Below are 72,089 nucleotides of genomic sequence, written 5' to 3'. Positions count from 1 at the left end.
GTAGAGCATGGATACAATGTAGGCCTACATGAACTACACGCACACACACCCACACACCCACAATACAATAGTAGCATTCACATACATGAATGGCGATACTATCTGGTTTCTACGCGTAATGAATGGAGGTCAACACAAACGCGCGCTTTTACGACCAGAAGGCAAAATTCAACTGGCATTATGTTTGTGCAAAAGTTTGAGCAGGATAACTGATCTTCAAACTGATATTCAAATTTTGCGAATATGATATATAGTTCTTGAGATATGAACTTTTGAAATTTTGAACTTCCTGTTTCAACCGGAAGTAAAAGTCACATGAGGTCACGTTGTGCACGACTTTTGTAGCTAATTACAAGACCTTTTATATGCACCAAATATCTTGTGTGTGGCATTTGTAGTTCTCAAGATATGAACTCTCCAATTTTTAGCGTTTTTTTGAACGTAATGACGTCATCAATGACGTCATCATTCCAAAAATGTTGCTGTTTCGTCTACTCATTAAGATCAATATATATGGTAAGTTTCAGGTTCATACAAGCTTTAGTTTTTGCGAAAATTGCGCGAGAACGTTCGAGGAGAAGAACACGCAGAAAAAAAAAAAAAAAAAAAAACAGAACAATAACAATAGTTGTTCGGCTTGTGGCCGAACACCTAAAAAAACAGAACAATAACAATAGTTGTTCGGCTTGTGGCCGAACACCTAAAAAAAAAAAAAACAGAACAATAACACTAGAAATTGAGAGTTTGTGTTCAAACTCAGGGTGTTCGGGTGAATGGTCAAATGAGGTCACGTTGTGTACAACATTTGTAGAACATTACAAGAGGTTTCATGTAGTGAAAGAATCTTGTATGTAGCGTTTGTGGTTCTCAAGATATGAATTTTTCAATTATTTACCGTTTATTTAACTTAATGACGTCATCGATGATGTCATCATTCCAAAAAAAGTTTTGGTTTCGTCTGCACACTAAGGTTTATGTTCATGGTAAGTTTCAAAGTCATACAAGCGTTAGTTTTGTTCAACAAGTTCATAGTAGTTTAACATTTTGTTCAAAATCGCACGAAGAAAGATGAGGCGAATCCCAGCGTAGTGGAATTTGAATTACGCGCGCCTTCAACGGAGTCTGCATGTGTATACACAACCCGTAATGCCCACAGCCACGCAGTGCTGTTTTGTCGTAGAGCATGGATACAATGTAGGCCTACATGAACTACACGCACACACACCCACACACCCACAATACAATAGTAGCATTCACATACATGAATGGCGATACTATCTGGTTTCTACGCGTAATGAATGGAGGTCAACACAAACGCGCGCTTTTACGACCAGAAGGCAAAATTCAACTGGCATTATGTTTGTGCAAAAGTTTGAGCAGGATAACTGATCTTCAAACTGATATTCAAATTTTGCGAATATGATATATAGTTCTTGAGATATGAACTTTTGAAATTTTGAACTTCCTGTTTCAACCGGAAGTAAAAGTCACATGAGGTCACGTTGTGCACGACTTTTGTAGCTAATTACAAGACCTTTTATATGCACCAAATATCTTGTGTGTGGCATTTGTAGTTCTCAAGATATGAACTCTCCAATTTTTAGCGTTTTTTTGAACGTAATGACGTCATCAATGACGTCATCATTCCAAAAATGTTGCTGTTTCGTCTACTCATTAAGATCAATATATATGGTAAGTTTCAGGTTCATACAAGCTTTAGTTTTTGCGAAAATCGCGCGAGAACGTTCGAGGAGAAGAACACGCAGAACTAGAAATTGAGAGTTTGTGTACAAACTCAGGGTGTTCGGGTGAATGATCAAATGAGGTCACGTTGTGTACAACATTTGTAGAACATTACAAGAGGTTTCATGTAGTGAAAGAATCTTGTACGTAGCGTTTGTGGTTCTCAAGATATGAATTTTTCAATTATTTACCGTTTATTTAACGTAATGACGTCATCAATGACGTCATCATTCCAAAAAAGTTGCGGGTTCATCTACTCATGAAGGTTCATGTTTATGATAAGTTTCAAGTTCATAGTAGTTTAACATTTTGTTCAAAATCGCACGAAGAAAGATGAGGCGAATCCCAGCGTAGTGGAATTTGAATTACGCGCGCCTTCAACGGAGTCTGCATGTGTATACACAACCCGTAATGCCCACAGCCACGCAGTGCTGTTTTGTCGTAGAGCATGGATACAATGTAGGCCTACATGAACTACACGCACACACACCCACACACCCACAATACAATAGTAGCATTCACATACATGAATGGCGATACTATCTGGTTTCTACGCGTAATGAATGGAGGTCAACACAAACGCGCGCTTTTACGACCAGAAGGCAAAATTCAACTGGCATTATGTTTGTGCAAAAGTTTGAGCAGGATAACTGATCTTCAAACTGATATTCAAATTTTGCGAATATGATATATAGTTCTTGAGATATGAACTTTTGAAATTTTGAACTTCCGGTTTCAACCGGAAGTAAAAGTCACATGAGGTCACGTTGTGCACGACTTTTGTAGCTAATTACAAGACCTTTTATACGCACCAAATATCTTGTGTGTGGCATTTGTAGTTCTCAAGATATGAACTCTCAAATTTTTAGCGTCTTTTTGAACGTAATGACGTCATCAATGACGTCATCATTCCAAAAATGTTGCTGTTTCGTCTACTCATTAAGATCAATATATATGGTAAGTTTCAGGTTCATACAAGCTTTAGTTTTTGCGAAAATCGCGCGAGAACGTTCGAGGAGAAGAACACGCAGAAAAAAAAAAAAAACTAGAAATTGAGAGTTTGTGTACAAACTCAGGGTGTTCGGGTGAATGGTCAAATGAGGTCACGTTGTGTACAACATTTGTAGAACATTACAAGAGGTTTCATGTAGTGAAAGAATCTTGTACGTAGCGTTTGTGGTTCTCAAGATATGAATTTTTCAATTATTTACCGTTTATTTAACGTAATGACGTCATCAATGACGTCATCATTCCAAAAAAGTTGCGGGTTCATCTACTCATGAAGGTTCATGTTTATGATAAGTTTCAAGTTCATAGTAGTTTAACATTTTGTTCAAAATCGCACGAAGAAAGATGAGGCGAATCCCAGCGTAGTGGAATTTGAATTACGCGCGCCTTCAACGGAGTCTGCATGTGTATACACAACCCGTAATGCCCACAGCCACGCAGTGCTGTTTTGTCGTAGAGCATGGATACAATGTAGGCCTACATGAACTACACGCACACACACCCACACACCCACAATACAATAGTAGCATTCACATACATGAATGGCGATACTATCTGGTTTCTACGCGTAATGAATGGAGGTCAACACAAACGCGCGCTTTTACGACCAGAAGGCAAAATTCAACTGGCATTATGTTTGTGCAAAAGTTTGAGCAGGATAACTGATCTTCAAACTGATATTCAAATTTTGCGAATATGATATATAGTTCTTGAGATATGAACTTTTGAAATTTTGTACTTCCGGTTTCAACCGGAAGTAAAAGTCACATGAGGTCACGTTGTGCACGACTTTTGTAGCTAATTACAAGACCTTTTATATGCACCAAATATCTTGTGTGTGGCATTTGTAGTTCTCAAGATATGAACTCTCCAATTTTTAGCGTTTTTTTTAACGTAATGACGTCATCAATGACGTCATCATTCCAAAAATGTTGCTGTTTCGTCTACTCATTAAGATCAATATATATGGTAAGTTTCAGGTTCATACAAGCTTTAGTTTTTGCGAAAATCGCGCGAGAACGTTCGAGGAGAAGAACACGCAGAAAAAAAAAAAAAAACTAGAAATTGAGAGTTTGTGTACAAACTCAGGGTGTTTGGGTGAATGGTCAAATGAGGTCACGTTGTGTACAACATTTGTAGAACATTACAAGAGGTTTCATGTAGTGAAAGAATCTTGTACGTAGCGTTTGTGGTTCTCAAGATATGAATTTTTCAATTATTTACCGTTTATTTAACTTAATGACGTCATCGATGATGTCATCATTCCAAAAAAAGTTTTGGTTTCGTCTGCACACTAAGGTTTATGTTCATGGTAAGTTTCAAGTTCATACAAGCGTTAGTTTTGTTCAACAAGTTCATAGTAGTTTAACATTTTGTTCAAAATCGCACGAAGAAAGATGAGGCGAATCCCAGCGTAGTGGAATTTGAATTACGCGCGCCTTCAACGGAGTCTGCATGTGTATACACAACCCGTAATGCCCACAGCCACGCAGTGCTGTTTTGTCGTAGAGCATGGATACAATGTAGGCATACATGAACTACACGCACACACACCCACACACCCACAATACAATAGTAGCATTCACATACATGAATGGCGATACTATCTGGTTTCTACGCGTAATGAATGGAGGTCAACACAAACGCGCGCTTTTACGACCAGAAGGCAAAATTCAACTGGCATTATGTTTGTGCAAAAGTTTGAGCAGGATAACTGATCTTCAAACTGATATTCAAATTTTGCGAATATGATATATAGTTCTTGAGATATGAACTTTTGAAATTTTGAACTTCCTGTTTCAACCGGAAGTAAAAGTCACATGAGGTCACGTTGTGCACGACTTTTGTAGCTAATTACAAGACCTTTTATATGCACCAAATATCTTGTGTGTGGCATTTGTAGTTCTCAAGATATGAACTCTCCAATTTTTAGCGTTTTTTTGAACGTAATGACGTCATCAATGACGTCATCATTCCAAAAATGTTGCTGTTTCGTCTACTCATTAAGATCAATATATATGGTAAGTTTCAGGTTCATACAAGCTTTAGTTTTTGCGAAAATCGCGCGAGAACGTTCGAGGAGAAGAACACGCAGAAAAACTAGAAATTGAGAGTTTGTGTACAAACTCAGGGTGTTCGGGTGAATGGTCAAATGAGGTCACGTTGTGTACAACATTTGTAGAACATTACAAGAGGTTTCATGTAGTGAAAGAATCTTGTACGTAGCGTTTGTGGTTCTCAAGATATGAATTTTTCAATTTTTTACCGTTTATTTAACGTAATGACGTCATCAATGACGTCATCATTCCAAAAAAGTCGCGGGTTCATCTACTCATGAAGGTTCATGTTTATGATCAGTTTCAAGTTCATAGTAGTTTAACATTTTGTTCAAAATCGCACGAAGAAAGATGAGGCGAATCCAAGCGTAGTGGAATTTGAATTACGCGCGCCTTCAACGGGGTCTGCATGTGTATACACAACCCGTAATGCCCACAGCCACGCAGTGCTGTTTTGTCGTAGAGCATGGATACAATGTAGGCCTACATGAACTACACGCACACACACCCACACACCCACAATACAATAGTAGCATTCACATACATGAATGGCGATACTATCTGGTTTCTACGCGTAATGAATGGAGGTCAACACAAACGCGCGCTTTTACGACCAGAAGGCAAAATTCAACTGGCATTATGTTTGTGCAAAAGTTTGAGCAGGATAACTGATCTTCAAACTGATATTCAAATTTTGCGAATATGATATATAGTTCTTGAGATATGAACTTTTGAAATTTTGAACTTCCGGTTTCAACCGGAAGTAAAAGTCACATGAGGTCACGTTGTGCACGACTTTTGTAGCTAATTACAAGACCTTTTATATGCACCAAATATCTTGTGTGTGGCATTTGTAGTTCTCAAGATATGAACTCTCCAATTTTTAGCGTTTTTTTGAACGTAATGACGTCATCAATGACGTCATCATTCCAAAAATGTTGCTGTTTCGTCTACTCATTAAGATCAATATATATGGTAAGTTTCAGGTTCATACAAGCTTTAGTTTTTGCGAAAATCGCGCGAGAACGTTCGAGGAGAAGAACACGCAGAAAAAAAAAAAAAAAAAAAAAAAAAAAAAAAAAAACAGAACAATAACAATAGTTGTTCGGCTGGTGGCCGAACACCTAAAAAAAAAAAAAAAAAAAAAAAAACAGAACAATAACAATAGTTGTTCGGCTGGTGGCCGAACACCTTAAAAAAAAAAAAAAAAAAAAAAAACAGAACAATAACTAGAAATTGAGAGTTTGTGTACAAACTCAGGGTGTTCGGGTGAATGGTCAAATGAGGTCACGTTGTGTACAACATTTATAGAACATTACAAGAGGTTTCATGTAGTGAAAGAATCTTGTATGTAGCATTTGAGGTTCTCAAGATATGAATTTTCTAGTGTTTAACGTGTTTCTGAGCATAATGACGTCATCAATGACGTCATCATTCCAAAAAAGTTGCGGGTTCATCTGCTCATGAAGGTTCATGTTTATGATAAGTTTCAAGTTCATAGTAGTTTAACATTTTGTTCAAAATCGCACGAAGAAAGATGAAGCGAATCCCAGCGTAGTGGAATTTGAATTACGCGCGCCTTCAACGGAGTCTGCATGTGTATACACAACCCGTAATGCCCACAGCCAAGCAGTGCTGTTTTGTCGTAGAGCATGGATACAATGTAGGCCTACATGAACTACACGCACACACACCCACACACCCACAATACAATAGTAGCATTCACATACATGAATGGCGATACTATCTGGTTTCTACGCGTAATGAATGGAGGTCAACACAAACGCGCGCTTTTACGACCAGAAGGCAAAATTCAACTGGCAATATGTTTGTGCAAAAGTTTGAGCAGGATAACTGATCTTCAAACTGATATTCAAATTTTGCGAATATGATATATAGTTCTTGAGATATGAACTTTTGAAATTTTGAACTTCCGGTTTCAACCGGAAGTAAAAGTCACATGAGGTCACGTTGTGCACGACTTTTGTAGCTAATTACAAGACCTTTTATATGCACTAAATATCTTGTGTGTGGCATTTGTAGTTCTCAAGATATGAACTCTCCAATTTTTAGCGTTTTTTTGAACGTAATGACGTCATCAATAACGTCATCATTCCAAAAATGTTGCTGTTTCGTCTACTCATTAAGATCAATATATATGGTAAGTTTCAGGTTCATACAAGCTTTAGTTTTTGCGAAAATCGCGCGAGAACGTTCGAGGAGAAGAACACGCAGAACTAGAAATTGAGAGTTTGTGTACAAACTCAGGGTGTTCGGGTGAATGGTCCAATGAGGTCACGTTGTGTACAACATTTGTAGAACATTACAAGAGGTTTCATGTAGTGAAAGAATCTTGTATGTAGCATTTGAGGTTCTCAAGATATGAATTTTCTAGTGTTTAACGTGTTTCTGAGCATAATGACGTCATCAATGACGTCATCATTCCAAAAAAGTTGCGGGTTCATCTACTCATGAAGGTTCATGTTTATGATAAGTTTCAAGTTCATAGTAGTTTAACATTTTGTTCAAAATCGCACGAAGAAAGATGAGGCGAATCCCAGCGTAGTGGAATTTGAATTACGCGCGCCTTCAACGGAGTCTGCATGTGTATACACAACCCGTAATGCCCACAGCCACGCAGTGCTGTTTTGTCGTAGAGCATGGATACAATGTAGGCCTACATGAACTACACGCACACACACCCACACACCCACAATACAATAGTAGCATTCACATACATGAATGGCGATACTATCTGGTTTCTACGCGTAATGAATGGAGGTCAACACAAACGCGCGCTTTTACGACCAGAAGGCAAAATTCAACTGGCATTATGTTTGTGCAAAAGTTTGAGCAGGATAACTGATCTTCAAACTGATATTCAAATTTTGCGAATATGATATATAGTTCTTGAGATATGAACTTTTGAAATTTTGTACTTCCGGTTTCAACCGGAAGTAAAAGTCACATGAGGTCACGTTGTGCACGACTTTTGTAGCTAATTACAAGACCTTTTATATGCACCAAATATCTTGTGTGTGGCATTTGTAGTTCTCAAGATATGAACTCTCCAATTTTTAGCGTTTTTTTGAACGTAATGACGTCATCAATGACGTCATCATTCCAAAAATGTTGCTGTTTCGTCTACTCATTAAGATCAATATATATGGTAAGTTTCAGGTTCATACAAGCTTTAGTTTTTGCGAAAATCGCGCGAGAACGTTCGAGGAGAAGAACACGCAGAAAAAAAAAAAAAAAAAAAAAAACAGAACAATAACAATAGTTGTTCGGCTTGTGGCCGAACACCTAAAAACTAGAAATTGAGAGTTTGTGTACAAACTCAGGGTGTTCGGGTGAATGGTCAAATGAGGTCACGTTGTGTACAACATTTGTAGAACATTACAAGAGGTTTCATGTAGTGAAAGAATCTTGTACGTAGCGTTTGTGGTTCTCAAGATATGAATTTTTCAATTATTTACCGTTTATTTAACTTAATGACGTCATCGATGATGTCATCATTCCAAAAAAAGTTTTGGTTTCGTCTGCACACTAAGGTTTATGTTCATGGTAAGTTTCAAGTTCATACAAGCGTTAGTTTTGTTCAACAAATTCATACTAGTTTAACATTTTGTTCAAAATCGCACGAAGAAAGATGAGGCGAATCCCAGCGTAGTGGAATTTGAATTACGCGCGCCTTCAACGGAGTCTGCATGTGTATACACAACCCGTAATGCCCACAGCCACGCAGTGCTGTTTTGTCGTAGAGCATGGATACAATGTAGGCCTACATGAACTACACGCACACACACCCACACACCCACAATACAATAGTAGCATTCACATACATGAATGGCGATACTATCTGGTTTCTACGCGTAATGAATGGAGGTCAACACAAACGCGCGCTTTTACGACCAGAAGGCAAAATTCAACTGGCATTATGTTTGTGCAAAAGTTTGAGCAGGATAACTGATCTTCAAACTGATATTCAAATTTTGCGAATATGATATATAGTTCTTGAGATATGAACTTTTGAAATTTTGAACTTCCTGTTTCAACCGGAAGTAAAAGTCACATGAGGTCACGTTGTGCACGACTTTTGTAGCTAATTACAAGACCTTTTATATGCACCAAATATCTTGTGTGTGGCATTTGTAGTTCTCAAGATATGAACTCTCCAATTTTTAGCGTTTTTTTGAACGTAATGACGTCATCAATGACGTCATCATTCCAAAAATGTTGCTGTTTCGTCTACTCATTAAGATCAATATATATGGTAAGTTTCAGGTTCATACAAGCTTTAGTTTTTGCGAAAATCGCGCGAGAACGTTCGAGGAGAAGAACACGCAGAAAAAAAAAAAAAACTAGAAATTGAGAGTTTGTGTACAAACTCAGGGTGTTCGGGTGAATGGTCAAATGAGGTCACGTTGTGTACAACATTTGTAGAACATTACAAGAGGTTTCATGTAGTGAAAGAATCTTGTACGTAGCGTTTGTGGTTCTCAAGATATGAATTTTTCAATTATTTACCGTTTATTTAACGTAATGACGTCATCAATGACGTCATCATTCCAAAAAAGTTGCGGGTTCATCTACTCATGAAGGTTCATTATTATGATAAGTTTCAAGTTCATAGTAGTTTAACATTTTGTTCAAAATCGCACGAAGAAAGATGAGGCGAATCCCAGCGTAGTGGAATTTGAATTACGCGCGCCTTCAACGGAGTCTGCATGTGTATACACAACCCGTAATGCCCACAGCCACGCAGTGCTGTTTTGTCGTAGAGCATGGATACAATGTAGGCCTACATGAACTACACGCACACACACCCACACACCCACAATACAATAGTAGCATTCACATACATGAATGGCGATACTATCTGGTTTCTACGCGTAATGAATGGAGGTCAACACAAACGCGCGCTTTTACGACCAGAAGGCAAAATTCAACTGGCATTATGTTTGTGCAAAAGTTTGAGCAGGATAACTGATCTTCAAACTGATATTCAAATTTTGGGAATATGATGTATAGTTCTTGAGATATAAACTTTTGAAATTTTGAACTTCCGGTTTCAACCGGAAGTAAAAGTCACATGAGGTCACGTTGTGCACGACTTTTGTAGCTAATTACAAGACCTTTTATATGCACCAAATATCTTGTGTGTGGCATTTGTAGTTCTCAAGATATGAACTCTCCAATTTTTAGCGTTTTTTTGAACGTAATGACGTCATCAATGACGTCATCATTCCAAAAATGTTGCTGTTTCGTCTACTCATTAAGATCAATATATATGGTAAGTTTCAGGTTCATACAAGCTTTAGTTTTTGCGAAAATCGCGCGAGAACGTTCGAGGAGAAGAACACGCAGAAAAAAAAAAAAAAAAAAAAAAAAAACAGAACAATAACAATAGTTGTTCGGCTGGTGGCCGAACACCTAAAAAAAAAAAAAAAAAAACAGAACAATAACAATAGTTGTTCGGCTGGTGGCCGAACACCTAAAAAAAAAAAAAAAAACAGAACAATAACAATAGTTGTTCGGCTTGTGGCCGAACACCTAAAAAAACAGAACAATAACAATAGTTGTTCGGCTTGTGGCCGAACACCTAAAAAAAAAAAAAACAGAACAATAACACTAGAAATTGAGAGTTTGTGTACAAACTCAGGGTGTTCGGGTGAATGGTCAAATGAGGTCACGTTGTGTACAACATTTGTAGAACATTACAAGAGGTTTCATGTAGTGAAAGAATCTTGTATGTAGCGTTTGTGGTTCTCAAGATATGAATTTTTCAATTATTTACCGTTTATTTAACTTAATGACGTCATCGATGATGTCATCATTCCAAAAAAAGTTTTGGTTTCGTCTGCACACTAAGGTTTATGTTCATGGTAAGTTTCAAGTTCATACAAGCGTTAGTTTTGTTCAACAAATTCATACTAGTTTAACATTTTGTTCAAAATCGCACGAAGAAAGATGAGGCGAATCCCAGCGTAGTGGAATTTGAATTACGCGCGCCTTCAACGGAGTCTGCATGTGTATACACAACCCGTAATGCCCACAGCCACGCAGTGCTGTTTTGTCGTAGAGCATGGATACAATGTAGGCCTACATGAACTACACGCACACACACCCACACACCCACAATACAATAGTAGCATTCACATACATGAATGGCGATACTATCTGGTTTCTACGCGTAATGAATGGAGGTCAACACAAACGCGCGCTTTTACGACCAGAAGGCAAAATTCAACTGGCATTATGTTTGTGCAAAAGTTTGAGCAGGATAACTGATCTTCAAACTGATATTCAAATTTTGCGAATATGATATATAGTTCTTGAGATATGAACTTTTGAAATTTTGAACTTCCTGTTTCAACCGGAAGTAAAAGTCACATGAGGTCACGTTGTGCACGACTTTTGTAGCTAATTACAAGACCTTTTATATGCACCAAATATCTTGTGTGTGGCATTTGTAGTTCTCAAGATATGAACTCTCCAATTTTTAGCGTTTTTTTGAACGTAATGACGTCATCAATGACGTCATCATTCCAAAAATGTTGCTGTTTCGTCTACTCATTAAGATCAATATATATGGTAAGTTTCAGGTTCATACAAGCTTTAGTTTTTGCGAAAATCGCGCGAGAACGTTCGAGGAGAAGAACACGCAGAAAAAAAAAAAAAAAAAAAAAAAAAAAAAAAAAAAAAAACAGAACAATAACAATAGTTGTTCGGCTTGTGGCCGAACACCTAAAAAAAAAAAAAAAAAAAAAAAAAAAAAAAAAAAAAACAGAACAATAACAATAGTTGTTCGGCTTGTGGCCGAACACCTAACAATAACAATAGTTGTTCGGCTGGTGGCCGAACACCTAAACAAAAAAAAACAGAACAATAACAATAGTTGTTCGGCTGGTGGCCGAACACCATCATAAAGCTTGTATGAACCTGAAACTTACCATATATATTGATCTTAATATATTGATCTTAATTGTCCAAGGCTCTTTACGCAAGCACTGGCCCGCTCTGACTTCACTTAATTGCATAGATACTATACCGCACGGCACATAACAGTACTTGATACCGCGGGGTCGAAGCATGGCTTTCGAGGTATCAACGAGGTTACAAAACGATCCGGCCTCGTTTTGTAACCTCGTTGATACCTCGAAAGCCATGCTTCGACCCCGCACTATCAAGTACTGTTATGTGCCGTGCGGTATAGTATCTATGCATTTCGTCAAGTCAGAGCGGGCCGCCGGTGCTTGCGTAAAGAGCCTTGGACAAGGCTACAGCAAACCTAGCATGCAGCAAACCTAGCCTGAACATCTGACGTCACACTTTGAGGTGCGTGTTCTATGGCGGACGTGATAGAGTCTACAAATTGGGCATCTATGGAATGCCGCGCTTTCATACCTTGCGTTCGTTCATCCTCTTTCGGACAAAAGACGTGAAAATTATCGAAATTCCCGATCTGTACAGGCACCTGGAAGTTTTTCTAACACCAGACATTGCATTAGTAAAGTTGAGCGGAAACAGAGGAGATGTCATTGAGGCATAAACAAGTATCACAATAAACAAATCCATTTATACCAATTAGAGGATGTATTATTTTACAAACAATCTGGTGGCTAAGAACCAATCAGTGTAAAGGATGGACAAGGATGGTCAAAAAGGTGGTAACTGCATCGTATGTATTACAATGCGGAAAGCATCAAGATGCACTAGGATAATGCAACTAACAATTAGTATGATAAAATAAGTGAAGAGAGAAAACAACAAGATTAGAATGTACTCATAGAAGAACCAAATACACAAAGCTTGGACTCCCTTGGGTGTATTTGTATTCCATTGGGTGTACTTTTACTACAAAACAATAATAATTTGTATAAATAATATGCATCGTTGCAGGTCCTTAAATACACAACTCACAAGTGTTGTGTACAGTATCGTAATGTTGTTTCCCAAGTACGACCAAATCGAGGGGGGGGGGGGGGGGTCCACACAATGTTAACTTGTATCGAAATTTAATCAGGTGGATTTAAGTTTTGATTAATTGAATGGTATGGTAAACTTATTTGTCATAAGTATGCACTGAATAACAGACCTGAAATTTGTGTAGTATATGTTTGCTTAACTTTGCAGAAGTGTTACAAAGTATAAGTGTTGCGATGGATGGGATGGGTCCATTGGTTCCGGTTGTCCTACTGGTAAGATACAAGTCCATGTTTGCTAGTCGTTGCACAGAAGAAGTTTGTTGATTTCTGAACAAAAATGAAGAAAAAATACATTCCTACATGTATTCTTGATTTATAAATAGCGCCTAAAGTGCGAAACCGATTTGTATTTAAACTCAAATACATTCATTAAGAAATGTTATGTAGCTGGGATTTGGAGTAAAGTGTTATGAATACTAGTTTTATTTGTCTAAAAAACAAACAAACATACTAAGAAAACAATAAAATCATAACCAAACACCTTGGATGACTGCAACACTCAGAACAATTAAGTTTATAAAATAATGTCATCTTTTTGTTTTACTTTTATCTTTCGTTTGTATCAGGCGCATTTGGGTTTGTCTTTGTTTTGCTTTATTTATTGTGTTGATTGTAGCTTTGCCAATCCACTTCTAAGCTATGTTGATTTTAATTATTTTAACTTTTTTTTATTTCACTGACCTACGTATGTTCTTGTCCATGCCCTCAGTATTAATCACACGTCTGCTTGGAATTGGGGGGAAAAACGTTTAATGAGATGGTCCCCCTCCACTGAGTTATGAGGGTTACTGCCATTTGCAAACGCTTGATACCAACTGTCACATCGCTAAAGGTGGATGGATTTGTAGTTCATGTAAAAATACCTACAAAGTTGTTTATGTTTTCTTAGCAATATAGCCACTTATCTTTCATTATAGCATATAACAGCAATCTATGACCCTACCTTAAAGCAAACTATCAAAATGAGTCTCCGACTTTACTAGCTGGTAAAAATTGTAAGGTTTTTCTACAATGTACACGTGTGTAATCGTTTATTTTTAGCAATATGTTTTGGAAGTACCAACTGTCCTAACGGAGGCTCATGCACCAGACCTGATTTGTGCAGTAACTGTGATCGTGGTTACTACTCACCGGGCTGTGATAGTAAGTAAACACGACTTTTACTGGAATCCTTTTTGCTTCAGTATTATCGGTTCTAACATTATAAGAACTAAAGTGGTAATTTTTGGAAATCCCTCATTTTGGTTTTGTAAAAAAAAAGCGCAGTAGCACATAACGTTATTCATTTTCAATGGAAAGTCTGAGATAGTCAATAGAGGCAGGAAAGATCCGCCAAGTGGCCTACTCAACACAACCAATGGAACCGGAACATTTTTAGTATAACCTTACCACAAAAAAGTATGTTTATGTATTTTATAAAATTAGCAAGTAGCCCGCATGCACTAATAGTAATCATTTTAAAATAAAGTAAGCGTTTGGTGAGGAGCTACAATTGTTCCTTTTATCAATTATTATTATTTTCTTTTAATTACTGTGGTAAAATCCGTATGAAATTTGATACCCGTTTAAAATCATAAAATTTATTGGACTTAAATTAGAACTGTATTTGAAGCTGAAAAAAACGAAAATTGAGTTTCCCTTTTTAAAGATAAAAGTTATTTGAACCGTAGAATTTGTCCACGTGAAAGAGAATAATAATATATTATACTAATTATCTCAGATTGTCCAATGAAAATTATATTTTGCATGAGCTACTGCGTTTTTATCTAAACAACATTTTAAACTGATTTCAAATAATACCATTTTTGCTCTTATTGTGTTTTATTGCTATTTTTTTTTATGCTGTACTAATTTTGTTCCTTAAACTCATTTTGAAAGATTGAGATATTATAAGATTCACATTGCGGATTTTCCCCATTATCAAATTTGTAATTAATGACCTGGTGACTTGGCCTAGGTAAACTGAAATCTACCAACAGGCAGTGTATTAACTTGTGACGAATAGGATTGTAATATTATATTTTAAAAATACTTTTGAATAAATGACTCATTCAATTTGTGAAGGCTGCACACAGATTGCCAACTGTCAGGCAGTGTTCTGCAGTAATAGCTATGATCAGCAATGCGACACGTGCGACGGTTATAATGAGCCATCTCTTGGTTCTGCCTACAAGAAGACGGATGACCAGACACGATGCATCAGTAAGTAACGATTTCCACCAATTAATACGTGTTTCGTAGCCATTACAAAAAGAGGCCAAGAAGTGATGTATTCAAACGAGATAAAATTTCGAGGAGCTGCCAAGCAAAATACAACATGTATTTGTTTACAATTAAAACAGGTGGATATCCGCATTTGTGTACTCTACAGATCTATAACACTATGCCAAACTGCATCAAAATACAAAGATGCGGCGTAACCATGCAAGTGAGATTTTAAAAATGAACTAACTTGTCTTTTTAGCCACTGTAGTCTAACGCCTTCCAGGTCATAATCGATCATAATCCTGGTCCCGTGGTGCCTAATCCATTTATTGTCATGTCACACATCTGTTCCTTGCTCTATGGTCACAGCAAGGGCTCAAGCTGACACAGAATCCTAGCTTAAAACTCATGTTGAACTACTTTCCGGGTCAGGCCGACCTGGAAACGGGTCATGCACCGGGGTCACCGAATCCGGTTTATTTTTTTAACCTGTTTTTGTTTTGTTTCTAAGTGTGCACATATTTGAGTCATCGGATATGTCAATTTGGCCACTTAATTTACTTGAATGCTGACCTACTTAATTCAATACCATAATCCCTTTTCAATTGTATTTCCTTATAGAGCAATGTTCATGGAGGGCAGACAGCAACGCCTGCTACCCAGGGTCCTGCACGAATGGAGTTTGTTTTTGTACCGCTGGGTTCTATGGAACTGACTGCAGATCAAGTGAGTTTATGATTGATCCCGATGAAAAGTGTATTGCGTTTTGAAAGTGTTGCTGTAGGATTCTAATGAAGCAGACCGCTGTTCTTACACAGTAATCTCCTCTGCTCTTTAAAGTCACCTGGAAGTGGTATTTTTTCAAAAAAAAGCTTTTGTCATTAAAGGCAGTGGACACTATTGGTAATTACTCAAAATAATTATTAGCATAAAACCTTTCTTGGTGACAAGTAATTGGGAGAGGTTGAAAGTATAAAACCCTGTGAGAAACGGCTCCCTCTGAAGTGCCCTAGTTTTCGAGAAAGAAGTAATTTTTCACGAATTTAAATTCAAGACTTTAGAACTTGAGGTCTCGAAACCAACCATCTAAACGCACACAACTTCGTGTGACAAGGGTGTTTTTTTCTTTCATTGTTATCCCGCAAGTTCGATGACCGATTGAGCTCAAATTTTCACAGGTTTGTTATTTTATGCATATGTTGAGATACACCAACTGTGAAGGCTAGTCTTTGAAAATTAACAATAGTGTCCACTGCCTTTAAGATGTTTTGATGAGTGGAATGTGAATAAACAGTTGTGCGTAGACTGAGGAGGGCGAGGTTGGGGATCATCTCCAGATTCGCGGCATTTCTTGAGGATGCGTTTCACTGTCTGGGTTTGACGTTCGATGAAACCATGACCTCGCGGGTAGTACGGAGATGAGGTCGTGATCTGGAAACCATATTGCTCAGCCAGTGATCGGAATGTGAGGAAGTGAACTGGGTACCATTATCACAAATGATTACTTCTGGAATTCCTTGCTCAGCGAAAAGCACTCGGTTGAGTTTGGTGACTGTATTTGCTGTGAGGTCATCGAGTTTGCGAGTGAACAGAAACTTTGAATAGTAATCTGAGAAAATCAAATACCAAGTTTTGTCGTGGTGAAAAAAGTCCGCTCCCAATGTGTGCCATGGACGGGGTGGCACTTCCATGTTGATCATGGGCTCACGTGGTTGGGAACGTTGATACTTTTGGCATGGTTGGCATTCCTGGACAATGTTCTCGATATCGCGATAAATTCCCGGCCAGTAAACGCGTAGTTTGCATTTCTCCATGCCTTGTTGACCGTTATGTATTTGCCGAAGAATGTCTTGTAGTAGCGTTGTTGGGATCAGGATTCGACTGCCCACGAGGAGTACTCCATCATCAATGGCTATGTCATGTCGAACTGACCAGTAGGGCCGGATAGAGCGATTTGTCTGTTTGATACTGTCAGGCTAGCCCTGGCGGCCTTATTCGTTTTGTACTACAGTGACGTCCTGGACATCAGGGTAAATTTCTGGGGCGGAAAATTTTCACAGCTTCATAACTCAAATCTTACCTGCAAGAAAGCACCAATTTCAACAGATTCACATTCCATGGCAGCATATGTTTTTCTGCGGTGGGTTTTGATCGTCATATATTCTTCACAAATCCGTCATTTTCATGAAATAATGCAGCTCCCAACGTTAAAGATTCCCATTTTTGTCCGTACTCTCACAGTCTGCCGTGTGTACGCAAGACGCGCGACGCGCACATTTTGAATTGTGTTGTTAACGCTGTGTGCATTCAAGATACGGTGACCAAGAATTCATGCGTCTACGCTTGCATCATGCGTCTTGCACGCGAATGTATACGCGTACGCACGACAACAGACAACACTGTGAGAAAACGATCGAAACGGGAATTTTTTAACGTTGGAAGCTGCATTATTTCACGAGAATGACGGATTTGTGAGGAAAATATGAGGACCAAAACCTACCGCAGAAAAATGTATGCCGTCATGGAATGTGAATCTGTTGAAATTAGTGGCTTGTTGCAGGTAAGATTTAAGTTATGAAGCTGTGAAATTTTTCCGCCCCAGAAACGGGCCTCAATACTTAGGACTCTGTTCCTGTGTACAGAGAAAGAGTCCTATATAGGGCTACTGTCATGCCAACCTTCGGTGATTTGCTGTGTCGGGAGTTGCAGATTTGCGTCATTCTTGGTTTCTTGTCTGATTTTGTCCAGTTTGGTTGGCATGACACTGACGATGTGGTGTATCCGAATTTTCATGTGCGGAATAGGTTGACTCTCGCATGGGGAATGTCAGGAGAGGGCATCAGCGACAGTAGCATATCTCACAATCATAAGCCTGTATGCGTAGTAGAATGCTTTTGGAGCCGCGGTGGGGCTTTCATCAAGTTCTTCTTATGAATGTGCTGAAGGGGGGCGGTGGTCACTTTTCACCTTGAATCTCCTACCATAGAGGTATGTATGGAATTTCTCACAGCCATACATTATTTCGAGCAGTTTTCTCTCGATGTTCGCGTATCGCGTTTCTGCTGGGGTTAGGGCTTTGGATGCGAAAGCGATTGGGCGGCCATTCTGTACGAGCGTTGCGCCTAGCCCTTTGGTCGAAGCGACGACTTGAACTATCACTGGTTGCTTTTGGTCATAGTAGGCCAGTGTAGTCTGAGCTGCAAATAGCGATATCGTAGTGTTGAAGACTTTCCTGTGCGACGGGGACCAGCTGTATACAACGTCTTCTCGAAGAAGTTCTCTCAGCGACTCTGTTTGGTCGGCCAGGTTGGGGACGAAGGGACCCATTTAATTTACCAGACCAAGGAAAATGCCAGACCAGACCAATGGGCACTGGATAATGATCCTTTGGATCGAGGCATAATAATGCGTAATCTGCCATTGTCTTTCTCTCGTATGACTAGGGAGTTGACCCAGTTTGTAGGCTTCGTGACTTTCGCTATGATGGATCTCTTTTCCATTTCTTTCAGTTCCACCTCAAGTCGTGCTTTTAGCTCTAAAGGGGCCTCGTCTCGGTGCATGTATAACATGTTTCGCATTTGGATCAACGTTGATATGATATTTGAACTGTTCGAAGCACCCAACGGTCTCGTCAAAGCAATCTGGATACATTTACAGTAGATCAGCCTTGCTTTTGATTGCTGGTCGTTTATCGAGTGGCGTAGCACTGTTTACATAGGTTGACGATCGTTGTATCGGGTTGGGTGTGGTAGGCTGTTGTGTTTGGTCTGCAAAATGAACTTGTCTGTCACTGCTGGATTGTTGATTGTTCTGCGCAGTTTGCTTTGGTGGGTTAGGTGTATTCTCAGTCCCATTTACCGGTTTCGTTTCCACCGAGCAGTGCAGTGTGAGCAGATTCAACGCTTGACAAGTTTGCAAACCGAGAATTGCTGGGCCTGCTGCATCTGTGACATAGAAAATGCAGTTGTATTTTGAGTCTTTGTATGCACATGGAATCTTAACTGTGCCCAGCTGTGTAATCTTGGATCCACCGTATGCGGAGAGGGCCATGTTGTTTTGCTGTAGATATTCCGGTTTCGGATTACCCTCGCTGTCTAACTTCTCTGGGAAGATAATGCGATAAAGGTGGACCGGTAGTATGTTTGTCGTGCTCCTGTGTCAACCTTACAACGGAGCTTGATTGGCCGTCTGCCCTTCTGCTTTATGTTCAGCGATGCGAAGACTTATCATTAGTCGAACCTATACTGTTAATGTTAAAGTCACCTGGAAGTGGTATTTTTTCAAAATAAAGCTTTTGTCACTAATATATGTGTTTTGATGAGTGGAATGTGAATAAACAGTTAACTAAGGTTTTAAAAAATCAGTTCTTATGTTAATTACAAATTTAAGAGTAGACCCCGACCCGAGAGGGCGCTGTTCGTGACGTCAATCGAGGCAGACTTTGCCTGTAATGCGTAGAGTAAACAGATTTGCAAAGTACATGTACGGACCAAGTCGTGAGTTTGAACGTTTTTTTTTTTTCCGGCAATGCCGACCAGGTGTATTGCTGCTGAATGCAGAAAAACACTTTTTGAAATGTACCAACTCACGACTTGGACGTACATGTACTTTGCACGTGTGTTTACTATACGCATTGCAGGCAAAGTCTGCCTCGATTGACGTCACAAAACGGGTAGGCGGAGTCAGCCCCCAAACAACTTTATATATTTTTTAAACATATAAATCGAGACAAACAATTACTAAAAAAATTGTTTTATTGTTCGTAAGCATATACTCTTACGTTTGAAAGAAATAAATTCTATTTCCAGGTGACTTTAATTGTGCCGATAGTGAGAAATTCATCATGGCTTTCCTCATTCTCTTAGACATAGTGCACACGTCTGCGAGGAGATTTGGAACGAGGGTTACGTTGCTGCTGTTTCCCCGATCTGCAAACGGATTTCCAGTGGTTGAACCACCAAAATCCTGTGAGCTGGATCCAGTGTCAACATCCATGATAAAGCATAATATTGATATATTTGTACCCTACATCACTAAGCTTGTAAACGAATCTCTTAGTTCCGGTTGTTTCCCCGATAGCCTCAAAGTTTCCTACATCAGGCCGCTCATCTGATCACATTCATACCTTCAACTTGTCCGACGTGTTCCAGTCAGCATACAAGCCTTTCCATGGGACCGAGGCTGCACTAGTCCGTGTGAGCAACGATATTCTCTCTTCAATGGACAATGGTAACCTTACAGCACTAGTCCTGCTAGACTTGAGTGCTGCTTTTGACACTGTTGATCACAACATCCTTCTCTCTCGGCTCCAGAATCACCTTGGCATAGAGGACACAGCCCTTGCATGGTGCAAATCGTATCTCTGCAATAGAACTCAGCATGTATGTATTGGTACCGCGATATCCGACCCTGTTGTTTTGAACTACTCTGTGCCACAGGGGTCGGTACTCGGCCCGCAGTGGTTTACGCTATACACTTTACCGATTCGTGACATCATCCTGAAATTTTATCTGAACTACCATGTGTACGCAGACGACACTCAGCTATACATCACGTTTAAATCTTCTCAAGAAAACGCCAATGCATCTATTGCAAGACTTGAGAAATGCATCCAAGAGATTCGACTTTGGACTCAACAAAACTTCCTGAAGTTAAATGATGATAAGACAGAGTTCCTTCTATTTGGGTCACGTCAACAGTTAACTAAGGTTTCAGTGCCATACATCTCCATCGGTGATGCTCGGATAGCTCCCTCGCTGAAAGCTCGGAACTTAGGGGTTATTTTTGATTCATCGATGACACTTCAGCCACACATTAGGAATATAGGTAAGATTCGCAAGTACTTAAAAGGTCATTCACGCATTTGCTACTTCTCGTCTTGACAACGGCAATGCTCTTCTCTACAGTCTTCCTAACAACCAGATTTCCCGACTTCAACGGCTCCAAAATACTGCTGCCCGCATTGTGACACTGTCTAGAAAATCCTGTTCTATCACCCCCATTTTGAAACAACTACACTGGCTCCCTATCTCTCAACGAATCATCTTCAAGCTGATGCTCATTGTCCACAAAGCTCTTAATGGCAAGGCTCCCCACATATTTCTGAACTGCTCAAGTTTACACTCCATCAAGGAATCTTCGATCAAGTTCTATGCTTCTCCTTATTGAACCCAAGTCTCGACACTCATGGGGTGACAGGTCTTTTGCTTCAGCCGCGCCACGCATCTGGAATTCTCTGCCACTTAATCTTCGATCTTGTCTTTGTACCGCAAAATTCAAGTCTCTTCTCAAAACTTATCTTATGTCACAGGTTTTCACTGACTAATTTTGTTGTGTCTGTTTTTTTCTTTGTGTTGTGTTTTGTTTGTATTTTGTTTTTGGTTTTACTGTGCCTTGAAAACCCAACAGGGTGGATATTTGCGCATTACAATTCTTCTTCTTATTATTATTATTAAATCATGCCCTCAAAGGTTCAAAATTACCCGAATTTTTCACGTTTGGAATGCGCTCCTCTAGGTTCGTCACGTCTTCTTTGACTTCCTACTCTGGAAAAGTTGTTGAGATGGCGTCATGTTTTAGATTAGTATTTCTCCTCGTGTCAAATGTGTGGTGTATTCCTGATTCGAAGCGCTGAAAAAGACGTCGGACCGGACCACTATTGCACTTACGAGTCTGACTTTCGCGGCCCACAACCGCCCATACTTTGGATATGCAGGAAACAGATGCAACCTGACACCATCTTTAGTTGTTTTGTTGAATCCAGCAGCAATACACCTGGTCAGCATTGCCGGAAAATGCAAAAGAAAACACTCACGAATTGAACCGTACATGTACTTTGCACCTGTGTTTACTCTATACGCATTGCAGGCAATGTCTGCCTCGATTGACGTCACAAAATGGGTAGGCGGAGACAGCCCCCAAACAACTTGATCTATTTTTTAATCGCGACAAACAATTACTAAAAAAATTGTTTTATTGTTCATAAGCATATACTCTTATGTTTGAAAGAAGAAAAAAAATATTTCCTGGTGACTTTAATGTGTCTATCGTTGAAATACGAGCAAACAAATTGTTTAAATGCGATTCATGTTATCTTATGTAATTACTTTAACAACAGTGACAACAAGTGAAAGACCTGTACTGTCAGAGTATCGTGCAACCCTAAGGAAGGGCTCAACTACCTTAGAAACACCGACCATCCAGGGCAGTACGGATACCGTCTATACGAACGTCAGAAACTTCATTGAAATTCAGATCGTATGGAAAAGCTCATACCAACCCACCCATCTCCCAGATCTAGGCAGTGGGCATCCGTACATTCAAAATGTAACACTAGGTGTTGTGTCAGCAAACGTTACTGCAGTCGTAAACCGTAAGTTCACTACGTTTCGTTACGTTTGTTACTTGTATTTAAATTGTTAAAATCCTGACCCTTGCTGCATATGCATGCATTGAGGATTAATTGTTGTAGTGCTCAGAGGTTGAACTCCAAGTAACATAAATAAACCAAAAAACGACAAGGATTCAATGGCATTACCGTAGAGTTGTAAACATTAGTTTACTGTGCTGCACAACCGTAAACACAGGAAGCACACAACCTGACAGTTTTTCCATATGGACAACTATAACAAACGAGGAAAGTATCGACAAACCATTGTCCCTGTATGGCTTCTTTCATTGGTAATCTTTAACAAAGGTAAAATGAACGCATTATATGATTATTTCCATCTGATGTATGCCTCTTTTAACATGGCCCTAGGAGATGGAACCAACACATATTCAATCATGACATCTGAACCATGCCCATCTGCCGGCTCTCGTGACGATCCTGTGACTACCTTGGTTTTATGTGACCTTAATTTCTCAATCAACTACAATTCATGGACGCCGACCACTGGAGATATGTAAGTTATAATACAAATGTTCGTATGCCTCATTATATAGCTTTACAAAGGGACAAGTACCTTTCTAGCTCCTCTAAAAACAGTCTGGGCACTCAAAGCAACTTGAGGTTATCACGTCGAATGCCCGGTCGTATAATTGACGATAAACTGTAACTATGATGGTGTGGGTTGTTATCTTTTGAACACAATTTCAGACTGAGGTATGACGTAACATCAGTCAGTGGCGGATACATGAAACTGTACGATAGGGACAATCCAGACACAATCATGACCCGGTACTACACGGGCAGCCGGACGTCAAGGTATTCAACTTTCACCTTTGACTTCGATGACCCCTACCAATGTGTGGATGTCGTCAGCGGGTGTCGAAATACTATGTTGCATGCTGGTGATGACGTCACTTCACAGGTAAGATTGTGTCTGTATACGTTTCTGTTACGTTTTAAATATAAAGAAAGTCGAAGTTTCCGAGCAATTAAAACTTGTTGGCATGTGTTCAGAGTAAATAAAGTAATATATAATCTTAATTTGCCCTACTTAATGTAAAAGACAACGATTACTGTGACGTGGGAAGGCTGGGTCGACGACCTTTCCGGTATCAAGGAGTTTGATCTACAAGTGAGACAACTGTCTGGAAGCAACGGTGAAGAGATGAAGGAAATCTTTGACAGTCCGGCTGTATATTTCAGTATCACTGAATCAGGACAGGACATCACCCTTCCTTATGACGGTACGTTGAACAACATATTGCAGTGTTTAGACTGGAACTTGAAGCTCGATGAAAACCCAAATTAATCAAGGATGTGCTTTTGGCATGTACTAAATATCATTATGCACTGTGATGGTTTTGAGACGAGACAGTGGTTTAAAAGTTCTATACTTGTCGATCAGTGTGCTCTGATTGTGGACTCTGTCGCTTAATCAAAAAGCCAGCTTCTTTATGCCACATTGTAATTATTAGCGTAAAACCTTTCTTGGTGACGAGTAATGGGGAGAGGTTGCTGGTATAAAACATTGTGAGAAACAGCTCCCTCTGAAGTGCCATAGTTTTCGAGAAAGAAGTCATTTTCCACGAATTTGATTTCGAGACCTCAAGTTTAGAACTTGAGGTCTCGAAATCAACTATCTAAACGCACACAACTTCGTGTGACAAGGGTATTTTTCTTTCATTATTATCTCGCAAGTTCGATAACAGATTGAGCTCAAATTTTCACAGGTTTATTATTATTTACTATTGGTAATTACTCAAAATAATTATTAGCATAAAACCTTTCTTGGTGACAAGTAATTGGGAGAGGTTGAAAGTATAAAACCCTGTGAGAAACGGCTCCCTCTGAAGTGCCCTAGTTTTCGAGAAAGAAGTAATTTTTCACGAATTTAAATTCAAGACTTTAGAACTTGAGGTCTCGAAACCAACCATCTAAACGCACACAACTTCGTGTGACAAGGGTATTTTTCTTTCATTATTATCTCGCAAGTTCGATAACAGATTGAGCTCAAATTTTCACAGGTTTATTATTTTATGCATATGTTGAGATACACCAACTGTTAAGACTAGTCTTTGACAATTACCAATAGTGTCCACTGCTTTTAAGTGAAAGAATTGAGTTTTTGGATAGAACAAATACACGGGGCATACCTGACTTAAACATGTTCGAAAACAAAAAAAAGTGTCATTTTCATGACATAGGGCGGGCAGAATGTTATCTCTAGCATTTCAGAATATAAACAGCAAGGGATGTGTGAGCATAATTTGTACTACCCACATTGATTATACGTTTTGAGTATTTAAGTTTTTAATGTTTTGTGAGAACCGCTCAAAACTAATCCTAAAACAAGCCAGGAATGACTGTTCTTCTGAACTTGAACTGAAGGTGTGTACTCCATCGTTTTGACTGCGGTTGACAACGCTGGTAACAGTCGCCTAGCTCGACGTTTCGTCTTCCTTGATAATGACCCGAATGACGTCACCATACAGGATCACGATACAAACCCACTGCGTGTTCTGTCTGCGACCACAGAAACCAACTTTGAGTGGATTACTGCACTAGACACGACTGGGGGAACTACCTCGGTGCATCTGGACTGGGCGAGCCATTTCATTAACTCAAAACACCATAACCAGGGGTTGTTGAAACCAATAGGTGAATGGGGTAATGGTAGTATTGACGATGGTGAGTATACCTACTTGTAAAGTTGTTTAAAATAAATAATGTTAAATTCCACTCTCTTTTCCAAATTCCTTTATAAAGTAACTGCTTTTAGTAGGACTGGAATTTGTTTTTCCTATTTTAATGATGTGTTGTCATTGAAGTTGAATGGCCCGTTTTTTGCTTATTTTCTCTGTACGCTCTGCGGTAAGATTTTACGTACAGGCCACGAGCACACTACAAAGTACTCGTGGTACTCGTAGTAACTTGCAACAAATAAACGCGAGATAATGTCGGAAGTATATTGTACATCTCGTAATAAACATGCATGTCTGAGCTTATGTCGTTTAATTTCCACTGAGCAGATTATGACCAGTATTTTGGAAAGCGAGGCCGTGCAGCAATCCAAAACGCATTCGGCATTACACAGTTCCGAGTTTTTCACGATGTTGACCATCAGGGTGGAAGGTCAATAGACGATGCGTCAGACGACAATACGGATCACTGGAGTAATGAAGCGTTGAACACACAAGCAACTTCCGACCTGACCTTGGTAGATGGTGATTCCATTCGCTTTTGGGTAGAGGCTCGAGATATCGCCGGTCACTTCGTGAGGGACAGTGTATTAGTTCATGCTGATTCTTCACCACCAATTATTGAAGATTTCTGGCTTGTTCGGGGCAATGATGTGGATATAGCAGTTCATAATTCAGTCGACTTGCATGATTTACGGTAAGATTTACTACGCTTGGTTAGATTACATTTCCTTTTATAACGTATCACTATGAAAGATTGATCTATGCAAAGTAAATGGATCTTCTCAAATGTATGCCGTCGGTAAGATTAGGCATATGTGACAGATAAATAATTTTGGAAAAAAATATCTTTGTGCAAAATTGTAAAGTCAATTTCCTTCCTTCTCATTCGTGAAAAAATCCTTCCTATGCTCTCTACCAGTGTTGAGTTTAGAACCTACGACATACACAGTGGGGTTCAAACCATCGAGTGGCGTCTATTTGACAACCAAACTGGGAGCGAGGTTGAGCACGACAATTCAACGGTTGCTGTAAGGAAGGTCGACAAGGTAAAACGAAATACATATGTTGCCTACCTCTGCAATTTTGGTACAGCTGTTGGTGAAAGCCTAAATAAAACCTATTATTGATGTGATGTTTGTTCTCTTAGGATAACGAATACTGTGATCCAGTAACATGTATGTGTGTCCCTGGTGGTGACTGCTACAATGTAGACTACGGGTTCAGCCCTACATTTCACGTTGGTGATCATAACTTTGATGCGTACATTAAACTGACGGTTACCAACCATGCTAGACTAGCAAGATCTCACACAATCAAGGTAAGATTCAAGAACAGATCCTCGAACAGTATGTGTTTTGGTAAACTGAAATCGAGTTAAATGACAATTAGCCTTTTTCATTTAACTAAGTCACCATGTCTGATATAAACATGTTTGCATAGATCACTGTGGACGCATCGCCCCCTCAAGCTGGTATGGTGCATGACGGGACTCGCGGGTCAGGTGAGGTCGACTTTCAAGAGGGCAATGACCTCGCTGCGCACTGGGAAGGATTCTTCGACAGAGAGAGTGGCGTCAAATTTTACCAGTATCTTTTTGATGTCATTTGCTGGAACGATGCAAACAGGATCCCTTCAAATGTAAGCTCCATAAACAATTATCGCAATATAAAGGCAAATACACGTATACACGAGGCGTCATGGTGTATCCACATGGTCAAACATATAATTTAAATCACTGTAAATGTACAAGCATTACACAAGCATATACATGTACATATAGCGAGGCATCATAAGTAGGTATGTACAACCATACACAGTTAAAGGAACACGTTGCCTTGGATCGGTCGAGTTGGTCTTTGAAAAGCATTTGTAACCGTTTGTTATAAAATGCATATGGGTAGAAAGATGTTGTAAAAGTAGAATATAATGATCCACACAAACATGCCTCGAAATTACACGGGTTTCCTTTTACCTCGTCGACTATTCACGGTCGGCCATTTATGGGAGTCGAATTTTTGACTGCCATAAATGGTCGACCGTGTTAGTTCGCACAGTAAAAGGAAAACTACGCAATTTTGAGACAAATTTGTGTGGATCATTGTATTCTACTTTTAAAACATCAGTCTAATCACGTGCATTTTATAACAAACGGTTATAAACGCTTTTCAAAGACCAACTCGTCCGATCCAAGGCAACGTGTTCCTTTAAAGTAGCATTGCAAAAGGGGGCATAGCTATGGCTATAAGCAAGTCACTATGAATCTCGCAAGCACATACAAGCGTAGAGGAGGCATTTAACTATTAACCTACATGAATTTTAGCGTACACAATTATTTAACTATTAACCTACATGGATTTTAGCGTACACAATTATTTAACTATTAACCTACATGCATTTTACATTGCTTATCAATGTGAAGACTTTCCTTTGACTTTCATAGAGTTAAAGCTCACGTAAAAGCGAGGACACCAATTAATACAAAGCATTCCAATGTGAGGACAGCTTTGCTTGGTGTAAGTACTTGGTATGGTTCCCATTCTGCCAAACAAATACAGGAATATACGAGGCATTTTCAATCCTACACATTTTGAGTCACGTTGCAGTTTACAATCGTATACAAGCTATACAAATTAGTTTACTTCTTTTGTGCTTGACCATTATTTTTAACCACAACAGATGACAAGAACTACCGCCACACATGCAAGTTGGACAGCGCCCTCACCGGGCATGTACTTCATCACAGTTATCGCCTACAACCGTGCCTTAGAGCCGTCTGTTCCTATTTGTTCTGATGGTGTCATGATCGACACTAGCCCACCAGAGTTGTCTAATATCTCAATCAGTGATGCTCGAATGAGGCCCGGTCTTGCGAAGGATAGCGAGGGGCGTGTGTGGTTCATTAATGAACATCGAATGAAGACTGAACTACTGAACGTGTCTGACGTTTGCAGGTATTAAACACCAATGTTTCGTTAAGTTTATCTCAATCCTTTAAACTAAAGTTGTGAATTGTATTCAATTGAGGGGGGTGCCAGCTATAGTTTTATTAGATTAGATAGATTAGATTTATTTATTTGTCCACGTTAAATACATAGAAACTTGATATCCACTGGCCAAATACAATAATACACAAACAATATAAAAACTACAAAAATTACAAAATAAGTAAAGTTAGAAATACAAAGCAACAACAGACAAAAAACCCGCTCACTAACAAAAATGCACCAGCCAAAACAACGCCAACCGGTCACGTAAGGACATCAAGACAACAACAGGCTGGGAATTTGTTCAACCCCCGTGTAGCAACCCGTGACCGGCTAACGCTGCCCCGACCAATCCATTTCAACAGTGCGGACAAAACATTATAAAACAGACGTACGCTTTCCTATCAAGTGCAGCGAAGACCTTCGTTTAATAACACTAGCTCCCTCTTCTAAACGGCTACGTTCTGCTGGTCTAGAGAATGCTTGCTGGGTTTTAACCTAAACATTTACAATGAGATTTATCCTAACTCACAAGGTTCGGCCGTTCAGTGTAAGGGCGACTTTACTTGTTTGTGCCTAGAGCCAAATCAACACTATCGCCAGCGGCACGTTGACACTTGGCCAAAAACTGCATAAACGTTTCATGAAAGATCTGTTCGTCAAACAAGCAATTAGGTATTTCATCTTATACATCTCGCTTCAAGCGCTCTTTTTGCGTCTTTATTGTGGCAAATCCCTTCAAAAACTATTTCCGAGAGTCATTTCATTCATCAAGTTTTTTGTCCATTCAATAAACGAGCGATACTATATAAGGGCATTATTGGCAACAGCGCCCTCTGTTGTTCAATGGATTGTTAGACTGGTTCCTAGTGAAATCTTGACGTCGGATAAACGGGCGTGCGGTTTGATATGTGTGAGAGGGAAATCGATCTCCGTTGCGCTTTTGGGTGAACGTTGTTGCACCATGGTTGCACTGGAAAATTGTTGTTGTCGACCAGAAGTAGTCAGCCGAAAACAAATATTTGTGTCAAATCTACCATTTTGTGAGCATAAAATATTCATGAAATCACAATTCTGAAGTGTACAAAAAAAAGGGAAAACTCAAACGAAAATAAAAATATAAAAAAACCGCGACTGAGATTTTCCTCATTTTACGGTCGGTCGGGATTGGGCAATCCGACTTTTTTTTTTTTTTTTATTGGCCTAATGCTCTACCTTCACAACTAAACAATGCACTTATGGTCAAGCGGCTTTCTCGAGGGCACAATTAATGGTCATGACTTGGATTCGAATCCTCACTCTGCTGCGACAACCGCGTAGGTTTGGTCGGGTGAACTGGACAGCTCGGACATGATACTATGATTACAACAAGACTGTTAATGTATGACTGCGATTTGTCCTTCCATTTAGGTCCAAGGCAACAGTAGTGAATAATATAGAGGTGTATCCAGGAAATGGTATCTCAAATGACTCGATGCAATACATCGGAGCAGACATTAATTGTCAATGGATATCCGGTATCCAAGAGAAGTTCTTTCTTCCGACACACAATCATGTAAGAACGACAAAACTGTTTGATAAGCTTGTTTCAATTTAAACTACCTTTTTTAACAGTGGTCGAACCGAAGGATTCATTTCGTTTGAAAATGTGTTGTCGCTTTGTAGCCTGAAAGTCTGTATAACAAAACATTAAACATTCAGTTCTACATTGATTCTTTTTTTTATTATACATCACCAAATACATTATCACAGACTAAGATAATTTGGTTTACAAAAAATTACATTAAAAATATATACACATGTATATTATGTATAAGTTACATATCGTGATATCTTCTATGTGCGTAAAGTACCTTACAAAGAAATTAAACAACTTATGTTGTTTCCAGATTATATTGTCATGGTCGGGGAGTGACGCAGAGAGTTCTATTTTTGACTACGAGATCGGTCTGAGCAGTAACCCATCCAGCCTGACCCCTGATCTTGTGACCTTCATGTCAGCATCAGGTCATAATCGTTTTGTGATGTATCATCCCCACATCAGCCAGGGTCGTGTTTTCTTTCTGGTTGTGAAAGCTGTTAATAAAGCACAGCTGGCTTGTTATAAGGTAGGAGCCGAGGCGTGTCATAGCCGAGCGGTTAAGAGCACCGGATTCAAGCTCTGGTGTTTGATCAGCAGAATGTGGGTTCGAATACCGGTCGTGACACTTGCAACGTAAAATTGGGGAGGTAGTGCTTTCTGCTCTACCACCTAGGCTTCGGATTGATGATACCCAAACCTACATCCCTATGGACTGTAAACGGGTAACCCTGTATGATCCCTAGGAGTAGGTGGCAACGGCCTTTGAAACACAATAAAATGTAGCCCACATCTTTATTATGTGTCGGGCGAATTGCATAAAAAAAGAGAAATAAAAAAGAGGTACTTTACTTGACGGCTTCTGTTAAATGCAGCTTATAGGCCCGGTCCCACTAGGGATGTACCAGAACCTAAACGAAAGGACGTACGGAAACCTAAAAATTTCGTCCATGAGTGTGCAGTAGGCCGCATCTGATAAGCCTGTACGTGTCACATGGGTACCTAATTATTCCATTTGGCGTACGCCCAGTTCTGAATAATGAGCAATGAACAGTGCACTGGATAATAGAATTCACTCGCAGAACTATACATACCGCCCATTTGGGTAAATGTGGGGGGGGGGCCTGCGCTATGCGGTTTTCTTTATAAATAATAGCCTAATCCCGGTGGTATAGACGCGTTTACAAATGGCGAAGGGAAATATTGTTTCCCCCCTTTAGCCATGTGTCTTCGTTTCGTGCATGTGACCCTTGTTTTGCTTTCTCGGGGAAGTAATGTTTAAATTTTCACTTCAAATATTCAATTTCTAGGAGATTTTACATCCGAGTTTTGCTTCTTAAACAGCCCTTGACTCCCTGAGAAAATCGGAATGTGCATTCAGCTCCTTAGATACTTGAGTGGGGGTTGGGTGTATGTGGGGTGTACATTTACTCGAGTGACACACATGAAGAAATTAATGTAATCAATAAATTAACACAAAACTAAAAAATTCACACAAAGCATAAGAGATGGGGGTCTACAGAATTCTGCCCTAAATAGTTGAAGGTATTGAACACGTTTGGTAATTTGTCAAAGACCAGTATTCTCACTTCGTGTATCCCAACATATGCAAACAAATAACAAGCCTGTGTGAAAATTTGGACTCAATTGTCATTGGTGGCAAGAAAAAGCTGAAATAAAAAACACCCTTGTTGTTAAATAGTGTGCTTTCAGATAGTAATAAAAGGCTTCTGGTCAGAAGTCTTTGACAATTTTAGTAAGAATTTACCTCTTTCTCAAAAACCGTGTTACTTCAGAGGGAGTCGTTTCTCGCAATGTTTTATACTATCAATGGCTCTCCGTTGCTCGTTACCAAGTAAATTTGTATGCTGATTTATATTTTGATTATTTACTAAACGTGTACAGTGTCTTTAACAAGCTCACCAACAATAAATAAATAAATAAATAAAATAGCGCGAAATGGACCAAAATTGCTTAAAATTGCCCACCCCCACCCCCCCCCCCCTTAGTATTGCAGGCGATCGGCGGCACTAATTTTTTAGAAACTCCCGGGAAAATCCTTGGAGTTTTTAACTCCACCGTCACCACAGCAATCGTTCTCACTATCCCATTTTATATAGGTAACTTCCGGGAGTACTATTTCAAAAGGAAATGCACGGCCGTTTCACACTTACGATCAAACCCAAGGAAATACTTATGGTGTGAAAAGGGCTTTTCTTAGTAGTTCAAAAAGATCGACCAAAGGTTCCCGGGAATTTTCCCGGGAAAATTTTGATTTTTGAATAAAGATTTGCATACGTTGAGACAGGCAGTGCTGCTGGTGCAAGAGTATCGAGTGACCAATCAAAGTTCTGGTTACACGCCCGAGCATTTACCATACGTCTTATTTAGGTTTCCGTACGTCCTTTCATTTAGGTTCTGGTACATCCCTAGTTGCAGCGATAACGAGAACGATAACGATAACGACGCAAAGGGAAGGCATTCTATTGGTTGAATTGCTCCGCACAGAATACGCCCACGCTTATTCAACCAATCGAGGGTGTGTATTGATAACGTTGTTCTGGTTCTCGTTATATGGGCCTGTGTGACCGGGCCTTAAAGGATTCAGTTACTTTTTCAAAATGTCCGCAGATTTACATTAAACATTAAACTTGCAGGGTTTTAAGATAATGATAGTGGAAAGTTTCCCTTCAAATATTACTAACTGAGGTTGTGTAGTTTTTTAGAAATGAGTAAAACAAGTCACAAAATAATTATCTTCTTAGGAAGACGAAAATTATTTTAGCGTGTAAAATCCCCTTAACCAGTTATGACATTATACCAAAACCATAGCATAACTTGTTAGGACGTTTTTACATGCTAAAACTGAGACGAAAATTATTTGTTTTACTCATTTCTCAAAAACTAAAGCACCTCGGTAAGTAAAATTTCAATGGGAAGCTTTCTTCTATCATGATCTTCTAACTGTGTAAGTTTAATGTAAATATGTGGACATTGTGTTTTGTGTTAGGAAAAAGTACATAGACCCTTTAAGCGCAGACAAATGAACAAGAGTTAGGGTGATCGAGATTTTAAAAACAATTAAAAAGTACTGCAGTAAAGATTTATTTATGATGTGATTGAAGCTTAGGGCGGTCTTTAAACTGTTGAAAAAAGGGTAAAAGTTATTGCCAAACCGATACAAGTTTCGAAGTAAACAATATTAAAATTGCGGTTTCTCATTCAGTTCGTTGGCCCCATCATCGTGGACACCACAGCACCAATGTTTGTTGGCCGTTTTTTGGTTCATTTAGACGGCAGTTATTTGGTCACTATGTGGGGTGACGACGGCTTTACGGACAATGAGGATGCAGATCTTTCATATGAAGTTGCCATTGGTAAGATGAGAAAAACAGTACATTTGTTCACATCCAAGTTGCAGAATCATTCTTTCTTTTACTAGCTAGAAGTTTGTGACAAAAGTCTTTGAATCAGCAAACCGTAGCTTCTTAAATAAGGAAATCAATGTGTGGTGAAGAGGTTTTCAACTAGTGGTTTAAACCCAACTAGGCCTAGTTCTTGATAATTTTACCGAGACGAAGTCGAGGTAATTATCAAGAACCAGGCCTCGGCGGGTTTAAACCACTAGTTGAAAACCGATTCAACACACTTCGATTCCCATTCATAAATACCTTTCACGGTAAAAAAATATCAACACTTATGGCCAAAAAGTAAAATAAATGCAAAAATTATAATTTTCAATGATTTCAACACAACACCCCTCCGGCTATTAAATGTTAAGGCCCAGTGAAGGCCATCGGGTAAACAACTCCGTATAAGGCAATGCTGCGCGCGTCGCGCGTATAGTGTGATGTGGCACAACTGTTTCACCCGTTGCTCTCGACCAATAGGAATGAAGAAACTGTCTTAAAATCACAGGTGCAAGCTCGCGTGTCACGCCCATGTTTCAACACTTTTTACTGGTCACAAACATAGGTTTATACACACCCACGTGACGCGCTCTCCACCAATAGGAATAGCGAAACTGTCTAAGGTATTTATGAATCGTAAATTAATATGCAGTTGGTTTGCATAAGAATATTAAGATTAAAACGTTGTTAATTTATTTAACCACACTAACACTAATGTTTTTTCTCAGAGGTTTTACACCGTAACATTTTTCATTATGACTTTTCCCGATAATTGACAATTACTACAATCAATTTTTAATTTTCCGGTACTGCTTTAGGACATACTAGAGGTGGCACAGAGACCGTCTCATTCAAATCAAATAAAGACTACGTCATCGGTCCCTGTGAATCCCGAACCTCCTGTGCGGCCTTCCTATTGGATGATCTAAGCTGGTATCTCCATGGTGATCATGAATATTACATCTCAGTCAAAGCTAAGAATGGTGCCGGACTATCGAAAGTAGGAACCTCGTCTGTGTACAGGCATAACATGCAGTTGCCATCCAAGGGGGTCGTGCTGGATGTTCCACCATCTGGGGAAGATGTTATTGTTGACTTTGGGGTATGTATCTCACAGAGTCGTGGACTTGGAAACATGATATTATTTAAATGGTTAAAAATAACAATACTTTCTTACGAAAAAAACTTTATTTTTAGTTTCTGCTGAAAATGTTTACCCTCTTTACCCTCTTATCAAACTAGATTGTCAAGGACGTCGATGTTCAGAGGAGTACGTCAATAATCTCCGCACAGTGGTTTGGATTTGAACATCCACATCTTGATATCAATTATGAAGTAGCTGTTGGAACAGGAGGAGATGGTTCATACGACGTCAGCAATGGCTTCGTTAACGTCCGCAATGCAACTTCTTACCAGTTTGACGGACTTGATCTTACACCATTCACGGTAGTCATATTTCTGACACGTTTTAGGCAGCTGGGTTTATGCTTGTGTCCGTTAAAATGCCACTGAGTGATTTTTTTTGCCGTAGGTATTGCTTAATCACCCACCAGGGTAAACAACCCATGCATTTAGAAATTTACATTTCCAACAAATCGTATCACTGCACTGCATTAGCAGTTCGTTTTTGAAGCCCGTTGTTGTCTCAAGTGATTGGCACTGAACATAAACTTTTAGGATTTTAACACATTATTTTAACAATAAATAATTACTTATAGTAACGCTATTGGGAATAAACTTTCATTCTTTGCACTGTCTAGACGTATTACTTTACTGTACGAGCAACGTCTGGTGGAAGCATCAACGTGACGTCAGACGGTATCAAGGTCATCCCAGAGGGTCAAATCCTACATGGGGCATTTGTCAAAGATGGACTCGGATGTGATCCTGCTAACAGTAAGACTAAGAGCTGTTTTTTGAAGAAAAAAAAGTATTAGGTTTTAAGGCATATAATTAAGGCATGTTTTAGTGTTGCAAATTCCATAGTTAAGGATACAACAGGGTCAAACTGAAAGTGGGCCTGTGTTTAAGCTATGATCACGCCGTGATGCTAAATCACTTATTGTCTTAATGTTGTCTGTGCTGGTTCTATCTTCACCCTGTTGTTCTGACAACATTTTCTCTTCAGTAACCACGCCCACTGGGTTATCTCATCATTCAACCGCCCAATCTCAACCCTGTGAGGATGACGTCACGTACCAGTCCTCTACGTCTAGTATATCCGCCCGATGGACCATCCCGGTGATGTTACGACCCTTTGTAACCAATGTCTCATGGGCAGTGGAACAAGAGATTAAGACTGACAATGGTACTGATTTAATTGTATATATTAGGGTGTAATAATTACTGGAAAACGTTCTACCCTATATCGCTCTTTCAATTTAAGTCCCAAAGTTTAGGCCTAACGTTTATTTTTTGGAATTAAAAGACATGCATGAACGAAAATTAAGTCGTGGACTTTGCTGAATTTCATTTAAAAAATTTGCAATCAATAAGGAAATCGAGCCATATGACTATAAATGGATTTTAATTGTGTAAAAGAACAATCATTTCGAATACCCTTGGAGCGTGCATGTATAACAAAAGAAAACTCTTAGACTCGTCAAAGCATTGTCAGGTTGACGCGCGCCGTCAACGGCAGAAGTGTTTTTCGTTTTATCAAAACCTTGGTGTTGGGGCCTGGTTTTTTAATCGATAATAAGAAAAACCCAGAAGTTTACACATATCAAAATTACATTTAAAGTCACCTGGAAGTGGTATTTTTTCAAACAAAAGCTTTTGTCACTAATATATGTGTTTTAATGAGTGGAATGTGAATAAACAGTTAACTAAGGTTTTAAAAAATCAGTTCTTATGTTATTTACAAATTTAAGAGTAGCCCCCGACCCGAGAGGACGCTGTTCGTGACGTCAATCGAGGCAGATTTTGCCTGTAATGCGTAGAGTAAACACAATTGCAAAGTACATATACGGACCAAATCGTGAGTTTGAACGTTTACAAAAAAAAAATTGTTTTTTTTCCGGCAATGCCGACCAGGTGTATTGCTGCTGAATGCAGAAAAACACTTTTTGAAATGTACCAACTGGACGTACATGTACTTTGCGCGTGTGTTTACTATACGCATTGCAGGCAAAGTCTGCCTCGATTGACGTCACAAAAGGGGTAGGCGGAGTCAGCCCCCAAACAACTTTATATATTTTTTAAACATATAATTCGTGACAAACAATTACTAAAGAAATTGTTTTATTGTTCTTTAGCATATACTCTTATGTTTGAAAGAAAAGAAAGAAAAAAAATTCCAGGTGACTTTAAAGGGTAATTAAACGCATTATAGACAAGTAAAAGTAGCGTTTCTATTAAAAACATTCCGCTCAAGTAGCTGTTTAAGTTTCATCGACAATGTATAATTTGTAAGGTGTACTTACCCTTGTATTTGTGAACGAAGATTTGAATTATGTTCTTACGATCTTGTTTACTTTAGATGGGACCACTTCATCTGAGTGGGTAACATTATTGGATTATCAATATCTTGGTATGGCATTCAACCATTTGGATGCGAACTTAGGATTGGAGGACGGAGCACATCTGAGGTCTAAGGTAATTAAGTAGCCTAAATAGAAATGTATAAAACTTTCTTAGTACAAACTTCACTGCTTAGGAATCGTTCCATGTAATAGACGGGTCATTTTGAAATGTTTGTTTTGATTTTTGTTCTTCTTTTGAACAGGTTGAATAGGTGGGTCCTTGCCCACCCCAAATCCAACAGGGACCCAATTTTCTGTATGGGGTAATACAATCGCAAGAAAGGACCTGCTTCCGACATTTCGAAATGTTTATTTTGATTTGTTTTTCTTTTACCAAGCAATGGGCCTATTTTATCTTTCGAGAAACTAAACAATCGTTTTCAGTTTTCTAAAGAGAATCGTTTTAAAAAAATAAGGTTGAAATTTATTTTAGAAAACATTTCGCAAGGCTTTCAGAGATGGATTGGCAAACTAAAGATGTTATTGACGAAGGCGATTACAAATCTATTAGACAAATTGTTTGTTTGTAATTAATTCTTTGTCTTTGTTTTAAAAGGTTAAATTCTGCCACGTGAGTGTCTGCTTTCAACCGATTACGAGTGACGGATTCTGGGTACTCTCCCAGCCTCCGTTGGTTGGTGACATCACAATCAATGACATCGAGACTGATTCAACAAGTACGAATCTCCATGTGGTCTTCCAGCCATTTGAGCATGTGTACATCGATCATGAAAGACAGTTGCAATTGATGGATTTCTACGAGTGGACTATTGCCGAGGATGGGGAACACAGTGCCGTGTTGGGCCATTGGGAACGCATTGATGACTTTAACATTGTTGGCGGGATGGTATGTTTCTAGTTCTTTTTAATACACAAAAGTAGGCCTACATGTGATGATTTTAACATGAAAGATTCACAGTTAGTTTTTCAATAACCCTTTAATCCTTGGTATAATTTACAGCTTCGTGCTCTTTTTTATATTTGAAGGCCATTTTCACTGCATCGTTTGAAGGACATCTCGACAACGACACGTGTTTCCGTATGGCTGTGAGGGGCTATAATAAAGCTGGACTTTCCTCCATAGTTAGCACGGAGGTTGTGAATTGTGACGATGTGACGATTGTTAAACCGCATGTTGTCATCGACTCAGACCGTAAGTCCACACATCAACAATGTGGTCTTTGAGAATTGTACATTCTAAAAGACAGTAACAACACAAAATGCATCCCATGGTATGAACTGTTCACTCGCCCACTCATTCTACGGCAAAGACGTTTGGGTCCATTGCGCTGGTTCTGTCTTATCTTGAATCCAGGGCCCGTCAGCCTTGCGAGGACAACCCGGACGTCCCCTAGATCTTGACCATCCTGGTGCTGGGGGATTATTTTTCTGCAAATAATGGCCATGTTTAGTGCATTATTTGTTAATGATTTTTTACAACCGTTACAAGCCATTTCGTCTGCAAATAAAATCATTTCAATACCAATGAGTACGTTCTCACGATTATCCTTTCACACGTATGCTGCTCTACAAATCAGTGAAAAAAATAATACTTACAATGCAGGGGGCTGTGGCAGGTTTGTCCAAAATTCAACCCATTTCCGTAGATTAGAACCACGCTGCCACAGTATCTATACATGCAGGGATTAAAGGATTTAGAACTAGATTTTGTTTGTCTTAGAAGTAACATTTCAAAATAACTAAACATAACCATTTACCTCTCCTTAAAGATGAAGTATTCTTAGAGCAAAATGCTCTGTGGCTTGAAGCAGATAAGAACTACATCTCATCAACAACTGTCCTATCAGCAGTCTGGCCTTCATTACGTCATAGGAACTACGTCTGGGCAGCGGTTAAAGACACAGGATCTGCCGTATTCGGTGACTTGGACAGTGGACTGAACTATCCTTGCGAACACCCAATGGCTGTAGGTTGTGGGAACACAGGTAAGTGAAGAGTTGCTTAAGACTTACAGTTTGACTTACCTTTTGACTCTTCGACGGTCAAAAAGATTCTTGTGCGCCTCACTGATTGTGCTTTTTGCAGATCAAGAGTTTGTGAATGTCCTGGGTTTATCACTTGAGCACGGCGAACGTTACCGCATCTGTATCCAGGCTGATGAGGTCACACTTGAGCATGAGAAATGGACGGAACCTCTGTCGTCAGTGTCTAGCTGTAGCGACGGTGTGGTCGTTGATACGACACCGCCGACACCCAGCTTTGTTTGGATCGGCTGGAGCAATCATAACAAATATCAGGTAATAATCAGGTTTCCAATCGTATAATCATTTTTATTTTTGCCTATAGGATTCATTGCAAACCTTTTCCCGATTTAAACAATGCAGATCTAAAGCGACATTCGCATTTATACAAGCTTTAAGAAGTTTGCTAATGCTGTCAAATTTTGAACAGACTATATGATGATAACCATTACGGGCGAGAAGAGATATCGGTCTCGTACGAAATAATATATATATATATATATACATATTTTTGTTTAAGAGTTCCACTTCAGAGCTGGTTTTACAGTGGAAGTCGTTCAGTGATGTTGAGGAACACGGCCTTGCTCGTCATCACTCTGGAATCAAATACTACGAGTATGCAATCGGTGAGATGCAAAAGGGTTGATTCATATACTGTTCTGCTTATTTAATGGTATCTTTTTAACACAAATATTTCAAAAAAACTTCTGTCGTTCAAAAATAGTTTTTCGATTCTAGATACAAATTAAATAATGATTGTAAATGTTTACAGGATCAATGCCAGGTGGAAGCGATGTCCGCGACTTCACCCGTGTTGGTATCACCAATAGCATCATTATACACAGTTTGAGGTTACAGAATGGACACAGATACTATGCGGTCATTAGAGGTAATGAGAACGATTCATGACAATGTCCCCATTTATTGTACATATTTGTTACAGAAAAGAGATTACAATTTGAAATAAAAGCGTAGAATATGAAATGATGAGAATTCCTAGATTATGACTTTACATACCCTCTTGATTATTCTAAAATTGTCTTACAAGGGAATGACCAGTTCATGACCGCTATTGTAATTTCCATTAGAACACATTAAATATCTGCTATGTCTACTGGTGCAATTTTTTTTTATAAAATAATGCAACATCATTTTCTTTGGTCAGATTACTTAGTCGGTTGGTTTTTTTCTTTCGCCTATTTAGCCACTGACTTTGTTGGCTTATCTACAACATCAACGTCTGAAGTTATTATAATTGACACCACACCACCGATCGTTAGTGAAGTATACACGTTGGACGTTGGAGGCAGCTTCCTCTCTTCTACAAGCGCTATCTTAGCAAGGTGAATCTGATTTTATTTTTCTTAACACGTTTCATTGAACTGCTTTACAAAAGAAAAGTTCTGTTACGAAAACTTGTGCCATTAATCGCCTTGTCGTAGGACCTTAAAAAAAATCAAACAAAGGTGAGGAATACTTGGGAAACTAGGAACCAATCATTTAAAACAGTTGCTGCTATATTCTGGCCAAAAGAAAGGTTGATTCATTAATCCAATTAGTGAATTCGCAAGATTCAATACCTATTTGCAAATTGATATTACTAATTAAACACTTTTTAATGTTGTCCCAGTTGGACGAGTGTTTTCACTGATCCGGAGAGTGGCATCGCATACTACGAGTGGGCAGTGGGTTCTCATTCAGGTCATTCTGACGTCATGCCATTCACCAAAGAGTACTCAGAGTCTGGAGTGACTGACTCTTCACAACATTTGACCCTTCATGAAGGTCACTCGTATTTCATTTCAATTAAGGTAAGCATTTTGCACGAGGGAAATGCGCTTCGCATTATACCTCCCACGTGACGAGATTTTGCCAAAGCATCCGATCTCAGCCAATCACGCTCAATATGTCGACGTCGACAACTTAACACTTCTCATGGCGTACATAACGCACACTTGTGTACACATGTACATGTACTGTACATGTACTGTGCATGTACTGTGTATGTACTGTGTAGAAACACGTGGTATTTTCAAATTGTACACGGCACGTTGTTGGACATTGTTGCCATGGATCCACTGGACATGGCGATGTACATGTGCGTGTGTATGGACACATCAATACAGCACACAATCTGAGTAGTAAACATGTACATGAATGTATACTAGGTCAATCACAAAAACTGTATAAGTCATCGATGGTGGTAACAACAAGGAAAACAACATAATTCTTGGAAATTTATCTTCTCAATACTAGCTTGTCGAGATAAACTATTCCACACGGGTAAGTCGCAATCGTTTGTATCTGACATAAAATTGAAAACTTTACTTATACAAAGGTTTTAACGTCACCATTTTCGAATGTCTTCCATCTCAGGCCATCAACCATGTTGGGTTGATCACGTTAAAGGCGTTTGGTGCCTTCAAGGTAGAAGAGAGCCCTCCAGTGGCCGGTCACGTCTTTGATGGAGATCCATCTCTCGCATCATCCAATCACAGAGATCGAGACTTCCAGGAGGACCGGAAAACGATAAGTGCATCCTGGGAAGGGTTTCATGATCCCCATAGCACCATCGTTGGTTATTCGTGGACAACGGGAACGTGTAAAGGATGTAGTGACGTCATACCAGAGCAGCGCATCGGCATGGATACTGGTACACAGCATTACATCGTTCTAATAATAATAGTTGTTTTAATAGATCCCAACCGAGTAATATGCCTGTTTTTTTTTTTTTTTTTACAGAACTCGGGTATAAGTAATGATTATACAGTGCTAACACACATCGGTGTATATGGGTAAAAGCCAAAATGATAATCATTTTGTAGCACTAAATGATGCAGTTGACATCCACACTGATCTTGTGTACGCCAATTATTTAGATTCGTCATAAGCAAGTCATTTGAAAGCCTTGCCCTTAAAAGTCGACCTTATGTACAAGTCCACATAACTTTACGAACCTAATTACAATTTTGTTCGAAAAAAAAACAAATTATATTTAATTAATATTGACATCATTCACACGTATATCAATGTTATTGATTATAAAATATTCGTCCCAAAAGTGTATAACCCTTGCCAGACCAAGCATTGGCAAACAATATTTTTAAGACTTGACCTCACACCTTTTTTTGTATTAAAATTTTAATAATTTTTGAAATATTTCACTTTTAGAATGTCAAGCTGACAACCTGAACCTTGTTCCTGGTTTAACATACTATGTGACTGTGACGGCCTGTAACGCTGCTGACCTGTGTACTTCAGTGACATCTGATGGGATCCTGATTGATGATTCACCCCCGTTGGTAGGTCGTGTCTATGATGGGAGCCCCGGTGGTGGTGATATCAGCTTTCAGTCGTCAAGGTTAGTTTCAGTAGGATTTGAAACTTTGCATGGTGGAAATACGATATGGAAAGGTTTGCGGTAACACCATGTAATGAACAGTTGGTTTCAACTCTGAGTTGAAACCAACGGTTCTTTTTAGAACCACCCCAACTCATTTAGAAATATTCATTACATGGTGTTAACGCAAACCTTTCCATAAGGTTAGTTCCCTACAGTAAAGACTTTATCTAAAACTTTGAATTTAAGTGAAAATACCATCCAACTCTTGATTTTTTTAATATTTTCTTTATTATTATTGTAAACGGAAATTCAAAAGTTATACTTTCAATTTGGATGAAGACAAAAACACCCAATAGGTATATTCAGTTAATTGACATCTACATTTACATATTACTTAATCATTCTAAAGGTGTCTGTCTGATGTTTTTTGTACAACACATTAAACATTGACAGAACGGAACACACGGTTTACCAATCTGAAATAACAATTCTTATTGTAAAACGTGGTTTATTTGTTGTATTGCTCGTTTTACAGGAGGCAGCTCTCTGCACATTGGTGGGGTTTCCATGATCCCCATTCTAGCCTCTCACACTATGAATGGCGAGCTGGTACCACACCAGGCTCGGCTGATATCCTTTCATCAACACGTATTGAGCTGTCACAATCTGCTCTGATGTTCCTATCGGAGTCAGATCAGATGCTAGACAACACTGATATCTACATCACAGTCCGTGCTTATAATGGGCTTGGTAGGTGGAGTGAATCTACATCCAATGGGTTCCGTGTAGATTCAAGCCGACCTCAAGTGATTCAGGAACCAACCATTGACGGAACAGTCGGAATAGCTGTCAGAAACACTCAGGTAAAAAAAACAAATCGGCTCTGGTTCGTTTTGACTGTCTCTCAGTGTATCATATTTTCATTAATTATTAAGGGAATCAAAGTGTGGTGAAGAGATTTTCAACTAGTGGTTTAATCCCAACGAGGCTCGGCGGGTTTAAACCACTAGTTGAAAACCGATTCAACACACTTTGATTCCCATTCTTAAATACCTTTTTGGTTAAAAGGCGTAATAAAGTAAGAAACTCTGTAAAACTAATCCGTTTCCGAGTGCTTGAGCTCTGTTCCACCTCCATGATATGTTCAGTATGTACATGTACGATGTCCGTACGCGTGTGTTTTCCGGTTCCGTTCGTGCGCATGCGCGTAGAGTCTTGGCGCATAGTCGCTGGTTTTCCTTTCACACACAGCGCGGCCAACTCACCGTACAGCGCCTGCATCGCCCGTAACAAAAAACGTCTTGCATCAAGACTAGGGCGGACAACCGGTTATAAACACTGGTCATTATCAACGATTTAAACACACCACGTGACGCGCTCTCCACCAATAGGAATAGCGAAACTGTCTGAGGTATTTATGAATGTACAATATTGGATATGTTTCTGCAGTGCCACTTTAAATTTGTTTCTTTAAATTTTACCGGTACACATTTAAAATACGTTTACATTAAGTAGATAATCATGTTAAGAATAAGTCATTCCTTGGATCTTTAGGCTTTGTTACTCCAACAATTCGTACGAAACCGTCGCACTCCGTCCATTACGTGTATAATTTCTGTTAATTATTCTGTAATGTTTAGGTTTTCTGTGACGTCATTCGATTCGCCTGGAAGTTCGATGACCCAGAGAGTGGCATAAAGGAACAGTATGTGTCAGTGAGCACACATCATAATGGAGATGTTAACATTCCAGCACAAAGGGTAACGTTTCTTAATGCAGAGATATTGCGTAACATTATAATAAAACGCTTAGTTTAAAATGCAATTTTGAAGCTTGAGTGCTTAATCGCTTTAAAAATAAAACAGACCTCACACAAATTGTGTCATTGTTTTAAGGTTAAGTGTGGAGAGTTACAAATGTACTTAATTTTACAGATTGCTGGAAGCGAAGTAGACCACACCTTTACCAATTTGACTTTACATGAAGGAAGTCACTACGTCATCTCAGTGGTAGCATGTAATCAGGCTGGTCTCTGCACTGAAGCAAAAACAGCAGAATTCCTTGTAAGTTTTGTTATTTCGTTTAAAATCTCAATTTCATTGACTTCATTTTAAAAGTTAAGAGCTAAAAACACCCGAAAGGAATGGTTTTTACATCATCATGTACAATTTTGTAATCATTTCCCTATGAATGCCAGGTAATTCCCCTCCTACTAATTAATGGTTAAAAAATTAATAATATTGATGCGTTATAATCATGTTATCAAGGCATTGAGGCTATTTCTGTTCCTTTAATACAGGTCGACGGTAGCTCCCCAACCATAGGGACATTTGCAGTTCTTTCAGGGAGTTCAGCTGAATTAGATCATCGTCACATAATTTGGATAACTCCAACCGAGCCAACTGGTCCAATACCTAGTACAACTACAGTAGGTCCACTATCAACTCAATTAAGAACCAATTTGAGTTCAATTTTGGTTTCCACAAAACCAGCTGAAAAATGTAATAAAGAGATGATTACTGTTCATAGGGTTTATGTTGAAGTGTCTTTAACAATAAGTGTCTAAAATAACGTTGCTTTCAGAATAAAGAATGTAATTTGCTTTAACCTATAAATTATGTGGATATTTTTTTCGCAGAACTCAAAAAAAGTACAGTGTACATCGGTGAACGGGTAAAAAATTGTATATGTTTGTGGCGATTAATCGTTTGTAATATTGAGAAACATTATTGTAAATCAAACACTTATAGGACTGCATTATTTTTTATTAATGAAGCCTCCACGCTATCACTCTGGTTGGATGACATGGTTACAGGATCCGCTTACCTCCACTGGATCCCTCGCCCTTGCTTGGATTGGATTTGCTGACTTACACTCCGGCATCAGTCATTACTTTGTCTCTGTTGGACGAACGTACGGAGGCTCAGAACTCACATCAGTAAGTAAAAATACTTTATTTCGGTAACAACTCTTCTAACTTAAACCTCAGTTTTGACTCGCGTTATGTGTTTATCTTGTAGAATGGACCAGTTCGTGTTAACCACAACAGTGATGGAATGTCCTTGGATGAAGGCATTGCACAAACGGCAATTATACCAGTAGATGGCAGTTTAACTGATTCCAACAATCGCCTCCTCTACATATCGTTGTGGGCTGTAAATGGGGTAATTTTTACTCTGGATTAAAAACTTTCCTTTTTTTTCTTTTTTCTTTTTTTTTGAGATTATAACTTTCTTTATATATAAGGGAATAAAAAGGTAGCGACGAGTTCTTTTACGGCCGTTTAAAACAGGCACGGTCGTTGCCGTGTAATAAAGGCCCGAGCCGAAGGCGAGGGCCTTTATCGCACGGCAACGACCATGCAAGGTTTTAAACGGCCGTTTAAAGGCGGTGGACACTATTGGTAATTACTCAAAATAATTGTTCGCATAAAACCTCACTTAGTTACGAGTAATGGGGAGAGGTTGATAGTATAACACATTGTGAGAAACGGCTCGCTCCCCCTGAAGTGACGTAGTTGTCGAGAAAGAAGTACTTTTCCACGAATTTGATGTCTCGATGTCTAGAATTTGAGGTCTCGAAGTCAAGCATCTGAAAGCACACAACTTCGTGTGACAAGGGTGTTTTTCTTCTATCATAGTTATCTCGCAACTCCAACGACCAATCGAGCTCAAATTTTCACGGGTTTGTTATTTCATGCATATGTTGAGATACACCAAGTGAGAAGACTGGTCTTTGACAATTACCAATAGTGTCCACTGCCTTTAAGAATGAGTCGCTACTCTTTTATTCCCATTCATAAATGCCTTTTTGGTTAAAAGGCGTAATAAAGTAATAAACTCTGTAAAACTTATCCGTTTCCGACGTGCTTGATGATCTCTGTATGTACGACGTCCGTGTGTTGCATGGTTTGACTGAGGCGCCCAGTTTCCGGATCATATCCGTTCGTGCGCGTTGTAGTCTTGGTGCAAGACGTTCTCGTTTTCCTTTCACACACAGCGCGGCCAACTCACCGACAGCGCCCGCATCGCCCGTAACAAGAAACGTCTTGCACCAAGACTAACCGGCAATTAACATAGTCCAGCTGGTCATTATCAACCGTTTAAACACCCCACGTGACGCGCTCTCCCCCAAAAGGAATAGCGAAACTGTCTGAGGTATTTATGAATTGTTTTTTTGAAGACGTTGACTTTTTTTCTTCTCGATAATTACTGCGCACAATTTTTTCGTTAAAGGTTGGGCTACCAAGTAGTCGCCACCATTCCACATTTGAAGTCTCTCCAACATCACCCAATGAGGGCGCCTTGGTCATATTACGTCGTTGCCAATCAACAACCTGCGAGGGTCACTGTGCCTGTGCTCCTGCTCATAGAATGTGTAGTCCATTACAAGGATGCAATGATTTAACCACAAGTAAGTGGACCTTAAATAGGTACTTGAGCGAAATTTGTTTTGACGAGAATGCTATTTAATCTTGTTTATAATGTGTTTGTTTATATCAATTAAACGTAGTCTTGATATTTGAACACTTCTGAATCGTTATCGAAATTATCGATGGAAAAATTAGGCCCCAACCTCAAGGTTTTGAAAAACTAAAAACACTTCTGCCGTTGACGGCGTGCGTCAAAATGACAACGCTTTGACGTCATGTCTGGGAGTTTGCTTTGTTTTACCTCCAGGCTGCAACAAAGCGGCTATACAAATTTGAGTTCCCAACTATGTCGTAAACTGAGTGATGACGTAACACAGCTTTCTTTTGCGAATCTTTCAGAATAGCACTGGATTCGAACTGATTTTTTTATTTACACAATTAAAATCTAAATATAGTCATATGACGCGATTTCCTAACATTTCAAATGAAATTCAGCAAAGATCACGACTAGCCATAAACGTTCAAGTAGGTCTTTAAATTGCCCACGAATGGCGCGCACCTCGGGCATTATGCAACTTAACCCACACCTTGGACGTCATGCTATTGTTAAAATCGCTCCATTATTTTGCACGAATGGCACGAATCTTGTTCACTCAAATGAACAGCCCCAGTGGTGCGTAAACATGGTACATGGACCATAGTCCTTTCTCTATGCATGGACGAAGACTGACATTTAGGAAATACGCTCGTTCTTTCGACAGTGGTTTTTTCCTGACTCAAAGTAAATTTTGTCAAGTGATAGAAAGTAAAGACGATACGGATGATGTTGTAGCCGACTTGCTTGGTCTACCCAAGAAGGTGAAAACTAAAAAAGTAACCTATCGTATACCAGCAAGTAGTTTCAGATATTTTGGATACAACTTTGATTTGATTAACAAATTTAAACTAACTTAATGAGCAATAATTTCAGTTAAATTCCTGTCATTATATAAAGATATTGAAAGAAGCATCTTTGCAAAGTTTTTACGGAGTTTACTCTCTTACCATGATAAATTAAGCATTTGAATTAATTTAAAAGGTACTGGTTAAAATGAAATTGATTTATCTGACTTTAAGACATGTTTAAATGACTGTTGTAGTTATCTAACATTTTTAATATCTAAGCTAAATCAAATTAAAAATTTAGCTGTTCACTTGTGTAAAGTCTTTAAGATCATTTATAATAACGTAGCTCTAACCTGTGTTTAAAAAAATAATGGTGTATGGCGTCAATGACGTCATTTACTTTATTTCATAAATCTATTATTTTGCACGACTTGCGCAAGGAGACAGTTTCACCCGTTTGCACAATGGGTGAATAGTTCTCTATAGTTGTACCCATCGCGCCATGCGTGCAAAATAATGGAGCGATTTAACAATAGCATGACGTCACAGGTGTGGGTTACATTGCAATAATAAGAGGACTGGAGAGGCAACTATTACACCACCGTCATTTACAATAAGAGGCATCGTCAAATTTAGTCCTGGACAACTAGCGGATTAGTACCGTCCGGGACAATTGGTGTTTTACTCACTTAATTCACCTTGTTTGGAATTTTGGTGTCGGATTATGGGATAAGTCGATATAAACTTAAATTGCTAGCTACACTGGGAAAACAGGCAGGGTCTCAGTACACATCGTACTAAAAAAATACATGTCTTAGTTAAAGACATGGACACCTTTTGTAATTGTCAAAGTCCGGTCTTCTCACTTGGTGTATCTCAACATATGCACACAATAACAAACCTGTGAACATTTGAACTCAATTGGTCGTCGAAGTTGCGAGATAACAATGGAAGAAAAAAACACCTTTGTCACACGAAGTTGTGTGCTTTCAGATGCTTGATTTCGAGACCTCAAAATCTAATTCTGAGGTCTCGAATTCAAATTCAAATATTTTAGTGGATAATTACTTCTTTCTCGAAAACTACGTTACTTCAGAGGGAGCCGTTTCTCACAATGTTTTATACTATCGACAGCTCTCCATTGCTTGTTACCAAGTAAGTTTTATGCTAACAGATCACTTCAAACCCACAACAAATTGGTTTATACTTCAATTAATCAACCAGTCAACCCGCAGAGTGTTCAGTGTGGATGCACTGGCGTAAAGCAAGCCTTTAGTGCATTGGAGAACTGTGTCCCTCTCAGGGAGTGAAACCATGTCTCCTGACAGGAATCTAACGCAAAACTTACATCAAATATAAAAGGAACACGTTGCCTTGGATCGGTCGAGTTGGTCTTTGAAAAACCTTTGTAACCGTTTTTTTTTTTATAAAATACATATGGGTAGAAAGATGTTGTAAAAGTAGAATACAATGATCCACACAAACATGCCTCGAAATTGCACGGTTTTCCTTTTACCTCGTCGACTAACACGGTCGGCCATTTATGGGAATCAAATTTTTGACTCCCATAAATGGCCGACCGTGTTAGTTCGCACAGTAAAAGGAAAACCACGCAATTTCGAGGCATGTTTGTGTGGATCATTGTATTCTACTTTTACAACATATTTCCAACTATATGCATTTTATAAAAAAAAAAACGGTTACAAACGCTTTTTATAGACCAACTCGGCCGATCCAAGGCAACGTGTTCCTTTAATTTGTTCTTGACTTATTTTGACAAGACCACTTATTTTGATTGTCAATGTTCAATGTATCTACATTCTTGGACAATCACCTGCAATCGGTCAGACCAAATTTCTACTTAAAAGCAACACTTTCTGCAAGTTATGTTTGTTGAAGGTTAACTTACATTAGGCTGCCTTGTTTCAGTAGTAGAGCAAATAAATTCGCATTGCTTTGAACTACTAACATGCACTGAAAGAGTTACGACCGATTCCGAATACAAAAACAAAATTACACAAAACCAATTCATAAAATTATTCGCATCACAATATTAATTATTAATTAACGTTCCAGACAATCCTAACACTGAGATCGAGGTACTGGATGTAATTGATCTTAACTTTCATGATGACAATACCTTGATCGATATTGATGACACTGTAACACGGTGTATGATGGCTGCTACATGGCGGGTCAGTAACCAGAAAGGACTTGATATCACTTGGTAAGTTGAAAACATTGAGTGTAAAATTTGAAAAAAAAGTTGTGTTATAATGTCAATGATAATAGATCAGTCAGATCCATCGTAACATACAGTTATACTTTAGAATTTTTTTGGTCGAAGGTATGAATGGAGTATTGGGGACGACTCGTCATCAGATGTTGAACCTAGAGGGGTATTCGATCCAGCCAATGAACGGATTTGGTTTGACATTGGACAGGAAAATCACACCATCTTCACACTCGATAAAGGTATTCCGCAGTCGAAATATGAAATATGTTGTCCTGTCTTATGGAACTCGGTGGATTACATGGGTCGTTTTGGGTATACGATAGTTTTCGGTAAGGTATCAATGGGAGACTTTGGAACGCTAGGTGGCAGCAGACTTACCAGGCAAATTTCAATTGTTAACGTAATTCTGAGCATGCACACACTATCAACAACAACGGATATTGGCTGGTAAGTCTGCTGCCACCAAGCGTCCCAAAAGTCCCACATTTTAGAACCTGTGTGGTTCTATGCTGTTAAGTGGTTCATCGATACGTTATCGACACTAAAATTGCCCCTTATCACTTTAGTTTCGACGTATACTGATGGTAAAACGGCATTGATGGAACTTATCACATACACCAGCTTCCACTTAAAGATTGTTTTAAATTATAGTCTGTAAAAACATATAACTCTAAAGGAAGGTATTCAATCTTGATTGGCATCGGTGTACTATTTTATGTAAAACTGTTCAGGTCGGAAGCTGACTGCCGGGGTAAAATATTACGTTTTCATTCGTGCCTGGTACAATGCCAACACGTACGCCGTGTTTAGATCTGATGGGGTTACTCCAGATATAAAGGCACCAGCAATCTCCAAAGCTCGCGGAACAAAGGTAAGTTTCAAATAGAAATGTAGTTTGATTGTCACACTTTTTGTATAGCTTAAAACAAAATGAAATACCATTTTTAATGTGTATCCATTTTGTAGAGTAAAATTAATATGGAGATCGTTTTTCGATAAATTCATATTATTCTTTTATTTTGAAATTGTGTAACTATTGCAGATAAAGGATCTAGCAAGCATGGAGTCTACTGAGGATACCGACTATCTCACCAATCCTGATACTCTGTACATCTCATGGGAGGGAGTGTTTCGAGGAGATGACATATCACGCTACGAAGTATCGCTCAGCACTTTTAAAGGAGGTATCGTGTCATCCTAGTATTGGGAATAAGGACCACAAGTTATGAATCCCCTGTCAGGATTGCGCTGCGTTTATTTATTTTTTACTGTTCTTTAGCCACCCCTGCAACACATTGGTTAAGCCTTCTCGCATGACGTATAGCCAGAAGCCAATCGCGCGCGTTTAAATTTCCCGCTGCTAGAAACTGCACCCTCCTGTATGTTTCCAGTGCTTTTTTTCGTGTAACATAGGAAACTTTTTCGTTCTCACAGTATATTACGTAATACATCGGCCGTGGTTATTGTCCCGTTTAGTTCTGTTATTGTTGTTGTTTAGTTTATCGTTTGTTGGTGTTTGTTCTTTTGTTGATTTTGGGCGTTTAGGAGTGAGTGAGTTTGCTAGTGAAATTGAATGTTGAATGGTGGTCCAAGTTGTGAGAGAATAATGGAAGAAAAAACACATTTGTCGCACAAGTTGTGTGCTTTCTGTCAAGTATTTTAGTGAGAAATTACCTCTTTCTCAAATACTACGTCGCTTCAGAGGGACCCGTTTCGCACTATGTTTTTAACTATCAACAGTACTCCAATGGTCGTTACCAAGTACATTTGTATGCTAACAATTGTTTTGAGTAATTACCAAGAATGTCTAACAATGCAAAAAAAATCCAAAAAATCAAAATCAAAATCTATTATCATTTCGGTTCCATGTTTTTGTAACATGCCAAAAAATATCATGAAGACTATGTATGTTAATACAAATGTGGATCACCAATTTAGTTAAAGAAATATTACATATTGGTTTTGGCTATAACAAAACTGTTGCTGGCAGTGTAAGTACTTTATGTAATTCACCATATACATTAACTGACAAACTTGTATAAGTTTGAGATCGATCGGCCATCTGGGTTACGAGAAAATGATATAAAAACAAACATTTTACATAAGGCCTACATCGATTACAACATGATGAATAAAACGCTCACTGAGCATTAAATTTCAACCAGGAAAATAGGTTAAAATAGGTTTTAACAAAATTCTTAAATTTTCACACGGAAATGTTTCAAGGGAAGTTTTCGACTATGATAATCATTAGACCGTGTAAGTTGTGTTTAAATCTGTGATTTAAGACGAGTTTTGTGTTCTTTCCAACTCTGTAGTGTTCTGTTAACAGTTACACTTTTGGTTCATTGTGTATATCATAAGGTGAAGACATCCGTCACTTTGCCGAAAATATCAAACTGTCGAGTGAATCAAGGACACATTTCACTGGCATCGGACTTAAGAGTGGATACCGTTACTATAGCAACGTAAGGGCAATTAACAAAGCCGGTCTGCGCACACTCAGAAGCAGTGATGGTTTTGTGGTTGATCTAAGACAACCTGATGCTGGTATGGTGTTTGATGGGATAGGTATGACCTCAAAACAATTATTCCATTTACAATAAGAGTTGTACCACAATTATCGCTGTTTGAAAGGAGCATTTGTATTTTTGCATCTAACAGTTTACAGAAATTCTGTGATTTCATTAGAAAACAAGAGCTTAACAATGATAAACTATCAGTTGAATACAAGGAATGATCAGCATGAGTGTAAATTATGTTAATAGCTATGACGGCTTCAGCTTCCACTGATTTTGTGTTTACCTATTTACCTTGCACAGACAACGCTACATTGTTAACCATTCACCACTAACCTCTGACACATTCATTCGATACAAAATGTAAGATGATTACATATTTGGTGCTACTGTATTTCAGATAGCCATTTCTACCACACCACCAAACATTCAACATTTAAAGACTGATATCTCCTCATAGGTCTGCATGATGTAGAATACCAAAACTCTAGCACATTGATCTCAGCCTCATGGCACGGCTTTACAGACCTGGAGTCCTACATTGATCATTATGAGTGGTGTGTTGGACGAACTCCTGACTCTACTGATGATAGTGTTCTCCAATGTATCGATGTTGGGATGCAGTTATTTGCATCGACGACACTGTTAGTTCCTCTCACAGGAGGTAAGACGGATAACTAATTCTGAACACTAAGATCGTTTCCATAATTGTTTTCATGACGTTATACAATGTGTTTTGATAAAACGTCAAACACCCGTTTAAGAACCAAATAGATTATGACCGACTCTAGTTGTTCCGAACGATCTTTCGACTTCTAGTGCGGCTGGTCACTCCTAACTGGGCCCAATTTCATAGACATGCTAAGCCCTGTTAGATACGTCGAACTTTTCATGCACTTAATTCAGAATTTGGTTCAGCGCGACTCTGGAACGCCTGTCTGAAACAAATTATTGTTTTTAAATAAAACTTGGTTGTAGTTAAAACTACAACCAAATGAAACCAGTTTCATATAAGCTTATGTTTGAAAATCGCAAAGGAATGAATGTCGGACGACAATATTCATCGAAAATTAACAGTTTCAGACGGATCCGTTGATGGGTTTAATTTGTGTTGCTCTTTGATTGATATTTTTACCATTATAAGTTTGTTTGTTTGTATGTTTAGTATTATTGTATTACGACTTAAACATAATTTTACTTAACCGTGTCCGTGTTTTGGTGTTTCATGCGTCACAAGGTATAAGGTACTACTCCAGAGTGTCAGCCATTGATGCAGCTGGTAGAGCGTCAGAACAAGTCTTCTCTGATGGGGTTGTGGTTGACGTCACTCCTCCAGAGCCACAGAATTATATCCACTCACGAGATAATCTCATTGTGAATCCATCATTTGAACCAGGTACAAGTAGCACAGACAAATAGTTTGAAGTCAGTTTCCCATAATTGTGATTTATTTATTGATATTTGAAAATAAGAGTCGCTTCCCTTTGATGAGGACCAGTCCTACGAAGGTACCATGGATATACAAATAAATGCTAAGTGTTAGGGGGTTTTCCGTTTTATTCGACCATAGTTTCTACTTTGTGTTATCAACCCAGGCTAGAAAAAAAAAAATGGTCCAGTCCATTAATGGGTTTTTTTACGAGCTGAGAAAATAAATTAGGCTATCATTTGAAATATTGAAAATGTTAAATTACAAAAGAAGCGTAGAAATGAGAACCTTGTTTAACTTGTTTTGTCTGTATTATATTTTTAGAGTTGAAATGTATTTGGTCGATGTAATAATAATAAAAATAATAATACTATCGAAGTCTTATTATTATAGCGCACGTAACTACCAAACAAGGTACTCAAGGCGCTGAGTATATACAAACTCTCAGAAAGATAGGTAATTGCAGTGATGAACTCTGAGACCCAATTATTTAGCACCTTATATGGTTTTACAAGGTGCTACAGCGGAACACCGCGGCGCACCCCTTCTCTTTTCGATAAGTGCACTGGGTTCGTTTACATGCGTTTTTACAACACGTGGGATCAACGGCTTTACGTCCCATCCGAATGACGAAGCAATGGTTAAGTGTATTGCTTTATAACGAAACAATGTCACGGCTGGGGATTCGAACCCACACTCTGCTGATCAGAAACACCACAGTCTATCTGCAGTACACTAATCCCCATTGTTATTTATCTACAGGGATATGCGGCGTTTTTTCATGCGTGACCTCGGTTTGAATACTAATTCAGCCCATGGTATAGACGGGCGCTTTTGCTGATCAGAAACACCAGAGTTTGAATTCGGTGCTCTTAACCGCTCGGCCACGACACTTCCACATGTACACATCGTTTCAACAAAATGTTGGCTTGCAGATCTTGGAGAACCAGGGTCAACATAAATAAATGACAACATGTTTAATATTTAACAGGGTCGTGGGTTCGAATCCCACCCGAGTAAATATTATGTTTTTCACAGGACTCGGGACCGTACGGAGTATTCATTGCTAACACACATCGGTATATGGGTAAAACCAAAATTAAGATGTTTTAACCCCGATGCAAATTTAACATCTATTATATCGTTGCGGTACCCGCTGCCAAAACACAGGATTCGAACTGCCTCTAACTACAGGGCAATCTCGGTAGTCTAGTTGGTAAGACACTGCTCTAGAATTGTAAGGGTCGTGGGTTCGAATCCCACCCGAGTAAATAGGCCTGTGATATTTGTTCACAGGACTCGGGAAAGTACTGAGTATATACAGTGCTAACACACATCGGTGTATGGGTAAAAACCAAAATTCATAATTACCTCAGATAAGACAGTTTCGCTATTCCTATTGTGGAGAGCGCGTCACGTGGGTGCGTATAAACCTTTGTTTATGACCAGTAAAAAGTGTTGAAACATGGGCGTGACACGCGAGTTTGCACCTGGGTCGATTTCACTAACGCGTTTTGGTCATCGCAAACGCCGAAATCGATCGCTAAATCTCAAATCCATCATAACTTAGCGATGGATTTTTAGCCGACGATTTCACTAAAACTTAACGATGAATATACTCGTCGCAAAGTTTTATTTAGCGATGACAATCTTGCGATGACATGTTAGTGGTCGCAAAGTAAAAGTTCATCGCAAACTTATGATACATTGCGCCATTATGAGCTTGTAGTTATAGCGGTGTACGTTTTGACGTATAAATTGTCCGTGATTTAGAGTAAAATGAGTGGCGCTACATTATTTTAGTCTTGCGGTCTTTTACCTGGTAGACTCAGATTGCCGATGACAACTATCAGCGACGCAACTGCAGCAAAGAGCCCCTTAATATCGGAAAAAAAATGAGATACTATATGGGTTCGATTATTTTAACCATCATTTGTTGAAAAAATGTGTAATGTATTGGCAAATTGATAGTGTGAAGCTATATTATTAGACAGATATGTCAGAATGTTCATCAATCCCACCGTTACAACAGATTTACGAAAACTGTTTATTAAAATCTAAAATTATAATAGAGGCCATAGGCCTGTAAATGCTTTAACCCTTTGTAAATAAATGCCTAAACATCGTCCACAATAGTTGTGGACGATGCACCAACATGACAACGATTTACATATAAACTGCACAATGCCATTTCATTTCGAGCGACGGCTAGCCTTGCTCAAGGCAGTCGGATTATTCACTCCGAAAAAAAGACCGCCGCTGTATAAAAACCCACCCGTATTCACTGTGCGTAACATTGCACGACACGATCCCCCGTACACTATCCGCATGCGGAGGCCGTCAGGCCGACAGCCTTGTAGGGTCTGTGTTGAAGCCACTGACCTCATCTATACTATTAAAAGCGTAACCCGCGCCATCTTGGATTGAAAATTAGAAGGTCCAGTGGCATGGCATCCTTGTGGAATCCAACACGGTTGTGTCGTTACAGACGTCGGGTTGCAAGTCTACAAAACCCTGAACCGAACTCCCTCTTACGAGTTGTCTGATTGGCTGGAGTCACGAGCGATATCTCCTAACATGTGTGGTTGTCTGGTTTTGATATGGGCCACCTGTTGGTCGAAGGGGGAAGCCGTAGGCTGCACACAGAGTCACCTCAGTGGTTGTCTGGTTTTGATATGGGCCACCTGTTGGTCTAAGGGGGAAGCTGTAGGCTACACACAGAGCCAACTCTTTAGGTTTGAAGTGGGTGACAACCTCGGACTCCCATTAACATTCCAGAGTGACTCATTGATGTTTCGCAGAGGGGTAAATGACATTGTGTATATACCATTTTGTACAGGGGGGTTTAATTTCGCGTGTTAAATTAAAAACATTAGGCTTTAATACATGCATCTGTTACATATGTGTGTATTACAATTAAGTTACTCATGCAGGCCTACCCAACTTTCCAGCATTTTTTTAAACGCGTCAAACAGCAACCCATTACTGTGAATCTTTATTTGTTCCATTTAACTCTGCACCATTAGTGGTACAGTCCATATGTCATCCCCCACACACAGAACGTATACACGCAAAAGTTGAAACATTTTCAAAAAGAAAGTAAATACATTACTGATTCTTTTCATATACATTGTACAGGTTTTGCCAGTTAAACCTACAAAAGAGTACATGAAATCACCGTTTAAGAATAGTATGCTTGCATAGTTACGAACTTTGTGAAACATCAACGGCTGTTTTGAAGCTGTAAACGAACATTCCATTCAAAGTTCTGAAGCAACAAAATTGTTAGAACGCAGTTTGGTCCGGACTCAGGATGTAGATTTTGCCAAATCCGTTTTAGCAATCGGCCGTCAGGTTTTGTTATCGAAAGAGCCCTCATGTGCAGCTGAATCGGGTACTTTTTACGAATTTCTCCATACAAAATTAACCAAACTGGCCTACAAACCCTTAAAACAACAAGGCAAATGTGTTCTGAAAGTGAATTAAGTGAGAGGATGTAGGGGTAGCTGGCATACAAACCCTCAAAATAACTAGGCAAATGTTTTCTGAAAGTGAATTAAGTGAGAGAATGTAGGAGTAGTTATTAAAGACCAATACAATTATCGTTTCTATTATTTTAGTTTGTATAGGGTTCCACAGATAATTATGGTAACATATAAAATTGGATGTTTTATCAGGGGACTTCGTCACGCGGGGCGCGCGCCCCGGCGGATGTTGACCAGAAAGTTTACATGAGAATTAATTAATATGAGAATAAACTAAAAATTAATGAGGCCGACGCTCTGTTACTCCCAAAAGCGGTGGTAAAAACAGTAGATAAGATGTTGCACAGCATGTTCCGAAAACTCGCTTTATTTGGTGCTCAGACAACTTTGTATGCGTCGTTGGACGTACGCTCAATAAATCACGATGAATGGGGCCTTAGATTCTAAAATGTTGTACACGTCATTGGAAACAAAGCAAAAATCATTCAACAGTTATAGCAACCAATCATTAAATATATTTATTGTTAATACAATTTTGCAGAAATTGATTTGTCGTTAAAGTCCATACCAACTGGCGCGGTTTTTTTATCTGCTGTATACCAGAACTTCTTCGAAGCTTCCTTTTCAGTCAGATAAACTCCGCGGCTATTAGTGGCTGTGATTATGAGTTTGTTTTAAAAGAGGGTACCACTTTCATACAAGCCTTTTTAGTTGGATTTCTCCTCTGCTATTAGCAGCGGTGATAATTGATGAGGGGGGAGACCAGACTTAGACCACTCAAATCCGTGGCTATCGGTGACTATGGATTTGTTGCTAAGGGAACCAAATACCACTGCTGATTCCAAAATCAGCGTGTTATTTATTGTCCGATTGGCCCATCTCCATTTAACCAAACTGGACGTACAGACCCTCAAAATAACAAGGCAAATGTTTCACAAAGTTCGTAACTATAATGAAAGCAGTTTGGGCGGGAACGTCATCGCAATTGCGATGACTTTTTGTGTGAAACGCAGAACTAGCGACATCGCAATTGCGATGGATTTGAGGTTTGCGATCTCATCGCAAGTGTGTTAGCGATGATCGCAAACATAGACGTTAGTGAAATCGGCCCCTGGTGCTTAAGACAGTTTCTTCATTCCTATAGACTGTGCAAGTCTCGCGCAGATTTGAACTTCCGGGACCATTGTGGTCCCAACCTTATGGAGTTTTACGTTGGGAGATTTTGTTTCGTCCATTACTTTAGTTTAATATAGTTTATGACCAAAAAAATGACATATGTTGCTAAAATGTACAACTAATTAACAACATATATAAAAGTAAAAATAAAGTCAACATAATAACAAAGAAAAACCGATATTTGAACTTGACCTCAGGTCAGGTTACTTGTAAAAAAATAAGAATTTGTGCCCATCTCCGATCACGAAACTTACGCAGACGCTTGTTTTGGCCGCGCGGGGTGGAAAGCCTTTTCATTAGTCGCTTAGGAGTCGGCTTCCTCTTTAAAATGCGTCACGCGTTTATCTAACCCCCTTGCGACCATCGTGCATCCGCGTATACCAGCTTTCAGTAGTTTAACATTCGGGCGTAGATTTACAAAAGGGGTTTCAAAACATTTAAGATCAGACAAACATCATTGTCCCAGAGTTTTACTTTTGTCTATAAATAGATTTTAACCGATAATTGAGTATTTGTTTAAAAAGCTAAAACTAATTCAAACAAGCTCTAATTGGTATTTTTGTTGTTCAGATTCGGCATTAAGAAAAAATTAAAGCAAAGATTTGATTCATAAAAAAAATTAAGTTCTACAGTCGTCGTGTTTTCTCGCTCCGGTGCGCGCGAGACTTGCACAGTCTATTGGTCGAGAGCAACCGGCCGAGACAGTTCATATAATATAGGCCGTGTCCGAATTGGCGACTTTGGACAATTCGGACACGGCCATAGAATATAATACCTAGATCGGCCGCGCCTACCTACGCGCCATAAACCGTACACAAACATTTCTAGTTTTTTATGGACGCGCTAAAAAGTCACGTGCTGGTGGCAACGCGCATAAAATGAACATGGGAGATCAGAACTAGAGCGCGCACTGGCCTGTATACGCGCCCCGGTATGCAAGCAGGCGGCCATTTTATAAGTTGACAAAACAGCGCAAAACAGCTATCTCACAGCGTGTGTTTGTGCGGCCATTTTGTACGTTGAACAAACAGCATCGCGTGAGCGTTCAATAAAAAAAACCTCAAACGTGTATTTCAAATTCAACGCGCGTGCAGAATGACGCGCTTGTCATATTGCGGTCCCGTGGCGTTTGTGCACGAAGCATCACACTCGTGCGCCCTCTAGTTCTTATATATAACTCTATGGCGTTTAACCCGCGTTTAACCACACTATGGACGCGCTAAAAGTCACGTGCTGGTATACAAATATTGACTGCTTCGAGTGCTATGGTTAAAACTATGACTCCCGAGGTGATCCACGGAGTGTTCTATTTTCCCGAGGCGAAGCCGAGGGAAAATAGAACGCTCCGGGGATCACCGAGGGAGTCATAGTTTTTAACCATTGCACGAGTAAAAGCAGTCAATATTTGTTTTATAACACCCCAAACATTTCTAAAACCTGTATTATTATTATTAAGTTACAGACCTGAATGCTACAATCCACGGACGACGCGAACACAGATTGCAAACACTTTTACCTACTGTGTTGCATGTAGTGTCGGACAATCCGAAATGGTTACAGACTATTAATTTATAATCCTCGTACACGCAACGGACGTCTGGGTACTGCACGCCGTGTGCTAGTCTGTCGGACTAGCGCACGGCGCCATGTGCTAGTCTTCGGACTAGCGCATGGCAAACCGACGCTCTATCACACGGCCGTCGTCTAGCAAAACTAAGACATGTCATGTGACGCGCTCTAAACCAATGAGCAGGCACAATACTTGCAAGGGGTGTTATAATAGAAGATACACGTTGGAGATAGGCTAATGGCTGCGTATGTACGCGCGGCCGATCTGGTTATTTAATTTTATTGACCCCTTGCACGCGCGTCACACGCGGCGACTGGTGCCACGCTCACCATGTTGGTGGTGGGCAGGTTAGGTTTACGTGTATTAACGCCGCGTCGCCTAAAATGCGCACTTCACTGCATAACGCACAGCATACTCTATGCATAGAGTTATGAGAACGCACAGTGAAATTGCACAGTGATAATCTACCTCGACTTCGTCTCGGTAAAATGATCAAGAACCAGGCCTCGTTGGGATTAAACCACTAGTTGAAAACCTCTTCACCACACATTGATTCCCTTATTAATACTCTTTATCTCCGATGCAAACTTAATATCTATTTAACCTGTTTAATGATTAATTGGTTTATTCAAAGCACTCCAAACCTTTCAAAGATAAAACCAAAAATAAAGCGTTTACTTGAAAACAAATAACAAGTATTAACAGCAATTTATTATTTAATACCCATAGTTTGTAAATATACAAAGATTACATTGATTTATAAAGTACTCATGTGAGGTACGTCACGTCATCAATTGCTTCGTTGACAGGATTACATGACTCCACATCAAATGCCGACGAAGACTCAGAAGGTTCACTGGATGAAATAGCGCCGTGGGAAGTTGACTCTGGTACCCAAATCATTGTGATCACACGTGGGAAGAAGATTACTGGTTACGGACGTTCTTTCTTATCACTACACGGATCGATCTCACAAACCTTTAACTCGACCCCTGGAAGCCACTACCGGGTCCTCTTCTTTACTAGTCACGTTGTCCCGTCTGATGAACCTCTGTTAAACCAAGAAGGTCGCATTGAAGCACCAGGATTAAACCGTGTCTTCAGGTTGTACAGTCGCCCAGCTGGTAGTCACTCTAACCAGAGTCTGTCGTCCATACAATGGCATGAACAGAGGTTTTATTTCACAGCTAGTGAAGCTCTCTCAACTTTGATAATATCATCAGTTGGGCGATCGAATGGAATTCTACTTGACAATATTCAGGTACAAGAATTAACACATATAATCTTCCATGATGATAACGATGAGTTTTACAATAATTACATACTTTTACTCATACTGTAACAACTTTGAACTTCATTTTGCTTTACGTTTTTTAAGCATCCAATCAGTTGGTATACCTTATTACAAAGCGCTGAAGAAACCACTTCCAGAACTGAAAATGATAATGTAAAGTGCATGTTCATAAACGTTGGTTTGTGCAATTATGCAGAGTCAGAGAACGTTGTTTTATGATGACGTCCACAATGCCAATAAAATACTTAATTAAATTGCTGAAGTGTGTGTCAGGAAGGCGGTCCAGTCAGAAACGTTTACCTTTACATCAATAAGTGTTCAGCCGAACATTCAGTTTGATAGGTTGAAATATTACAATCTGATTGTTTGTCAATTCTAGGTGACACTAATAGCAAGTGAACCAAGTAATGGTCATGGATCAGTAGACGTCCATACACAGATTATCCACAATTGGTCATCACTCCAGGCCACGTGGCATTTCGTTGATCCAGAGAGTCCAATCATTGACTACAACTGGGCCATCGGTAAGTTCAAACAAGCTTGTTTTCTCGTGTTCGTGCTAGACAAATACAAAACGCTAAGTATAATTTGTATTGCAAGTTCCAATTTAAAAACTAAAGCCAAACAAATAGTTGCGTAAAAAAAAGAGAATCTCTGTACAATCAAGTGTCGCTATAATTTGTGTTGATTTCGTAATGAATTACAATAGCAGTGTTTGGTTGTGTTGTTTCAGGAACGTGTTCAGGTGGTACTCAGTTGCAGAACTTCAAGTCCGTTGGAACCCAAACAGACGCTATCAATACTGAACTCAAAATGTCTCATGGTTCCCATATATACGTCACGGTGACGTCAAAGAATGCTGCTGAACTCACCTCGGTAGTGACCTCTGACCCTATCCTAGTTGACATGACAGCTCCCATTATTCATTCGGTACTTGATGGTCCAGGTGAAGATGGTAAGTCCATACATTTCTATTGCCTGTTTTATTGCTTTGTTTTGCATGATTAACAGAACAGATAATTAGGAAATGATTTTAATTTAAAGTCATGAAGTGTTTCTTCCAATTAAAATCAAAATCAAGCCGAGTGTCATCAGAATGTCTGATCTCGAGAGAACACTGATAACCATAGGTATACAACTTAAATTAAGACCATTATGAATCATAATTATGCTTTTCTCTTGAATGTTTTAATTTACAGATATTGACTTTGGTTCAGATGACAAATCTATATCCTTAAGATGGTCTGCGTCTGACCCGGAAAGTGGAATCGATTATTGCGAATGGGCCATTGGTAAGATTCAACATGATATCTGAAATAAAGATGACAAAGCAACAGGAACCTAATTAAAGCAATGCGAAGTTGTTCGACATTTGTTGTTCTCGGCAGTGTTCACTTGGGTGTCCATTGTTTTGTTCACGGTCAAATCAAGCAGTCGACAACTATACTGTTTATGTTGAGTTTGGGATGCAACATATAATTTCATTTGTTTTCCTGTGTATTAAACGTGAACAATCTATGAAATTATCGACTTCCAAAAGTTAGTGGTATTTCAAAAATGATATCAATAAATACAACTTTCTCCTTTTAGGTTTAGAACCAGGGCTTGATGACGTCTTACCCAGCACAGTTTCATCCGATTCAGAGTCAAAGGTCATTGCAGATCTCTCTGGCGTCATGGTCGAAGGTCAGACACTATTTTCGACGGTTAAATGCTTCAACAATGTGGGGAGGTCATCATGGAAAGCATCTGACGGCGTTACCATAGTAACAGAGCCGCCAAGTTCACTGGTAGCCGTCGTCAAAGTGAAAGCCGTGTCTGACACGGCGTATGCAACGCTCGACGGGTACCAGTCCCAGAATAGTTCCATCAAAGCATCATGGGAAGGATTTATGGACCCATTTGGTATCCACTTTTACCAGGTGATTACACTGATCTCTATTGCACTGACAGTATTATAGAAATCAGTGGGTGAGTAGCACTGATGGAGCAGATGAAAACTGTTTGGGTATCGAATTATAATCATTCACATAGATACATTCGACATGGCAAATGTATTTTTTTTTTTCTTTTTTTTTTAAGAAACTGGAAACTACTGGTAATTGTCAAAGACCAGTCTTCTCACACTTGGTGTATCTCAACATATGCACACAAACAAACCTGGTTAAAATTTGAGGTCAATTGGTCCCACGAGGTTGTGTGCGTTCAGGTGCTTGATTTCGAGACCTCATCGAATTCTAAATCTGAGGTATCGAAATCAAATTCGTGAAAAATTACTTCTTTCTCGAAAACTACTCCACTTCAGAAGGAGCCGTTTCTCACAATGTTATATACTACCAACTTCTCCCCATTACTCGTAACCAAGTAGGGTTTTATGCTAACAAATATTTTGAGTAATTACCAATAAAGTCCACTGCCTTTAAATCAATTAAAATTTAAACAGCATTACAATTTGTGTTTTCTTCAGCCGCATTCTCCGAGCAACTCAAACATATATAGAGAACCATTTAAAACTTTAAATCCTTTTCCCGCGTTTCAGTGCCGTCTCACCGGAGGAAGCTTATCTACGTCTCCATGGAAACGATGTGGATCCGCATCAGAAGAGCATCTTAATTGGTTAAATGTTACCCTTGATGATGACGCAACATATAGCCTGTCTGTCAGAGCAGTCAATCATGCTGATCTGATCAGCCCGGCTATCACTCAAAATTTCACGGTTGAGACCTCAAAACCCATAAGCCAAGGTATGTGTTTTTACTATTTCCTTTATTGTTTTCTTCATCTCACTTCATCCATTTAGTTGATAAGGGGCGTTTATGAGGTCGCAACACGTTTGTTGTGATTCAACATCCCTGTGTGTTTTACAGTGTAGTGCAAGTTTCAGGTGACCCTCACCAGTTGACACGTGTGCGCAAGTGAGAAATAAAACGTGGTTTTGTTTACAACACCATTTTGTTGTTAAAGCGAAAAGCATTTAAAGCACATTAATCGTGTTTGCTAGAGGTTTCTGTGTAAATCCAGATACAACCTGAACCTCAAAATACAAATATAGAGACGGGTTGCAGTCACCAACGGAGAAACAACAAATGGCCGCTCATAATGTAAGCCAAGACCTGTTTCTATTTACTTTTACAGATTTGACTTATCTTACTTCTGCATGGCATGGAAACGGCACAGTTGATTTGAGCTGGGACGGATTATTCGTCTCCTCCAGTCCACTGTACTTTGAGGTCTCCATCGGCACCATTCTGGGCGGAAGTGACGTCATGCAATGGGTAGAGACCACGAATACTGGTATGCGTGTATCGCCGCTGGTTTCTCATACAGACTATTACCTAACAGTCACGGCTATCAATGCAGCAGGATTGCCACAGACAGTGAACAATATTATTTATTATGTATAATGAATGCAATATGTGCCTTACATTTTGTCATATTTTTACTATTTTTTAAATGTTCGTGATAGTTGTGATAATGTTTCAAGGTTTGATTATTAAAAATACACTATCAGAAATCGCTTCTTTTTAATATTCATACACGTTCAATTTTTCTTTGACGCGGACATTTGAATAAATAAGCCCTTTTTGCCAAACCCTCTACAAAACAAAACAAAATATATTGGTGTACAAAACAACAGTAGCTAAAAATCTGGCAAGATAAAGGAAACAAACGTGATAGACACATGTTTTTAAATAGCCTGTCTAGACAATAAACAATGTCTTCCACGAAGATAGAGCCCAGCCTCATGACAATGCTTAATACCGCGAAATTGTGTTCTTACAGCTCGTTGAACAAGTTTCTGTTTGGGGAATGGTATGTCAATTTGATTAGTCGATGGTTTTCCCTTTAAATTACGTCAATGTCAAATTGGAGTGTAACCGGTAGCCTACTCAGAGCCCAGTGGCGTGACCATCCCAATATTCTTAGGGGCCGAGAAAATAATTTGCTGAACCAGAGGTCGGATCCGCAAATAGAAATCAAAATAGTCATGAGAACAAACTTAATGCAACATTCGTTGAACAAAAAAGGGATCAGCGAGGGGACGATAGAAACAAATTAACCGTATTTTTCCCCAGGGAAGATGAGGCAGATTAGCATTATGTTGGCGTGTTTTACCTACTTTCTCATGTGGCGTGAACACAAAAGGAAGACATAATGTAGGCTACGTGGCCTCATCTTTCCTTGGGGGGGGGGGGGGGGAGGGGTACGCGATTACAATAGATCAGAGTGAGGGAGCGGAATAATAGATCAGTGCATGCGCTAAACTGAACTAGTTTCCGTCCTGCGTTCGGCTGTACGCGCGACCGAATGGTGTCATTGTACAATTTGTTATGGTTGTTAAGCACTGCACCGTGAACCGTGTTACTCAAGTCCCGTTCTCATTTGAGAGGTCCCTAATAATTATCTAGCTATTATCCAGTCAAAATGTAGCTATTGTAGACCCCAAAATGGCCAGGCACAGGTTGGGAGATGCTAGCCGCGCAAAAGTTGTCTGATGTTTAGGCGACGGGACTTGGTCCAAAACGGGAGCCGCGCCCGGGCGAGCGTGAGCATCTGGACCACCGTGTTATGCTACCGTCGTGTTTGCTACCGTCCCAACTCGAAAGTTCTCTAATGTTAGTCCCGCTGGAGGCGCGCAAATTTCCCGGCCCATGAGTTGCTAGGTTGCTTAATAGATCGTTATAAACTTGTGTGAGACTGTCGGAGCCTTAAAAGAGCGCAACATTATAAACTTGCGAGATGAGCTACGGGCGCTCAACATGGCTGGACATCGTTAATGCAGAGCATTAAGGCGAACAGTGGTAAAGTTACTTTGGATGTGTTTAACGGAAAATGTATTACTTTATGACATGGGTCACTCAGTATAAAAACAACTGTTGTTTTAACCACATGGTCGTGGCTGGATTTTTAAACGTCAAGTCACGACTCTTTTTTTGCTATTACAAATTTAATGGTTTTCGAATACTCAGATAACTTGTCTATGTAACCTTATTAAAAAAGCTTTGTATTTACTTACAATGTTTTCCTTATAAACGTTTATTTTGTCTTTGTCTTTATAGGGAAGGGGAACAACATGCATTGCTTCTCCTTTTTTTTCCTACATGTCACATTATTATATATTTATTGTTCATTAACTGGATCAAGTTTACATTTGTACAAGTTATAATGTTTTCAGAGCAACATTATCACACCATGTATTGGTTGCTGTTGACATGAAATAAAATAATGTATCTGAAAACGTTTAAAAAGACTTGTGGATTTTTATAAGCATTCTCGTAAATGTTATGGTGATACGTTTCGGTATGGACAATTTCATTTAACGTTATCTTGTAAAGAAATTTTCTAAATACGCTGGTAATTTTTTTGTTTTTAGTTCATAAAATTGAGACTCAAAGAACAGAGACATTGACACACTTATTCAAGTAAAAATTACGATGTTTGGTTAATACACAACCCCATCAGTAAGGACAATAATATGTGCCATCTTGGTGGGGGAAAAAAATGCGTATTAAAATAATAACCATTAATTCTTCTGGTTCACAAAACGGATTAAGCCCAACTGTCACATGTTTGTATACTTCATGTACAATGTATGGTTGAATACGCCGAAATAGCACTAACTGTGCGACCAATGTCGGCTCCACAAATCCGAGCCACTGTATTTCTCAATAGAGGGTCAATTGGGGTCAATAGAGGCTCGAGATGTTTAAGAAGATGTCGGTAAAGATCCTCTCGTTGATGCAGGCATAGGGGCGGGTCAGATGTCAAAGTTCAAACAGTCAAACTGTTACATGAATGTCTTGAAACAGCACGTTGAAAGTCTTAACTTACCGAATTGTTGACTGTGTACTACATAAAATAGATCCACTTTCATTTCTGCTTTGAATGTACGCTTTAAGTTAATTAAATAACTACTTTGCAAAATATTATTTTACACAGAAATGTGATAGTTTAGCGTGTTTTGTAAACAAAATTGTACCCAGAAACGGTTTTCGCTTTTAATTACTACACAGAAGTTGTTAAAGTAGAGTTTAGCATCACAATACAGTGCATAACGGTATCAACAAAGGTATGTTTTGAAAACAAATGTTTTATTGTGTCAGTAAAAAGGCGTATGGTTTTTAAAAACCAAAAAGGTTTGTCTATGCTCACTGTTTGCAAGAAGCTGGACAGGTAGAAAGGCCAGGTTATGTTATTTTGTTTTATTATAACTGATACAATCTTTGAGTGATAATAAACAGTTTTTGAGTAGAAGCAAATAACACTGGGGTTTTTAGTCTTGCTTATCAAACCCGTCTTGTCGGTACTAATCAGCAAGAGTTGTAGTCTAAAACCTTGACAATTATCGGAGGCTTTGTCGCAAGCAACGCTAGGGTGTAGTAAAATAACAAATTTTAGGTGAAACATAACAAGCCAGTGTCGATCCTGAACAAAATATTTGACTCAATTCCACAAAGCGCTGTACAATTCATTTTAGTGACTATGTTTGAGTATTAAACCACAATGGAAGTGACTGTGTTACTTTGAAATACTTTGGGTTTGAACAGATACACATAAATGATATTAGGCCTCTGTGAGGCACCCCGAACGCCAATATGAAGCTTAGTTAGTAGAGGGCCTGTACATTTAAAGGAAGACGTTGCCTTGGATCGGTCGAGTTGGTCTTTGAAAAGTGTTTGTAACCGTTTGTTATAAAATGCATATGGGTAGAAAGATGTTGTAAAAGTAGAACACAATGATCCACACAAACATGCCTCGAAATTGCACGGTTTTCCGTTTACCTCGTCGAAACACAGTCGGCCATTTATGGGAGTCAAATGTTGACTCCCATAAATGGCCGACCGTGTTAGTTCGCAAGGTAAAAGGAAAACCACGCAAATTCGAGGCAAATTTGTGTGGATCATTGTATTCTACTTTTAAAACATCTTTCCAACCATAAATATATGCATTTTATAACAAACGGTTACAAACGCTTGTTATAGATCAACTCGTCCGATCCAAGGCAACGTGTTCCTTTAATACCGGAGGTCGTATTTCTTTGTTCAAGCCGTCACCATTTAATGATGTTGTAGATTAATGTTACGTATCTTATACCGCGGTAGACGCCGCTTCAACTGCGATGGAAAAATACCGAGAGCGTGGCCAATCGCGGATCAATCGTGGGAGGATCATAATGATATGGTGTTCTAAAGACGACACGTCGCCGTCGACCTCGCCGTCGCGTCGCCGTGGACCTCGCCGTCGCCTTCGTAATTTCTGAACTCTTGAGGCCAACACCAAATATAAAAAAAAAAAACTGTCAGTGACCGTCAGAGACCGTCGAAGACAGTGCGATAAGATTGTACACGGGTAAGGTATGGGCAGATACAAATCCAAGAGTTCCATCTAAATTGGAAAGTATTATTAATTTTTATTTCATAAATCTGTTTCACATACCCCTGGCTATGTCAGATTAGCGCCCCAATGTGTTAAGTTTGCTAATTAGCTCAGCCAAATTAATTTTAAAAAGGCAGAAATGTACGCGTTTTGGTACTGTATTCGCTGTTAGGCTATTATTATATGTGTGTCAGGTAGAGCAATGAAAAGCCAAGAGTTCCATCTAAATTGGAAAATTATTAATTTTTATTTAATAATTCTGTTCCTCAAACCCCTTGCTATGTCAGATAAGCGCCCCAATGTTTTAGTCTTCTAATTAGCTCAGCCCAATTAATTTAATCAGGGAAGAATTTACGAGTTTTTGTACTTTTAACGCTGTATATATGCTATATAAAGTACAAAAACACGTAAACTCTTCCTTGATTAAATTAATTGGGCTGAGCTAATTAGCAGAGTCTTAACAAGTTTGGACGCTAATGTGATATAGCCAAGGGTATGAGGAATAGATTTATGAAATAAAAAATTAAAATATTTTCCATTTAAGATATAACTCTTGGCTTTGTAATTGCCCATACCTTACGCGCTTGTTATCTAAGTATATACAGCGTATAAATTACCAAAATTCGTAAATTCTTCCCTGATTAAATTAATTGGGCTGAGCTAATTAGCAGACTTAACACATTGGGACGCTGAGCTAATATAGCCAGGGGTATGAGGAACAGATTTATGAAATAAAAAGTAATTATATTTTCGAATTAAGATGGAACTCTTGGCTTTGTATTTGCCCATACATTAAGCTTGTTCTTTGTATAGCAGATATACAGCATATAAAGTACAAAAACTCGTAAATTCTTCCCTGATTAAATTAATTGAGCTGAGCTAATTAGCAGAAATAACATATTGAGGCGCTAATCTGATATACATTCAGAGGAAGGGAAAAAAAATATGAAAAAAAAATTAATTATATTTTCCAATTAAAGATGAATCTCTTAGCTTTGTATATGCCCGTATACGCTTGTTCTTTTTATAGCATACAGCGTATAAAGTACAAAAATTCTTCCCTGATTAATTTAATTTGGCTGAGCTAGTTAGCAGACTTAACAAGTTGGGGCGCAAATGTGATATAGCCAATGGTAGGAAGAATAGATTTATGAAATAAAAACAAATCATATTTTCCAATTAAGATACAACTCTTGGCTTTGCGATTTCCAGAGTTGACTATTAGAAAAACAAGATGGCCGCTGTTCCCTTTTCCCTGCCCGGGGAATAAACTTTTTAATTTTCGAGCCACCCGGAAAAGCCGAATTAGCGTAGATACTTCTTGCGGATACCCAACCCGAGTGTGCCGGTGCAAATTTGAAATCTGTCACTGTTATATTTTGGCGGTAATCGGCGATTTTGGGTCAAATTATGACGTCACTTTTGCACCTGGCTCATCAAGGAGTAAGGCATTTAGTTGTGACACGGACTAGAGATCTTGCATTCGTATTTTAATGTAATTCGAACTGTAAATAAACATACAGAAAAGAAATCCTTAATACATGTGATCCTTAATAAAAAATGAACTTGTCAGTAAGAAAGTGGTTCTTAAAACTCCTTAGTTTCTCATAATAATCCAGTAGATACTTGGGATACATATTAATCTTTCCTTAGTTCTGAGTAATGTCAATCAATAATAAACAATCCCTAATTTCTCATATCTGGTCTGAAACTAGCAAAAGCTGGGAAACTTCTTATCCGTTAATGTACTCAATCTGCATGTAAACAAGTTGCATGTCCCTTTAATTTCAACATGAAAACCAGTAAATTATGTCTGCTCTAATAAGGGCTTATATCATCGTAAGTCACAACTGAAAAGGTAATCACTTCTTTGGCAAGACTCTAGTAACACCAGGTGTCCATAATCTCTGAAGAAAAACACTGATAACTGCTGTTTTGATTACAAACTTTTCGGCTGAAAACTGTTACAGTAAAACATGGTCAAACATGGCTGAAAAAACCACATGTAAACAATAAACAACTACAGTCACTTGAGGGCGCTCTTCAACCTACAGTCACCATCTCACAGGTCACTGGCTCAGTGGAACATCCTCGCCCCGATGAGCGACTAGTCCTCATCATCATAACCTTCTGCCGGGTAGATCACTGCTATCTTTGTGATAGGCCTCTGGTATTCTCCGCTCTCAGTCTTCACCTTCACGTTCCTCACCTTGCCATCCAATCCAGGGAAGACCTCAAGAACCCTGCCGACACACCACTTGCCCCGGACAGGATTGGTATCTGACACAGTTACCACATCACCAACTCGTACGTTACGCCTTTCAGCTCTCCATTTCTTGCGTGGTACCAGGCAGGGTAGAACATCTCGGCTCCAGCGCTTCCAGAAAGAGTCGATAATCCTCTGAACAAACTCCACACGGTGTCTAGGATTTTTGGTCTCCTGGAATGGCCCCTGAGGAACATCAGTCGAAGCTCTTCCAAGTAGTATATCATTCGGACTCAGGTAGGAGCCATCATCTGGGTCATTTGGGATCCTTCCAATCGGGCGTTGGTTTACGAGGTTCGCAACTTCTAATAAAACTGTGTAAAGCTCAAACGGAGTCAGCACCTGAGCCCCAACAGCCCTTTTCAGCGCAGTCTTGCAGCTCTTGACTAATGCCTCTGCACACCCATTTTGATGTGGTGCTCTTGGTGTGATGAACTTCCATTCCATGCCTTTCTCTGCACCGAACTGTTTCAGCTCTTCGATGTTCCAACCTTGAATCATCTTTTGGAGTTCCCGTTGTGCTCCGACCAGTTGGGTTCCGTTATCACTAATCATCTGAGCTGGATAGCCTCGAATAGAAAAGAATCTGCGGAGCACTTGAATGTATTCCATAGTGGAACAGTCCACCGCTAGCTCTAGGTGCACTGCTCTGGTGTTCAGGCAAGTGAAGATCACTCCATAGTTTTTGGCTGTTTTGTTACGTCCAATCTTCACTTGGTAGGGTCCAAAGTAATCGCATGACGTGAAGTAGAATGGTGGTGTGTATGGTGCTAGGCGTTGCTTCGGTAAATCAGCCATGATCTGTGTCTCAAGTTTATGCTCTGCCTCTCTGCAAACCACACAGCGGTATTTGATCGTCTTGGCTAGGTTGTGTGCCTTCAGGATCCAGTATCTTTGCCTTGTTTTTGCAACAGTGGTAGCAACACCAGTGTGGCCCTGTTGGTGAATACTACGCACAATCAGAATTGAAATGTGATGATCATTGGGAAGCAGTGCTGGGTGCTTTGAAGTGTAAGACATCGTAGACTCCTGCAGTCGGCCTCCAACCCTTAAGATTTCTGCATCATCTGTGAATGGACTCAATGACTTGAACTCTCCGTTGGCCCTGCGCTTGTGTAGATTTTTCTGTGCCTTGGTAATCCAGTAGTTGGCAGCATCTGTCAGCTCTTGGGGTGAGAGCGGACCCTGTTTAGACTCCTTGTTTACACAAGACTGCATCTTGGCTCGTATGTTCTGGACAAATCGACGAACGTAGGATGTGACCCTGATTAGCTTTCTCCAGCTAGAATACTTCTTGCAGTCAATGGCTTCCTGAGTTTCGGTGGTGATGAATACAGCTTGGGTCTTGTGTCGTTCCTTATCTACCTCCATCTGGTTTACCCTCTCTGCATCTTTTGGCCACCTTTCTTCTGGGAAGCGCAGGAATTCTGGACCATTTTTCCAACGCTGGGTCAATTGTTTCACAGGTATTCCACGAGAGACGTCATCTGCTACATTCAGCTCTCCTGGAACATGTCTCCACTGTGAGGGATCTGTTTGGCTCTGAATCTCGCTTACTCGGT

The 72,089-nt window shown here is 39.3% G+C and overlaps 2 protein-coding genes across 2 annotated transcripts in view; one reads left to right on the top strand and one right to left on the bottom strand.

Moving 5' to 3' along the window:
- The first annotated feature begins 14,979 nt into the window (after positions 1-14,979).
- LOC139945079 (uncharacterized) lies at positions 14,980-67,134 on the top strand. The gene is made up of 51 exons (XM_071942334.1): positions 14,980-15,001; positions 15,626-15,730; positions 22,122-22,376; positions 22,764-22,908; positions 23,103-23,316; positions 23,458-23,638; positions 24,783-25,082; positions 25,424-25,790; positions 26,016-26,142; positions 26,244-26,414; positions 26,537-26,734; positions 27,773-28,047; positions 29,491-29,635; positions 29,970-30,188; positions 32,886-33,036; positions 33,888-34,171; positions 34,312-34,515; positions 34,830-34,965; positions 35,198-35,377; positions 36,551-36,666; positions 37,150-37,440; positions 37,581-37,746; positions 38,324-38,539; positions 38,640-38,851; positions 39,096-39,201; positions 39,348-39,464; positions 39,780-39,918; positions 40,206-40,386; positions 40,952-41,228; positions 41,747-41,936; positions 42,454-42,781; positions 43,559-43,678; positions 43,853-43,981; positions 44,218-44,346; positions 44,695-44,856; positions 44,939-45,082; positions 46,154-46,331; positions 49,252-49,402; positions 49,523-49,650; positions 50,143-50,282; positions 50,454-50,595; positions 51,776-51,982; positions 52,391-52,594; positions 53,168-53,326; positions 60,400-60,851; positions 61,264-61,408; positions 61,618-61,839; positions 62,084-62,176; positions 62,475-62,806; positions 63,424-63,628; positions 64,020-67,134. Coding segments are annotated over exons 2-51 (9,603 nt in total). The 5' UTR covers positions 14,980-15,001; positions 15,626-15,729; the 3' UTR covers positions 64,289-67,134.
- Positions 67,135-71,162: 4,028 nt separating this feature from the next.
- Positions 71,163-72,089, bottom strand: part of LOC139945414 (uncharacterized) — a 5,188-nt gene continuing 4,261 nt past the window's right edge. The window contains exons 2-3 of the mRNA XM_071942764.1: positions 71,229-72,089; positions 71,163-71,176 (exon numbers count right to left, since the gene is read on the bottom strand). The exon at positions 71,229-72,089 is cut by the window's right edge and continues 3,732 nt beyond it. Coding sequence (XP_071798865.1) covers positions 71,163-71,176; positions 71,229-72,089 — 875 coding nt within the window. The remainder of the gene's footprint in view (positions 71,177-71,228) is intronic.

The sequence above is a fragment of the Asterias amurensis genome, chromosome 12 (genome assembly GCF_032118995.1).
Source record: "Asterias amurensis chromosome 12, ASM3211899v1".
NCBI classification, from domain to species: Eukaryota; Metazoa; Echinodermata; class Asteroidea; order Forcipulatida; family Asteriidae; genus Asterias; species Asterias amurensis.
Note: the sequence above shows the minus strand (reverse complement) of the source record. Positions and strands in the feature narration are given on the sequence as shown.

Coding starts and splice junctions, on each gene's coding strand:
- LOC139945079 (XM_071942334.1), top strand. Junction 23,639..24,782: donor CATCACCCTTCCTTATGACG/GTACGTTGAACA, acceptor CTTGAACTGAAG/GTGTGTACTCCATCGTTTTG. Junction 49,403..49,522: donor AAAGGACTTGATATCACTTG/GTAAGTTGAAAA, acceptor TTTTGGTCGAAG/GTATGAATGGAGTATTGGGG.